Source organism: Gossypium hirsutum, chromosome D13 (assembly GCF_007990345.1).
Source record: "Gossypium hirsutum isolate 1008001.06 chromosome D13, Gossypium_hirsutum_v2.1, whole genome shotgun sequence".
Classification (NCBI taxonomy): Eukaryota; Viridiplantae; Streptophyta; class Magnoliopsida; order Malvales; family Malvaceae; genus Gossypium; species Gossypium hirsutum.
This window is the reverse complement of record NC_053449.1, coordinates 20,397,641-20,467,453: the sequence shown is the minus strand read 5'-3', so window position 1 is coordinate 20,467,453 and position 69,813 is coordinate 20,397,641. Positions and strand designations below refer to the sequence as shown.

General features: G+C 31.2%; 3 protein-coding genes, 2 long non-coding RNA genes, 2 other non-coding genes and 1 pseudogene across 22 annotated transcripts; 2 read left to right on the top strand and 6 right to left on the bottom strand.

The window, feature by feature from the left end:
• Nucleotides 1–761: 761 nt before the first annotated feature.
• LOC121225932 (small nucleolar RNA R71) lies at nucleotides 762–867 on the bottom strand. Its single transcript, XR_005923835.1, has one exon. It is a non-coding gene; the product is annotated as a small nucleolar RNA R71 (small nucleolar RNA).
• Nucleotides 868–11,152: 10,285 nt separating this feature from the next.
• On the bottom strand, nucleotides 11,153–11,259 carry LOC121225841 (small nucleolar RNA R71). The gene has a single exon (XR_005923745.1). It is a non-coding gene; the product is annotated as a small nucleolar RNA R71 (small nucleolar RNA).
• Nucleotides 11,260–17,711: 6,452 nt separating this feature from the next.
• Nucleotides 17,712–19,660, top strand: LOC121225447 (uncharacterized). Its single transcript, XR_005923329.1, has 3 exons — nucleotides 17,712–17,824; nucleotides 18,295–18,375; nucleotides 19,390–19,660. It is a non-coding gene; the product is annotated as an uncharacterized lncRNA (long non-coding RNA).
• A 5,614-nt stretch (nucleotides 19,661–25,274) lies between these two features.
• LOC107919538 (probable E3 ubiquitin-protein ligase RHA1A) lies at nucleotides 25,275–26,031 on the bottom strand. The gene has a single exon (XM_016848982.2). The coding sequence runs from the start codon at nucleotides 25,848–25,850 to the stop codon at nucleotides 25,422–25,424; it is 429 nt and encodes a 142-aa protein (XP_016704471.1). The 5' UTR covers nucleotides 25,851–26,031; the 3' UTR covers nucleotides 25,275–25,421.
• A 2,807-nt stretch (nucleotides 26,032–28,838) lies between these two features.
• On the top strand, nucleotides 28,839–34,444 carry LOC107920508 (thioredoxin-like protein YLS8; annotated as a pseudogene).
• Nucleotides 32,612–38,567, bottom strand: LOC121224922 (uncharacterized). The gene is made up of 2 exons (XR_005922657.1): nucleotides 37,346–38,567; nucleotides 32,612–37,061 (listed from the first exon to the last, which is right to left on the bottom strand). It is a non-coding gene; the product is annotated as an uncharacterized lncRNA (long non-coding RNA).
• Nucleotides 38,568–46,549: 7,982 nt separating this feature from the next.
• LOC107918450 (autophagy-related protein 8C-like) lies at nucleotides 46,550–48,609 on the bottom strand. The gene is made up of 6 exons (XM_041109764.1): nucleotides 48,473–48,609; nucleotides 48,294–48,342; nucleotides 47,938–47,993; nucleotides 47,788–47,840; nucleotides 46,942–47,060; nucleotides 46,550–46,854 (listed from the first exon to the last, which is right to left on the bottom strand). Exons 2-6 carry the CDS (start codon nucleotides 48,328–48,330, stop codon nucleotides 46,733–46,735), a joined length of 387 nt encoding a protein of 128 aa, XP_040965698.1. The 5' UTR covers nucleotides 48,331–48,342; nucleotides 48,473–48,609; the 3' UTR covers nucleotides 46,550–46,732.
• A 2,120-nt stretch (nucleotides 48,610–50,729) lies between these two features.
• On the bottom strand, nucleotides 50,730–56,268 carry LOC107944833 (DNA-directed RNA polymerases I and III subunit rpac1). Of its 16 annotated transcripts, none has more exons than XM_041109760.1 (13): nucleotides 56,128–56,268; nucleotides 55,695–55,850; nucleotides 55,221–55,406; nucleotides 54,950–55,079; nucleotides 54,771–54,851; nucleotides 53,757–53,974; nucleotides 52,864–53,078; nucleotides 52,435–52,516; nucleotides 52,056–52,178; nucleotides 51,637–51,768; nucleotides 51,425–51,538; nucleotides 51,250–51,318; nucleotides 50,730–51,147 (listed from the first exon to the last, which is right to left on the bottom strand). In XM_041109760.1, the coding sequence occupies exons 1-6, from the start codon at nucleotides 56,134–56,136 to the stop codon at nucleotides 53,958–53,960; spliced, it is 579 nt and encodes a 192-aa protein (XP_040965694.1). In that variant the 5' UTR covers nucleotides 56,137–56,268; the 3' UTR covers nucleotides 50,730–51,147; nucleotides 51,250–51,318; nucleotides 51,425–51,538; nucleotides 51,637–51,768; nucleotides 52,056–52,178; nucleotides 52,435–52,516; nucleotides 52,864–53,078; nucleotides 53,757–53,957. The 16 variants fall into 16 exon arrangements, with proteins under 16 accessions (XP_040965694.1, XP_040965683.1, XP_040965689.1 ...); XM_041109749.1 differs by having other exon boundaries at nucleotides 53,034–53,078; XM_041109755.1 differs by having other exon boundaries at nucleotides 53,034–53,974.
• Between the last annotated feature and the right edge of the window lie 13,545 nt (nucleotides 56,269–69,813).

Genomic DNA, 69,813 nt, shown 5'->3' with positions numbered 1-69,813 from the left:
CTTACATACAGTCCCTGTGGAGATGATACTCTTTACTCACTACTTTAATACTTATTGATGATTGTGTACACTTGCATAGTATTCAAGAATCTTATGACAAGTTTTTGGCACCATTGTCGGGGACTGTTTAGTCATTCTTTGTGAAGTTAATTACCTTGAATTTTTTTTAATTTATGTTATTCTTACTTTAGTTTTTTGTGAATCTTCAGGTACCAACTATTTATGAACGTAGACTGAATTATTAATTTACTTCCAGTTGATCTTGAAATTGGATTACCTAAAAAGAGAAGAGAACAAATTGCTTAAAGACAAATTGTAGAAATGAATCCTACACAACAAGATCAGAGAGATGAAGTTGCTAAAGCTTAAAATCCGATCATTGTTGTTGAAAGAGCTTTGTCATTCATCAATATGTTATGTCATTTTTCCATTAACTTAATTAGGGTATTGTGAGACCCAAAATTGAGGCAGCACAATTCGAATTGAAGCTAATAATGTTGCAAATGTTACAAACAATGGGCCAATTTAGTGAGATGCCTACTAAATATCTACACTTTCATCTCCATTTATCCATGCAGGTGAGCGGCACTTTCAAATTGGCCGAAGTGACTGGATATGCTTTATGATTAATTTTTTTTCCATACTTATTGAGAGATAGAGCAGGTGCATGGTTGAATTCCTTACCACCTGACTCCATAACCACATGGCAAGAATTGGTTTAGCGATTCTTGCTGAATATTTTCCTCTCATTAAAAATGCCCAACTTTAGAATGAGATCACCACATTCCAGCAACTTGATGACAAATCTCTATATGAGGCATAGGAGAGATTCAATGAGTTATTATGAAAATGTCCTTATCATGGTATTTCACATTGTACTCAGTTGGAGACCTTATACAATGGTCTCAATGCTTTAGCTAATGGAGCCCTACTTTTGAAATCATACAATGAGGCATACGAAATTCTTAAAAGGATTTCTAGCAAAAATTATTAGTGCCCAACCAATTGAATAGCCACAGGAAGAAGATTGGTAGGAGTACAAGAAGTTGATGCAGTTACTTCGTTGGCAACGCAGGTATCTTTTATATCTTCTATGCTTAAAAATATGACTGTAAATGGTTTCCATTCTAACATGAAAGGTCATCAGCCAAATCAATTTGAAAATATCTCTTGTGTTTATTGTGGAGATGGCCATATTTTTTAGAATTGATCATCAAATCTAGACATAAATTATTATATGGGGAATCAAAAAAGGAGTGGTCCGTAGTTCAATTTTTACAATCCTACATGGCAGAATCATCCAAATTTTTCATGGGGCAATCAAGGGACTAGTTTGAGTAACCCTCATATGCTAACAAGACCAAATTATCAACTAGGGTACTCTCAACAAGTTCAAAAACCTCCGCCATCGAGTCTTCAAGTAATCTTGAGAATTTTCTGAAGGCATACATGGTGAAGAATGATTGTCTGATTCAAGGCCAAGCAACAACATTAAAGATTCTGGAAAATCAAATAGGACAACTAGCCAACGAGCTTAGAAGCCGATCCCAAGGTGTTTTGCCAAGCAATACTAAAAACCCAAGAAATTTGGGGAAGGAACATTGCAAAACTGTTACCTTGAGAAGTAGGAAGACATTAGAGCCTAAGAATATTGAAACTAAAGGCAGGCCTGCTAATGCTCAGAACAACGAGGAAATTCAATTGGATGTTGGAATTCCCACAGTACAAAATTTTATTCCCGCAACTGAGAATTCAGCACCTGAGACCCAAACAACGGACATGATAGAATTAAAACCCCATCACCTTCTTATCCTCAATGACTCTAACAGCAAAAGCAAGAGGCTCAATCCAAGAAGTTCTTGGATGTACTTAAACAACTTCATATCAATATCCAATCAGTGGAAGCTTTAAAGCAAATGCCGAATTATGTCAAATTTATGAAGGACATCTTTTCTAAAAAGAGAAGGTTATGAGAATTTGAGACAATAGCTTAACAAAAGGGAGTAGTGCACTCCTACAAAACAAGTTGCCCTTCAAAATGAAATATCCAATGAGCTTTACTATACCTTGCAACATTGGATATTTCTACTGCGGAATGGCTCTATGTGATTTGGGAGTAAGTATAAATTTGATGCTTATGTTTTTGTTTAGGAGATTGTGTATTGGTGAAGTCAAACCAACAACAGTTACACTTCAGCTGAAAAATAGATCATTAGCACATCCTGAAGGAAAGATCGAAGATCTATTGGTACGTGTTGATAAATTTATATTTCCAATTGACTTTATTATTTTGGATCTTGAAGTAGATAATGAAGTACCAATCATCCTGGGGGGCCTTTCTTTGTAAATAGTTGGACATTGATTGATGTGCAGAAATGCGAACTCACCATGTGAGTTCAATAGGATCAGGTAACCTTTAGTGTATTTAAAGCCATAAGATTCCCTGATGCAATTGAAGAACATTCTGTGATGTCCGGGATAGAACCATTAGTCTCTATAGAATGGGAACTTATTTTTTTAGATGACCTATTGGAGCGTACCTTAGTGTCCAATCCACCAAGTGACAATGAAGATAATGAATATATGGCTTTACTGGAAGCTAATTTGAAGGGAGTCATTTTGGAATCCCAATTTGAATAATTGGAATTGGCATCCCGTGAGCATATACAATCAAAGGCATCAATTAAAGAGCCATCCAAATTGGAGTTAAAGGTACTTCCATCTTATCTGAAATATGTTTATTTGGGTAACTTTTCAACTTTTCCTGTCATAATTTTCGTTGAGTTAACTGAGAGTTAAGAGGAAAATTTTATTGATGTTCTGAAAAGTTTTAAAAGACAATTGGGTGGACTATAGCTGCTTTTTGAGGAATTAACCCGTCTCTCTGCATGCATAAAATCTTACTAGAATATGGTGAGAAAGCATCGATTGATGAACAAAAAATACTAAATCCGATCATGAAGGATGTAGTCAGGAAGGAAATCATCAAATGGTTAGATACGAGAATTATTTATCCTATCTCGTGGGTGAGTCTAGTTCAATACGTACCAAAGAAAGGAGGAATCATAATTTTGGAGAATTAAAATAATGAGCTTATTCCAACAATGACAGTTTCAGGTTGGTGAATTTCTCTAGATTATAGGAAATTGAACAAAATAACTTGAAAGGACCATTTCCCACTACCGTTCATGAACCAGATGTTAGATAGACTTATGGGTCGTGACTATTATTATTTCTTGGATTGTTATTTGGGGCATACCGATGTTTATCAAAGATTCATCAAAGATTTCCAAGCCACTGTGTACTTTGTTAGAAAAAGATATAACATTCAATTTTGATAAGGTCTGCTTGGATACATTTGATGAGTTGAAACGAAGTTTAATTTTGGCACCCATTATTGTTACACCATATTGGAATTCTCCTTTCAAGCTGATGTGTGACGCTAGTGACTTCACAGTTGGAGTTGCAATTGGTCAGTGAAGAAATAAAGTCTTCCATTTGAGTTATTATGCGAGTTGAACTTTGACAAGGGCCCAGTTAAACTATACAATAACTAGAAAAGAACTATTTGCTATTATTTTTTCTTTTGATAAATTTCATTCTTATTTTGTAGGCGCTAGAGTGACAGTCTATAGGGATCATTTGACAATTAAATATTTGTTGGAAAAGAAAGATGCTAAGCCAAGATTGATTCAATGGGTACTTTTACTCTAAAAATTTAATCTTGAGATCTAGGATAGGAAAGAGGGTTGAGAATCAGGTGGCCGACCATCTATCAAGATTGGAACAACAAGAGGAAACTTACTCATTTATTCCTATTAATGAATATTTTCCAGATAACAATATCTTGAAGGTAAGTAAAATTCATGAAATTCCTTGGTTTGATGATTTTGCTAACTTTTTGGCCAGTGGAATAATGCCGGCCTAAATGTCATACAAATAAAGGAAGAAATTCCTCCATGATACAAGTTATTATTTATGGGAAGAGTCATTTTTGTTTAAACAGTGTGCAAATCAAATGCTCAGAAGGTGTGTAGCCGAGAGTGAGGTAGCTGATATCCTTTATCACTGTCATTCATCCCAAAGTTGGGGACATGTTGGGGGTTCACCATTGCAGCCAAAGTGTTGCAAGCCATTGGCCGACTTTATTTAAGAAGGAACGAGAAGCCTTTGAATAATATCCTTGAAGTAGAATTATTTGATGTGTGGGGCATTGACTTTTTGGGTCCATTTCCTCCTTTGTAGGGTAGCAAGTACATGTTGGTGACTGTTGATTATGTGTCCAAGTGAGTAGAGGCTAAATCATATCCAACAAACAATGTCAAGATAGTCACGTGTTTTCTACAAAAGTATGTTTTCACTAGATTTGGGACTTTGAGGGCTATAATTAGTGACAAGGTATCTCACTTTGTCAATATGGATAGATTTGACCAACGCGTTTTGCAAAATGACCTATACAGAGACGAAAAAGAAAATAAGGGCTTTTTTACCCAAATAATATAAATAATAATTCATTACGAAAAAGGTATGGAAAACAAATTAATTACGAAAATAGGCATTTGCTACAGTGTTCTGACGGTGACATCTGACGAATTGGCAGCACTAGACTAAAATGTGATGACCTAAAATATTCAGGGACTTGATATGTAAATTTCTTATTTTAGTTGATAGCTGAAAAAAAGGCTTTAAAGGTGTTGCCTGACAATGTGGCAACACCTTTAAATGTTAAATTGCTTCATAAACCCCCCTTGTTTATTATTTTCTTTTATTCCCCTTTAACATCAAAAATAGAAATGCCTCTTACTAATTAGTCCAAAATAAATTTTCTACCAAAAATTATTTTTGTAAAAAAATCAATTCCAATTGGAAATAAATTTTATTTCTTTTTCAAAAAATATTTTTTTTGTTCAAATTATGTTTGAAATAGCTGTTAATGGTATACATAGTAGTTTTCTTTCGCTCACATTATATTAGAAAACTATAAATTTAACTAATAATTACAATTTATACATAATAAGATTTTTCTAAAGATTTTATAATTATAGTTTTATTTCGTGCTCATAAAGCAAATTGATAATAAAATTATAATTATTTTTTAAAAGATAAATAAAATTCATTTCCAATTGGAATCGGCTTTTTTATAAAAATACTTTTTGGTAGAAAAAACTTTTTGGACTAATTGGAAAGAAGACTCTCTATTTTTTGTGTTAAAGAAGAATAAAAGAAAATAATAAACAATGGGGTTTATAAAGCAATTTACCCATTTAAGTTTGATGCCGCCACACTATCAGGTGACACCCTTAAAGCCTTTTTTTTAGCTACTAACCAAAATATGAAATTTACATATCAGGTCCCTAAATATTTTAGGTCATCACATTTCAGTCTGGTCCTGCCAATATGTCAAGCAGTTCTGTTAAAACACTGTAGCAAATGTCTATTTTCGTAATTCATCTGTTTTTCGTACATTTTTCATAATTAATTATTTTTTATATTATTTGGGTAAAAAAGCTGTAAATAAGATAAGTATTACGAATACTTAATAAGTTCATATAAAATTCAATTAGCTTACCCTAATAAATCAACAATTAAGTAATGGAAACATAATGTAGCTAAGTATGGAAATCTTTTGGCATCATTTTACTTTCGCATACATTTCCATGAAATAATGAAATTGTTAGTTTGCTCATACATCAAGATTTTATAAAGCAATTCACATATACATGTATAACCTTTCAATATAGCATAACATATGATATCCACTTCGTACTCAATTTATATACTTATATACTTGAGTTCTTATTCATATCACATTCAATCCATGCTCGTTTGGCAACATAACAATTTAGTCCATTCCAATCCCTTGACATTCTCATAATCATGTAACATATCCATATACATTCTCATGATCCAACATTTTCAACAATCTTGTAACATTTCACAAATTAGTCCTTCACGACCAATTCATTATTTTGTAATGATAATTACAAGTTATAAACATACAACATAGCATAAACAAATACTAATCCAAATAAATATAACAGAAACTTACCCAACAATTAATATACTCAAGAATTGAAACTCAAACACAATACTCAACTCACGTATAACATTTAATACATCTTTGAACCTTTATACCAATTCACTTACACAACATGTTTACTACCAGGATAACTATAGTAAATATACTTCGGACACACGAGATAAGGTTGCTCACACGAGTTCTGAGAATAAGCCTGCTCACACGAGTTGTGAGTCGGGATGGTAACTTTACATGATTTTGTTAACACGAGCTATGAAAATAAGCCTGCTCACACGAGTTGTGGGTCGGGATGGTAACTTTACATGATGTTGCTTACACGAGCTGTGAAGAATCCACAACAAATGGAAGGCCTTAGCACTCAGTAAAACAACCACGACCAGCATCCGAAACTGTATAAATCCTAATGACATGTCATTTGTATCCCATTTATTCACTAAATTCACACGAGCATTATTCCTCGTATTCAATCCATTTTTAATCTTTGTAGTCGTATACTCATTCTTCATATTTTCGATAACAATTCACATACATTTACGATGAGTTATCATCATATACACATCATTCAATCATATCACAACTTTGATTAGTCAATATTACTCATCTATTCACTATTATCATTTAAATTTCTTCTTTTACAATTTAGTCTGATAGTTGTCGTATTAATCAAATGTACACTTGCATATATATAATTAATAGGTATAAGCACACACCTTAAACATAATAATAGAATACAGTAAGTTCCATATGAACTTACTTGGAAAAAAATAGTAACAAAGTGTCAGGGACTAATCCGTAATTTATCTTTTTTCTTGATTATCTACTGATTGATTCAAATTCTGATCTTAAATGTAGTCACATGCAAGAGACAAATGGTTCGAAATGTTCAACAATGGCTTCCTCTCCCTTTTCTTACTTTCGAATGATAAGAAAGAATAGGTTGAAAATGACCATTTTTTTATACTTTAACTTGTTATTATTATTTTAACCTTAACTTAATAAATATTTATATCTAAAATATAATTAAACCATCGAATATAACTTAAAAGTGGTAAATTTCCACGTAAAACTCCAAAAAATTATTAATTAAACCTTTTAACTATTAAAAATCAAATGCGATTAACTTTTATGATTTTTACGATTTAGTCCTTTTAACTTAATTAATCACTAATTTTGTAAAATTACCTATTCAAAATTTAATTTACTTATAAAATAAATCTATAAATATTTAATAAAAGTATTTACGACTTTGATTTAAAGAATTGAGGTCTCGAGACCTCAATTTCCAAAACCATTGACTTTTAAACCAATACAATTGTACCTTAACTAACTTTCACATAACTAAAATTATTATACCAGAATTCAATATAATATTGTAATAACCTCATAAATATTAATAAATAATATTTACTGACTCGATCATCAAAAAATAGAGTTTTGAAACTACCATTTTTGATACCATTAAAAATTGAGTTGTTAAAATTATGTTTATCCTAATTTTAAGGACTAAATTGAATAAACTAAAAATTTTGAATAAATTGATATTTTGTTGGGAATTGAATGGTAATTGATTGTGTGATATGTTTTGTGAATGTACGTAGCTAACGTTGACGTAGAATTTTCGAGAGGGAAAGGAAAAACGAAAGTGATCGACGACTAACCAAAAACTCTAGTTTGTACATTTATGGTTTGGGGATTATTTTAAATTATTTAATGTGCATAAAAACTACATGAGGAATGTTCAGGTAAGTCTAATATAAAAATATGAACTATGGAGTTGAATTTGATATGAAATTCGAAGTAGAAGACTAGAATGAATAAAATGGAAAATGATGTGGGATATTTAGGAATGAGATTTGTGATATAGAAATTGAGTAGAAATATGCTATGTGACATGAATTGCATATGATTTGTTAATGAAATGAGATTTTGATTGTGAATATGATTGATAAATGGTATATGTACTAAATTATAAATGAATTAAATATCGATACCTATTAGCTCGGAAGGATCAACTCGAGATCATTGATAAGGAAACTGAATTGGCCTTTGAGATAATGTCGTGGAAGCAATAAAAATTGTGCAATAGAGAACACAAGGATTTATAGTAGTTCGACCCCAATTTCCTACTCCACTACCTTAGCTTTCCATAATTAAGGATTTTCTCAAATTCACTAATTTGGTAACCTTTAAGGATAAGGTTTAACCTTACAACTCCCTTAATATTTATGCCCCAAAATCTTAAGATTTCACTCCCTTAAGGTGTCTACCCAAACCTTAAGAATTAACCCTCTCTCAAAGAGAACAAATAAGCAAACTAAGAAGTAATCCTAACAAGATTAGAATGTTTTCCAATTAAGCTCAAATACAACGAAGACCACTTGAGCTAAATAAATACAATGAAAGCTCACAAATTTTTACAAGAAAAGGTATGAAAAGGTATGAAAGAATTAAGCTCTTGGGTTGTTTTTATTGATCTTTAAGCTTTGCACATGTCTCTTGTTGTCGTAGGACCTTTGGAAGATGGTAATTATACCATCTAATTGATTTCCAACCATTGTGGTTGTTGGGAAAATGAATATAGTCGTTGGGATGAAAATACCAGTTCATTTAATGCACGTGCAACATTGAGTATCGAATACCTACTAAAAGGGTATCGATATTTTTTGTAATTAATGCAGATTCCAGTGACTGTTGGAGTAGAGATATCGATACTTGGTAACAGATATCGATACATTTTGAAAGGGTATCGATGCTTTTTCTGTAATTTGAAAACATAATGTCAATTTGGTATCAATTTTAGAATATGTATCGATATCTTCAAAACTATCGACACTTAGACAAAAAGTATCGATACTTTTTTGAAAACTAACTTGTTTGAATACAGTTAAAATATAATTCAAAGTGTTTGATTTAATTGAAACCATTTCAACTTGATTTTCTCAAATTGTTCAACTTAACTTCTTTTCAAAAACACTTTAATTTGTTATATCAAAACATATTATCAAATTAGGCTTTTAACAATCCTATTAGTTGTTCGGGCTATGTCAGATATAATTGGCATGTCATAGGATCGGTTTATGTACAGGTTATGCGCTTACGCACCAAGATGCCTTTTGTGTGCCAGTATGTGCTTTGTGGTCTAGTATGCACCTTACATGCCAATTACTCTACTTCGGTGCCAGTTTGGTATGTTGGTTGGACAATTGGTAGGTGCTAAAAGTAAAAAATTTTAGTCTCATTCTAAATGCATTTTTGGGTGATTATTCGATGTTAATGGTGAATTTTATGCTCCTAATCCGTTAAATTCATGTTCTTGTACTTATGAGAGCATTAGGGAGCAAAAGGAGCGAAAACTAGAAAATTAGAGCAACGTACAAGGGCCACACGAGCTATACCATTACACGCGGCCGTATACGCCACAGAGGCTGCCATACAGCCATGTGACAGATTGTGTTGATTTCATGAATTGCACTCTGAACAATCAAAAAATACAATTTTTACGGTTTTTCGGGCATTCTAAAACTTACATATGACAAAAATATGAAGATAGGAATGAGCCGTCCTAGAATACTCAAGAAAACAACTTGAAAAATACCATTGAAATGGATTTTGAAGTAGATTTCCATCAAGATTGAAGATTCCATTTTGATTTCTATGGAGATTATTATGAGTTTCTTTGTTTCTTATGGTTATACTGTGTTTTGGATGTTTTATTTACGAGTATGAACTAATTTTCTAAATACCTAGGGAGATGAACCCTATGATTAATTTTTTCATTTGATTTCTATTTTACATAATAAATATTTAGTTGTTCTCAATTATGTGTGCTTAATTCTTGGTTTAACATTTCTAGACTATTGATCCATGATTGATGTGCTTAAAACAGAGGAGGAATAGACCCTGTTTAAGAGTAGATCTTGCATAACTGAATAGAGTTACATGCAATCCTAGAAATAGAACGACATAAATCTATCGAATTAGAGTCAAATCGAATAGGGGAATCCATAAATCAAGTTAATGCAATAATATGGGTTTTAATTAGAAATAAATTTTAAATAATCAACCTATAGCCAGTTGTTCTTACTCTCGAAATATATATTAGCATAATTTAGGGATTTCTACGGATCAAGATACTAAGTGAAGAAATTGCGTAGTTTAGATTGATAATGACAGATGAAATCTAATTGAATTCTTTCTTGGGCATTGTTTTGCTTCTTGTTTGTTAATCTGTTATTTTCCTGTTTTGTTTTGTGCCGTGTTCATAGTTAATTAATTTAGTTAATTTTAGTTTTATTGATTACTCAAATTTATCGGTTAAATAATAGAAAGGCAATAATTACTAGTACTTTTAGTTTTCGTGGGAACAATATCTTATCTTACCGTAGCTATACTATTAATTGATAGGTACACTTGTCTTAGTTAGATTTTAAGTTGGTTTATGATTGCATCAAGTTTTTTGCATCGTTGTCGGAGACTAAAATATTAGGAAAACTTAATTTCTATTAATTTAGCCATTTTTATTTTTATTTTTAATTTGATTTTTACATTTTAATTTTTCTTTTGTTTGATTCTGACAAAACCTATTGGAATTGTTAATTTTTTACAATGAGATTGAGAAAATTGCTCTAAAAAATCAGAGATAAGTTAGAAAAGTAAGGCAAGATCAACAGATTTTAATAAACAATCAAGAGCAAAATGACATTACTATAGAGATGGATGATAATCAAAATAATCAGTAGCTTCCTCATACTATGTATGATTATGCTCAGCCGATTTTGATTAAGGCTGAATCGAGTACCGTTACTTCGACTATTGTTTCAAACAATTTTGAGCTGAAGCCGAACATAATTCATATGGTACAGCAATATGTTCAGTTTGATGGGTTGCAAGATGAAGATCTGAATGTTAATTTGGCTAACTTTCGAAAGATCTGTGACACATTCTAGATCAATGGCATTATTGATGATGTCATACACTTATAGTTGTTCCCATTCTCTTTGAGGAGCAAGGCAAAACAATGGTTGAATTCACTTCGACGGGGTTCTATCACGACTTGGGATCAGATGACTGAGAAGTTTTTTGTTGAATTATTTTCCACCGTTTAAAACAACTAAGTTAAGGAACGTCATCTCTTTTTTTTCTCAAATTGATTTGGATACATCATATGATGCATGAAAGAGATTTAAGGATCTTTTGAGAATGTTCCCTCATCATGAGTTACCTTTTTGGTTACAAGTTCAAACATTTTACAACGGTTTGAATCCCTCGACTAGGAAACTAATTGATGCAACAACTAGCAGAACATTGAATAATAAAACACCTGAGGCAGCTCAAGAGTTTATTGAGGAGATGGCATTGAATAACTATTAGTGGCAAGTCATGAGAACAAAATTGATTATAGCAGCCAGTGTTTTTAACATGGATGCAGTTGCTATGTTGGCAAGTCAAGTGGAAACAGTGAGTAAAAATATTGATGGGTTGAGTTGCAATAACAAGATGAATTTGGCAATGCAATGTGATGCAATTGGAGCGAGGATAATCAATCTAGAATGTTTACCCTTTGTTTCTAACATGGAGCATAAGGAAGTCAACTTTATGGGTAATAATTTTATACCTCAAAATAACCCCTATAGCAATAACTATAATCCAGGATGGAAGAACCATCCACATTTTTTCTTGGGGTGGTCAAGGTAATCAAAAGTCACAACCCCTTTATGTTTTCAGCAACCTTATCAGCAAGAAAAAAATTGAACCTTGAGAATATGTTAGCTAAATTTATTTAAGTGTCTGAAACTCGATTTCAAAACACTAAGATAGCTTTGAAAACTCAGCAAGCATCGATTCAAGGCCCTAAAAATTAGATTCGAAAGCTTGTTAAACTAGTTTTGGAGAGACAGCAAGGTAGCTAGTAACACTGAAACTAACTCAAATAAGCAAGTCCACGCAATCACTATTCGAAGCGTCAAAGGGTTAGCCGAGCCTGAAAAGAAACTGAATCTAGAACCTATTGAGAAAAATGATGGGGTTGAGAAAAGAAAAAAAGAGCATAATACAATGATGAGAGAATACAAACCACGAATTTCATATCCATAGTATTGAAGCAATACCGCATAAAAGAATAATATGGTAAATTTCTTGAGTTTTTAAAAAAATTGCATACTAACTTACATTTTGTTGAAACTCTTTTGTAGATGACCAACGATGAAATTTTTTTAAAGGAGTTGTTAACAAATAAAAGGAAGTTCGATGACTTGTTAATTGTAGAGCACAATGAAGATTGCTCGGTCATTATCCAAAACAAACTACCCAACAAACTTAAAGATCCATGGACTTTTACTATTCTTTATCTTATTGGTAGTTTAAATATTGAAAAAGCTTTGGCTGATTTGGGGGCTAATATAAATGTTATGGCTTATAAAATGTTCAAACAATTTGGTCTCGGGAACCAAAACCCACTAGGATGAATATTCAATTAGCTGACAGATCAATTAGGTATCCTAGGGGTATTATTGAAGATGTACTTGTTAAAGTTGATAAATTTATATTCCCTATTGATTTTGTTATATTGGACATTGATGAGGATATTAAGGTACTCATGATCTTACGTCGACCCTTTTTAACCATTGTTAAAACTGTTATTGATGTGGGTAATGGTGAGCTTGTGTTAAGTGTAGGTGATAAAAAGGTTACTCTCCAAGCAAGTGATTTTGTTAGTGTTACTAGTGAGCGAGATGATACTCGATATTTTGTTAATGTTAGTAATCATGTAGCTCGACATTCTTTATAGGAATTCACTAATTAATACGTGTTCGAAAAATATCGATGATAAAAATCAAGGGACGAGTAAAGAATGAATGGTGTAGCTCGATGAATTAGATGAATGAAAAAAAGGTTAATGAGAAACCAATAGCGCACAAGGAAATAACAAAGCAACACCATGATGCACGTAAAGAGGACAACCCAATTCAAAGTTGGGGACAAAGTGCTGCTAGACAAATCAGGTCCACTAATGTTCCCTTCAGAGCTTAAGTCAAGAGAGTCGAAACCATTTGTGGTACAAAACGTATTTTCATACGGAACCATTGAGGTAACACATCCCGATTACAGCACATTCAAGGTAAATAGTCTTCGTCTCAAACTTCATTGTGGCAGTAATACTGACAATGAGATAAAGGAGTTTCGGCTTTAAGATTCGCCTTAACCATTAGCTTGAAAAGGAAAGTCGAGCTTAGATTCTAAATAAGCGCTTCTCAGGAGGTAACCCGAATGTTTTTATTTTACTTATTTATTCATTTTAATTTCAAGCTATTTTTTTAAAAAAATGAAAAAAAATCACGAAGAAAAAAAAAGAAATTTTGAAAAAAAGTTGAAAAGAAAAAGAAAAGAAAAAAATTTTGAAAAAAAAATTAAAGAATATTCAAAAAAAAAAAGGTCCACATGAGCGTGTCATAGGCTTTGTAAATACTAGAGCTTATTTTTTCAATTTTCTTTTAACCTGGATGAGCACAAAGAATTACATGGTCGTGTGACCCATACGGCCTAGAACACAGTCGTGTGTGACATAGGGCCTGGACACACAGGCGTGTCCTATGTCGTGTGGTTATTGGGCATATTTTTCTCTATTTTTGAATCACACATGGTCTGGCCACATGGCCATGTGACTCGCATACTTTTTTTTCCTTTTTAAAGCTAGTATTTTTCTTGTTTGTTTGTTTTTTTCTTTTTTCTTTTTTCTTTTTTCTTTTTCTTTTTTCTTTTTGTTCCTTTGTTACTCCCTACCCCAAGTCCTATTTTCATTTTTTTTATTTTCTAGATTTATATCTTTTATTTTATTATGAATTTTTTGTTATACTTTTTCAATTTTTCTTCTAGTTTGTAATCTCTTTATCTTATTTTTTTTATTTTCTTATTAGTTTGCTCAAAAAATGTACATTTAGAATTGTCTACAAAGTCAATTTTTATTATTTTGAGAATTCATTCATATTTAGTGCAGTTTCAGTTCTCTCATTCTCTTATGATATTGTACTTATTCTATTTATATTTGTTTGTACATTGAGGACAATGTACATCTTAAGCGTGGGGAGGTTATTTATATGCTTATGTGATATAATCCTTGAATTATTTTTTATGTTCAAGTAATTCTCTCACACCTACCATTAGAGTTATTTTTTTTTAATTTGGGGTTTTTATTGATTCTTTTTTTGGATTTATTTGTTGATTTTTTTTGAATTGTTTAATTTATACTTTAAGACACGAGAGAGTCAAGCATGATAAGCTGTTTTGCAGAAATTATTATTTTAGGTTCTCCCTGGATTGAAATATTATCTTGAAATTTTAAATTTACAAGTTTGACATCAAAACCACAATTTTTTGTGAGCTTTTGAGCCTATAGAGCATATATTTTTCATGCTCTTTTTTTTTTGGTTGTGAGTATGTTAACTTGATTTATTACTCTAGAACTTCCTTTGGTTATACATGTCAAGACCACATTATTGATTTGATATACTGAGATGATAGAGGCACTTAGGATTTAACCCACTTAACCTTTAACAAGCTTACTTGATGTATTATCCCCTAGTAAACCCCGTTGATCCTAACACATTTTTTAACTCATTAATGTTAACCCGTAACCCATATCTATATTGTAAATTATCCCTTTCATTGACTCTTTTTTTGTCGAGATTTGATTTGGTTTGTTGTCTGACTATGTTTCATTATTTGCATTGCTGAATTTTACTTTGTTATCTAAAAAAAGAAGAAGAAAATCAAGAATTCAAAAAAATTGAGCTTGAATCGTTAGCTTCATATTATGTTGAAAAGCTCATTTTTATTATTTATTTCTTGTTGATGTAAATTCTTTTAATTCAGAAACTAATTTTTTCTAGTTTGGTAACTTATCAACTCAACTCTCGATTATAACCAAATTTTTTGACTTTTTAAATACCCTTAACCTAAGCTCCATTACAACCTTATAAAGACCTTTTTGATTTGTGTGTCATCTCATTTTATAGTGGTGGAGATTTGATTTTCAAGCAAGCCTATGGTAGTAACATTTCTCGTTCGTCTATTAAGTGCATATTACTTCCTTAAACACTTAGAGTACTTTGAGTGAATCTTTAGTGAGGATGTTATTTCTTATTGAGTTTGAATTTCAGGTAATTATAAAGATAAAGGAGATGTCTAATGTTTTTTAAGGCTTCAAATTCAATGCTTTGACTACTTGTGCTTTTTAGTGTCATTTTAGTGTGAATTTGCAATGCTTGATTATCTATAAATTATCGTAAGATATTATCGATGAGAATAATAAATTAAGGGAAGTTAACATGAATGTGGGTTGAGAATTTTGCTTGAGGACAAGCAAACGCTCAAGTGTGGGGATATTTGATAGGTCCTAAAAGTAACATGTTTTAGTCTCATTCTTAATGCATTTTTGGGTTATTATTCTATATTAATGGCAAATTTTATGCTCTTAATATGTTAAATTCATGTTTTTATAATTAAGAGAACATTTCGTAGCAAAAGGAGCGAAAACCAAAAAATTTGAGCAAGGTACAAGGGCCACACGAGCTGGACCATTACACACGGCCATGTGTGCCACATAAGCTGCCACAGAACCATGTGGTAAGTCATAGCGATTTCACAAATTGCACTCTGAACAGCGAAAAAACACAATTTTTAGGGTTTTTTTGGGCATTCTGAGACCTATATATGACAAAAAAATATGAAGATAGGAGTGAGCCGTCATGGAATACTCAAGAAAACAACTCGAAAAACACCATTGAATCAGATTCTGAAGTAGATTTTCATCAAGATTGAAGATTCCCTTTTGATTTCTTGTAGTTATATTGTGTTTTGGATGTTTTCATTTGTGAGTATGAACTAATTTTCTAAATACCTAGGGAGATGAACCCTATGATGAATTATGTCATTTGATTTCTGTTTTACATAATAAATACTTAGATCTTGTTCTTAATTATGTGTACTTAATTCTTGGTTTAATATTTTTAGACTATTGATCCATGTTTGATATGCTTAAATCAAAGAAGGTATAAACCCTATTTTAGAGTAGATCCTAAATAATTGAGTGGAGTTGCATGCAATCCTCGAAATAGGATGACATAAATCTATCGGATTAGAGTCAAATCTAATAGAGGAATCCATAAATCGAGTTAATACAATAATAAGGGTTTTAATTAGAAATAAATTTCAATTAATCAACCTAGAGTCAGTTGCTCTTACTCTCAAAAGAGATATTAGCATAATTTAGGGATTTCTACGGATCAAGATACTAAGTGAAGAAATTGCGTAGTTTAGATTTATAATGACAGATGAAATCTAGGTGAATTCTTTCATGGTTATTGTTTTGCTTCTTGGTTATTAATCGGTTACTTTCATGTTTTTTTCTTTGTCATGTTCGCAGTTAATTAATTTAGTTAATTTTAGTTTTAATCAATCACTCGAACTTATCGGTTAAATAATAGAAAGGCAGTAATTACTAGTACTTTTAGTCTTTGTGGGAACGATATTTTTGCTCACCATAGCTATACTATTAATTGATAGGTGCACTTGTCTTAGTTAGATTTTTAGTTGGTTTACGATTGCATCAAGTTTGGTGCCAATTACCCTACTCCGGTGCTAGTTTAGTGTGTTGGTTGGACGATCCGAGTATCTGTCCGAGTCCGAGTCCGAGTCAAGTTAATAGTGATTGCAAAATGTACAATTGGTAAAGGATATGAATGTGATATCAATTGATGCTAATAGACTGATTTATGTATAAGTATGAGTGGAATATTGAAATTATACCACTGATTGAGCAAATCAAGTAAAAACAAGTTCTGGGGGCTGAAAAGAATACAAATGAGTTGATAGACTCCAAAAATTAGTTGAATGATATGAAAACAAAGTAAAAGAGATAAGTGTCATGGAACATGAATGGTTTGATGATAATGGCATATTATAAAGATGCATAAATGAATGCTTGAATTTTGAATGATATGGAATTGATATGTATTGAATGGTTGTTAATTGTTGACCAAGTTGAAGTTGGTTAAATATGTGCAGTGTTGAATAGATTTTTTGGTATTAATATAAGTATGTTGCATATACAAATTGATGATTGAAAATGCTTGAAACTTTGGAATATGAATTGGTTGGATGTTAGGTGCATATATGCATATTTTATCTTGAATCATATTGTTAATGCTTTTGTTATATATAACTTGAATCATAAATGTACTATTGAGCCCTATTGCTCAGCATACGGTTTATTTTCTTTGTGCGCAAGTTTAGGTGATTGTTGAGAATAAAAGATGTAATAACCCGTTTTTGAGTCTGATCGGAACAGTGGTTTCGGGACCACTTAACCGAGTAAAAATATTTATTATATTATTTTAATGAGTTTTACAGCATGATGGAATTATAGTATAAAAATTTCATTAAGAAATTTTACCATTTAAATACTTAATTTGATAAAAAGAACTTAATCGCGTAAATTGTAAAAGTAGCATGCTATAAGTTAAGAGTAATTATTTGCTGATAAGTTGAATGAGAGGTCCTTATTATGTTATTGGACCAATGATAGTGGTGCTGGTCATAAATGACCTTAAAACATGTGAATTATGCTTTTATTTCATTAAGGTTAATTTGGTGAAATGGTTATTAACATTGATTTAAAGTAAAAACAAAACAGAAAGTGGCAGTCATTTTTCCTTCTGCACGATTTTAAAGTTTAGAAAGCCAAAGTCATGGCTTTTACATTCGGCCAAGCTTAGATTCTCAATTAGGGTATGGTTTTTATTCCGTTTTTACTAATTTTTACGTTTTTGATATCGTTGTTTTGTATTCTAGCTAGCCCGTACCTCAATTTCTGAAAATTTTGATGATTTTGAAATATACCATTGTTGAATACTAGTATATTTTGAAGTATTATGCTAGATTATTGATGGGTATTGATATATATACAAGTTTTATAAAGTAAATTTTGACAAAAATGAGCTTTAGGGATTTAATAAAAAAATAGAAATATTATGTTAGAAATGTGAAATAAATGAAAATATGGGCTGATTAGAAGATATATATTATTCGGCTAAGAATACTTATAAAGAAATTTCGTATATTTTGTGTATTTGTGAATTAGGAACTAAAGTGTCAAAATGTGAAAATATGAAGGCTATTTTGTAAAAATGCCAAATATATTTATATGGATTGAATTGATTGATTTGGTGAATAAATGAATTAAATTTGAATTTATATAGATCAAGATAAACAAATACCGGAACTTGATCGGGGAAAACAAAAGTTAGACGGGTAGAAGAAAGTATTCGAGCAAATACGAGGTAAGTTCGTATAGCTAGAATTGAATTATTAAATAACTGTAATTGTCAAAAAAAATTGTATGTAAGTTGAATGAATAATCTATTTGAATTTTACATTACCGGTATACTATTTTATTTGTGGTTATATAAATGCAAATGAAATGTTACAAATACTATATACATTATATTGTTTTGGTATGATAATAGGCACTGAATATGAAATTTGAGTATTTAAATGTATGTATTTAATTAAATTAGATATATATATACATATGAATTGAGAAATTGAGTTATTGATTTTTTTTCATTGCTTAATTGATGAAATTGGATAATACCGAGCCTGTTTGAACTTTAGAAAATCATCGGATACGAGTGACTTGTCACTAGGGTTACCGTTTGGTCGAGCTCCTGCATTTGTTGCGGACTCACCACAGCTCGTATGAGCTTATCGTTTCAGCTCTATAAAGCTTACCGTTTCAGCTCTATAGAGCTTACCGTTTATCAGCTTGGAATGAGCTTACCGATCATGGCTCGAAAGAGCGAAAATGACAATGAATTAACGAATTTCTGATAAATACACTTATAGTGTATCACCAGTGTATCCCTCGATGTTCTAATAGGTTCAACGGGCATAATTAATGTTATTGATTATATGAATAAGCTATGTAATTATATGGATGAATTATCGTTGATATGTATAAGTTATGGGTAAATTTCTGTTATTACCGATGAATTGCAAGTTATACGAATAGGAAAGAATTGATATAAATGTTATATGATTTACATGATTTAAAAGTTACATGAAATACATGATTTACATGGATTGTTGTTTTATGAATATATGAATTATAGGGACGACATGATATATTTGGCTATATGACTAACTCGGGGATGGTGATGTGAATAGACCTTGTGGACAAATGAGTTGATTTTAATTGTTTTAATGCTTAGATGTTAAATTGGAAAATTTTAATTCTTTATTATACGGCTTACTAAGCTTAGTGCTTACTTCATTCATTTTCTTATGTTCTATAGATTCGGAAGCTAGCTCGATTTCGGACGAGGTCGGAGATTTGCTATCACACTATCAAAACGATTTTTGGTACTTTTGGACCTCATGCAATTAATGTAAATATGGCATGTATAGTTAGTTTTTTGTATGAATTTTTGGGTTTGATCAAGCTATGTGATATGGCTTGAGTTGGAAATGTTTAGTTTAGAATGAAAACTTTATGTGTTATGTTCATTTTGGGTGCACTTTGATAAAGGGTATTTTGGTATAATTGAGTATATAATGCATTGGTTGCAATTTGAAATTTGCAGGGAAGATTCAATAGTTATAAAGGGGTTATATTCAAATTTTTTAAAAAAATAAAAAATGAATGAAGTCAATTAGTAAGAATTTATATGAATTTATGATTATATATGTTTGTTATTTATTTAAGAATTTTTTTTGTAAATTATCCAAGATATACGATAATGCCTTGTAACCCGATTTCAGCGACGGTTTAAAGTTATAGGGTGTTACACGAGAAGTAGTTCCAGAATCCAAGAAATGATTCTCTGACTCGGCAAAGTTTGTAAAGTTCTCTTTTGATTAATATATGGCATGTACCTAGGGTTTAAGTTGGTTTTGCATCATAAATGGTCGGATCTAGAATTTCTTGTTTAATGGTATCTTGAAGTATCATTTTGGCATATTTTGGCTTGAATGTAATTGGTATATTGTTGAATTGGTCGTAATTGGAATGTTTAAGTGTTATTTCAAATCTTCCTTACATGTTCCAAATTGGTCCTTTTGGAAACAGTGAGTCATGTCGTGACAACGTACTCCTAACATCGTGATGAGAAACAACTAGAGAGTTGCATCACAACGAGCCTCGTCAGTCAGTTGCATCACAAAGTCGACCCGATACTTTGAAATCTTTACAGTTTGGTCCTAATTTAACCTCGGGTTAGCATTAGGGCTTTCATAAGCTCGTATAAGACCTAGAAATGAATGTGTATTGCATCATGTGTTTTTAATACTCATAAATGAATTATTGATGGTATAAATTGAATGTAGTTAGATCGTAGTTGCTTCGGCAACAAATGCAGCATCATGTAACTTGGACCCGACAATTGGTCGTGTCCGATGACGTAGGTCTAATTTACCGAACCTCACTAAATTTTTTGTGTTCTTTATTGTTTTATTTATCTTTCAATATTTTTTAGGGTTCAATTGTAGTGATATATTGTGCTATTAAATTATATTGTAGGGAGATTCTATCTATGTGGTTGAGTTTTAAGCGGGACTGTTTGTAACCCTTCAATCTTTCTTGAGAATTTAACCTAGTGTGGTTTTGTAGTAGAATAATTTACTCTATTTTACCATATCAGAATAAAATAAAAAATATATATTATGGATTTGAATTAGGATAGCAAATTTAATATTTAAAAACCTATTGAAAAAAGAGATAATATTTTTACATTTATATGATTTAAAATTAAAAATCTTGTTGACATCATTTTCAGTTTTATAAAGTATTTTTAGTGTAAACAAGTTTTATTGTTTTCTATTTTCCCATATTTTTATTTTCATTTTCCTAATATCATTATAAAATTGCAACATGTTTAAATTTGAATGACCTACCTTACAAACGTTGGCGTAAAAGCGAAATAGTAGAAGTAGTCAGTGTCTGATATCGCTTTTCTTCTTCAAGTCGAATCATCCTAACATTGTGAACCAAAATCTTTTGAGAAATTCTTGTGTAAGATGAGAAAGACACTTTAGTTATATATTTAATAATATATTTTTCTTTTATTTCACATATATATAATTTATATTATACTTTTCAAAACTTTGTTGACAAAGTAAATGCTGATACAAGGTGAGAAAATACCAAGAGGAACACTTATCAACCCTAAATTGATTGGTGGTCCAGCTAGTAGTGCACTACATAAACCACCATCATACATTTCTTTTCTTTTCTTTTCTCATCAATGATATCTAAAATTTGTTTCTGCAAAAATAAAATCACTTTTAATGCAACTAAATCATATCACTCCAAACAATTTTCTTTTTCTAAAATCACTTTTCATACTTAACTAATTTTTCACCCCTCCAACAATATGGTACTTTGTCTTCTTCTTTTTTCCTCTGAAACTTGATTGCAAATATATTAAAATCATTAATTAAAAATAAAAAATATTTTTTAAAAATAATACAAATGTGTTAATATCTTATTTGTCGAAACCATTTTTTTGAAAAAACAAAGATTGTCGACTTAAAATGTGAAACGAAAATTGGAGTCGCCGCTGACCCTTTATTAAGGTGTGGTCGGCTCACCTTGAAAATGATTTTGGTCTGCGAAATTTGAGAAAACAGGTTCGGGAGTCGGTTACGCACAAGGAAGGGTTAGCACCCTTGTAACGCCCAAAATTGGTACCGAATTGATTAATTAAGGTCTTAATTTCGAATATCGAAAATTCGTCAAGAATTTTAAAAAATATGATCCTCCCTTTTATTAATGTTAATTTTATAAAAGATGTTTGGATAAATCGATGCGGATGCTAAAGACCTCCTTGTCTCAAAGTAATAAAATGTCACACCCAATACGTTAGGGCACAACATTTTTAGTCCTCGAGAATAAGCTTGTCTTTTGATTTCCAAAACTTGTGCGGTGAAGTTTAAAAAGGATATTCAATTGCTTAAAGTCAGATGAGAAATCGAAACCCAATACATTAGGGCACAATTTCTCAAAATTCCTAGCATTGAATATAGGCCTTATTATTATTTTAAAAATTCTCATCTCGAGGAATCAACATATCATGTCCAATACATTAGGACACGACGTATCGAATTCCCGAGAATGAGCTTTTATTTATGTGTTTTGATTAAAGAAAATTTTCGATTATTTAGATTCAACGAGGAAAATTGGAACCCAATACGTTAGGGCTCAATTCTCTCGAGGATTCCAAATTTCGAGTATTGCGTTATTTTTGAAAACTTTTGTATGAAATAACTTTAACATTTGTAATCTTTTGAATGAATAAAAAACGATTGAATAATAATGTACAACATAAAGGATGATTTGTAAATAACATGCACTAATGAATTACAAATAATCAATAGGTAAATACAAGCAAGCATAGTAACAATAATCTCAATCATACATTATGCCAATGCTAATAATATCGACTTTCAAAGAATAAACGAATTATCAATACAAAAAATGAGTTATATGTGTAAAATTTTAAAATAAACGATAGACATATATGAGTTTAAAATAAGTCAAAAATGAAGATAAAAAAATAAATACTATGAGAATAATATTAAAATGAAGTTTAAAGTGAATATTGTATATGAAGAAAACCAAAATACATGAAACAATATATACATATTAATTCAAATAATATTACACATGGATTGGAAAATTTCTTATGTATAATAGTATGTATAAAAGGTTGATATAAATCGAGTATATAATGAAATAAAATTTTAAATGAAACAAGTTATATATGAAATAAGTAAAAAAAATGTAAACATGAAATCGATGATACATTAGGTGTATATGTATAATAATAATAATAATAAATTAATACAAATTATATATAAAATAGTATTATATAAAAATGTTATTGACTTTTAAAGCACAAAAGTATATATACATAAATATTTAAAAAAATATCATAAAAATAAAATTATTAAAAATATATAGATAATATTAGATTAACATAAAATATATACTAATATATTAGATAAGAAAAAGAATCAAAATCAGTATTTAATAAAGTAATTTATGTATATAAAAAATAAATATATGAACTAATGTAATAGTAATACCAATAATAACAAAAGTAATAATAATGAACTAAATAATTTTATAGCAATAATAACGAAACAGAGGACTGAATTGGCATTAAAGCAGTAATTCAGGGGAGAAACCTAAAATAAATAGAAGGAAAAGTCTAAATTACAAAGCGCGAATAACATAGGGACTAAAATAGGAAATATTCCTTGCCCACTAAAACGCAGCGCTGCAAATGGACTAAAATGAAGTTAGCAAGAAATTATGCAGCCCAATTTAAAGAAGCAACATAAACTAGATTGAAACCAAACACAAACGAGGACTTAAAGCGCAAATATCCCTCCCCATACCAAAACGCCCAGGTCTAGCCGCAGTTGGATCGGGTCATCGGGTTTGAACAAATACGACGCTGTTTTGGGACCACTGATTCAGGCCCCAAACGACGTCGTTTAAATGCCCTATAAGAACTAATTTCAAAACCCTAAAATCATTTCAACTGCATGACAAAGATTTAGGTCTTTCTGCCTCTCAGCCGCTGCAGACCTAAAATCGTCCTCTGCTGTTTCAGAAACCAGGCCTCCGCCCATCCAACCCCGATTCACACGAAGGGGAAGAAGGCTTCATTGGCGCCGACGACAAGGTAAGATCCCCCATTTTCTTTATATTTTTTGCATATAAAGTAAAAACAACTCGAAAAAAACCAAAAAAATAAAAGATAAAAGATAAAACGAATTCAGAGAATCACCTAAACGATATATTCTTTTCTGTTTTTGAATCGTTTTTTTTTTTTGTTTTTGAATTTTTGTATTTTTGTATTGATTTTGTGTCTGCCTCTAAAAACTACAATGGCTTTCTACTGATTTTTATAGCCGAATGAAAAATACAATTTTTGTGTTCTCTCTGCTGCATTGTTTTCGTCTTCTTGCAGGTACAGAGGCTAGCTGGCGTACAGAGGCGCAGTGACGAGGAGGGAACGTGTGGTGGTGTGGCGCAGAGGGGTGGCTCATCACGCGTGGAGGGCTTGACTGCGGCGCCTGGATCTTCTAGGGTTTCCTGCTTCTAATTTTTTTGTTTTGGGCTATATTGGGCTAACGGTTTGGGTAGTTTAGGTTAAATGATTTGGGCCTTATTGGGCTAATTGGTTATTGTAAATGGACTTTGGTTTATATGCGCGTGCCAGGCAATATTGGGCCATTACATTATTTATATTTAAATGTTTAAAATGTAGTTTATATATTCTAATTAAATTTTATAAATAATTAATATTTATTGCTTAAAAATATTTAAAATTTATATTTCATATATTAAAATATTAATCACAAGTTATAATAAATTATTTTTTATATTCTTACTAAAATATAATAATATTAACTAATTTGAATATTATTTAAATGCATATTTGTTATTTTATAATATCATGTCTAAAATGGATATTTTATTTCTCAAAATCACTTTTTGACAGCAATATTAAACACTCAAATCTTTTGAAAAGCATCCTTCCACCGCACCTTTTAAAAGCAATTTTCAAAAGTAATGCTACACTAGCTCTAAACTCTTGAGTTAAATCTTTAATTTTTTCAGTACTTTCATCTTATATTATAATAATGGTCTGATAACATTAAAAGAAAACATTAGTTTACCCTTTATTTATTGATTTTTTTTTTGCAAAAAGAATTTAAAAGTTTTTGAATTTATTATTTCTTTTGTAACTTCTACTTCTATTTTGAATTTTAAAAATAAAATAATATTAGAGAAGTTGTAAATAAATATCCCCGTTTAAATGAAGTTAATATTATTTTCATAAAGTTTGAATTAAATATTTGTGAGACGACAAAAATAAATCACATGGAAGAAAAAGAGAAAACAATGAACTTTCAATCTATTGATTCTTTAGGGTGAAGAGGTTGAAACTGGAAACTATGGAGAATTGGCTAACGTCAGTCGGAGAATAAATGTCGTCAACCAAGCAATCATCTCTAACATGTACCCACTTTCAAACTTTCATCATTTTGCAGGAGAGAAACTGTATGCAACCAAATAAGTTTTGGGATATTTATCTATAAGTCCTTTGATTATTTTTATAAGTTTCCTAAAATTTAATTAAGAAGTGGGTTTGGGCCCATTCTTAGCTTTTATAAAAGAAAAAAAAGAGTATATTTATACGTGTATATATATTACAGAACCGTACAAGTTTGCTACATTTCTCAAAGATTAGACTTGGGCATACTAACTACTATTATTAGTAAAAGTAGAGCTACTGGAGGGTTTCAGCTAAGCTTAGCGGAGCCACCAGTTATGACGGATGTGGCCGGAGTTGAAACTGAAACAGTTAAACACCAGAACTTCAACACCGGCAACTAGTTTAGCAGGAGTTAAGGAAGTGCGACAAATGGGACAAGTGGATGAAAAGCCATAACTAACTCCAACCCATCTATCCAAGCATTCCTTATGAAACAGATGATTGCAGCTTAACTCTCTCATCTCATCTTCTTCTTCGATTTCGCATAGGCAAACTGCACAAGCAACTTCCTCTTGGTCGTCGCCCCCGCTGTATCGGACGACACCAAGCTGTTGATGAACAGCCATGGCGGCAGCAACTGGTGGATATGACTGCTTGTTGTAGATGTTGGGGAACATGGAATGGTTAAGCAACAAATTCCAGGCTAACTTGAAATAGTTTATGATGAAAGCAATGTAATAGAACATGGTGTGGGTGGGGAGGGATTCTAAGGTTGGAGTTAATTGGAAAGGACAATAATGGACGCAAACCCTTGAAATAATTCAAGAGAGGGGAAGGTATTTATCGACAAAAACTCTAATGGTCGGTATGGGTTTCCAACTCAAAACACAAACTAAATTATTGGTAAAACGACAAAGGATTTTTTGTAATTTGAGTTTTCAATCATCACATGATTTGCAATTTTAATTAACGCAAAGAACAGGATTGAACAGTTTTCCACTCTTAGCATGTGAAAAACATTTGCTATTTCTCCACCAATCCTTCTTTTGTCTTTCATATTTATGGACTTTAGTTACACAGTCCAACTCTCACACGACTGCAAAGGAACTCTCAAAATTTATAAAATCCTGATTCCAATAAAATTAAGAAATTCTAAAAATTATATTATGAAGACCTGCAACATGATCCCAATTTGGCTAAAACGTACAGTATTTGCAACGTCTACAGTTGTAAGAGCTCCAAATCTTTATCTGCCCAACTTCTTCCTCAAGAATAAAGTAGTCCTTTTTCACCACAGGCCTAAACATGTAAAATCTCATCAAATACAACGTCAATAGCGCAATCTCCTTCGCTTCATTGCTAACACATTGATACTTTGCCAAATTACTCCCTGCCTTCCCATCACTTTTCCAAGTTTCTCTCAACGAATGAATAGACCACCCAATCTTTAAGAAACGGCCAGGTTTGAGGGGAGGCGGTTTGTATATGTGGGCAGAACGGACTGGAGCAACCCTTAATCACTACTACCCTACTCCATCAATTTCATCAACATTTTCTCAATGTATATTTATATGTATATCCTGGATCGGTACGAATCCATGACTAGCAAATCTTAGACCTCCCCAAAATTTTCAAATTTATTTTAGTCAAAATAATAAATATATAAAAGAAGTGATAAATATTTAATATTCCATCAATTTACTACATCCTACCAGACAATTGTCACACCCTAAGCCCACTTATGGAATCAAAAATTATTTCAATTATTTAGAATAAAATAAAAATAATAAATTAAATCGTAGTCAATATATTATTTCAATAAAATATTTAAATTTTATATAAAAATATGTTAATCATATTTTATTTAATAAAAATAATCTTTAATCAATGGAAATATATTTGTAAATTTTACTTAAAGATACAATTGAAATATCACTAATTAATATTATTAATAAACTACATTTTTTAATATAAAAAATAAAATATTATTTAAATTTAAATTTAAATTGTTGTTAAAGGTGCCTCGAATGTTGTTATAAGTGTACAATTGTCACCTTTCTATAACATATAAATTTTGACTGACAATTGAAGTTGTTACAGAGAAAGTTGACTCCTACAAAAGATACTATGATTTGGTATACTCAAATAATTGAAGTATATGAATTCCATGGGCAGTGTCTTCTTGCTACAAATGAAAATAGTATGATATTTCCGTGACAACAATAGTGAGAACTTTTAAAATGAGAACCATAAAAATCAAAATGATCTTAGTTGTTGATCAAAATAAAACCAACACCACTCAAATTTTCCTTTCTTTCTTTTATTCTATTTTTCACTTTGTAGTTGTAGTCTTAGGGTGAAAAAAATTGGATAATCTTTACCTTCAAATTTAATTTTTTTTTAGACAAAAAATGGAATGGGAAGCAAGAGATTAAGGTTATTATAAGATTAATCAATTTGGGTATTAAGTTTTTTTTTTCGTGATTGAAAAAAATTGATTGACCATTTCATTCTAAAAATTTTGAGATCTTTTTCCTAACTGATTTCAAGTACCCATGGAATTTGAAGCATATCACAAGAAAGGTGAAACAAATACCTATTACTCAAATTGATTAATCTTAGCAGCCCTAATATCTAGCTTTTCATTCTAATTTTTTTGCTCGAAAAAGAAAAAGAAATTAAATCTGAAACTATACTTTAATCACCTGTGAAAAGAAGAAGAAGGGGTTTTATTTTAATAACAAGGTAAGAGAAATACAAAATCTAAAGTTTAAAACCATTTATTTTGATCTAAATTCTCACTATAGTTATCATCTACATTATTTAAAATTTTAAAATATTCTTATTAATTTTTATAATTAAAATTTAACTAAAATAACTTTTTATTTAATAAATAGTAATTCGAGATTACCTGAGCATTGCAATTTGGGGTTTTATTTCTGATAATTAAATCAATGGGTGATATTTGGTAAAAGAAAAACCAAGAAAAAGTCAGATAATAGTTAAGAATTAAGAATGGGTAAAGGAATAAAAACATTTTTTTTAATACTTCATTAATTTAAGAAGGGTTTTGTGCAGCCCCATCAAAGTCAACAAAAACTATGGCTGGTTTTTAAAATTTTAGAGATTTTTAAAATGTTTTAGTAATTATATTTTTTTTTTGTTTGTTTTTACATTAAGTTATTGAATTTTTATGAATTAAAAATAATATAAAATGCATATTATAATATTTGTAAAAAGATATGATTATTTATCATAAAAAATTAAAAATATATTAAAATAATTTTTGAAATTTTAGTATTTATCTTATAGAATGAAATAAAATTATAAAGAAATTTGAAAAACCACGTGAAATTTGAAAAGAGAAATTGAGCTATTAAAATCTCTTCACTCGAATTTTGAAATTCTCCAATTTTTTTACCTAAACAAGTAAATATCTCTATCTAAAAAGATTAATGCATATAAGATTATGGGATGAGATGATTGCAGAATGAATTTAAATTATATTAAAATACCACTTTTTAATTTTCCAATACAAATGTATCACTTTATATCTTTTAATAACTAATAGCATGCATTTTCTAACACTAATTAAATAAAATTAATAAAATAATAATAACCTAAAGTTTATGATTCTTTTTCAATTAGATTTATAATTCATGACATAGGAGTTAGATTAGAGTTTGCGCTCTGTTTGGTTCAATATAATAGCATAGTCATTACAATTCTATTATGTGGACTCCCCATAAAAAGTTGTTTAGTTCAATGGAATGCCCTATTATGGGTTTATTCCATTATGAGCTTATGCAGAGAAATGGTGTCATTTCTACTCCGTCTCATCCTCACTGATTATTGATTCGATGCTTGCCCCGTTTCCATTTTACCCTTTCTTACCTCAAAAATGCTCTCACTCAGCCAGACAATCACTCCCTTGCTTCCTTCGACTCTAACCATACCACTCCTCCCCTTCATCGAGCATCCTTTAGGCAAACATTTTCTCCCTTTGTTCCTTTCATTTTCCTCTGTCATTTTTTCTGCCCTCTTTCTTTACTCTTTTTCTGCTTTCATTTTCTTTCTCTTAGTAGAGTTGTCATAGCCAAGGTTTTCATTTTCTTTTGCTCTGTCAATTTTCTAGGTGTGTTTAGGTTTGATTTTGAAGCAAGGTTTTGTAGGATTTTCAATCCATTGATCTTTGATTTCTATTTAGGGGGTTAATTGGGTCATATTTTAGCTTGGAGAAGGGCATTCGTATTTAGGTTTTGGTAAGGGGAAAAAGCCATGAGGGTGTAATAAAGTTTGGTTTCAACCTAGTAAAAGGGAAAGCTAATCATCCTATGGAGAATTGTCATGTGGCTAAATTCATGCAGATTCAACAGCACAAGTTAGGGCTTTTTTCTGTCTATGATGGTCATTTGGGAGATATTATATCGTCTTACCTAAAGAAGCATTTGTTTGCCAATATCCTAAATAAGATAGGATGTGCCATATCGTTTTCAAATGGTTTGCTTTTATTATTTTTAAAACATCATATGCTTACATTTTTTTACTTATTATTGGAAGAGTTTTGGGTTGACCCCTTTAGACTTATGAGAAAACAGATCAAACAATTCTTTCATAAAGCTCAGAATTGGGTCGTGGTGGATCCACTGTTGTAACTGCAATATTGATAGATAGAATAAAACTATGTGTGGAAAACTTAAGAGATTCACGTGTTGTTCTTTCTAGAGAGGGTCAAGCAATACAAATGACGAAAAATCATGAACCCAAAACTGAACGAGGCAGCATTGAGAACATAGGTGGATTCGTCTCAAATATTCCACGTCTTCTATTACTCCTAATTTTTAGAAGTTAATTCTTTGAGCTTGTTCACATCTACTCATATATGTTAATAACTCAACGAATTTTTTGGTCATATAAGTGTTTTTTAGTGGTCTTGCACCTTCTAATACTTAATGCTTCTATTTAGTTCTTAGCCTCTTTGTAATCATAAAGAGAGATCATCTCTGTCAGCTTTTTAACCTTGTAGTAAACCATAAAGTGTTTTTTCTTTCCTTTTTCACATATCAATCACTAGTGAAGTTCTGCACTCTGTTTTATGTTTTTGTTCCTTGTTGTATAACAACTTAATGGTCTCTTAAGGCATGTCTTTGTGTTGGTTATGAAGTACAAATGCATTAGGCATGTTAAAGCTACTACAAATTTGAAATGTCATGTTCCATTGCATTCAGAATCTTGGTCTTGCCGACCAAAAAGACTGTTAGTCACCATTATGTTGTATATGTTTTATCATTTTGATTTTTGTTTGTTGGCCTTACATGGTGAAGATACGAAGAAAGAAATCAATTCCTGAAAACTTCAGGTTTCTATTATTGAGTGGTATTAAGGTCTTGGTTCTAATTTGGTTGATTTATATGCATCATATTCCTCGAGTAAAGTACGGCCCTGCATTTCTAATTTGCTAATATAATGAGATTGTTAAATTTGTTGTTTGTGCATGCTATTAGGAGATGTTCCTAAAGTTAATGGATAACTGGCAATTTCACGTGCCTTCAGTGACAAGAGCCTTAAATCGCATCTACGATCAGATCCCGACATTCAATGGGCTAACATAGATAATAATACAGATATTTTAATTCCTGCAAGTGATGGCCTTTGGAAGGTAAAACACTTTACTTTAATGTCTCTCTATTGAGCTGGAAATAGTTTTATATGATTTATTTTTCCTTTTGCATATGCTTAATCCAGGTGATGAGTAATCAAGAGGCCGTTGATATTGCAAAAAAGTTTAAAGACCCACAAAAAGCTTCGAAACAACTAATTGCAGAAGCGGTTAAAAGAGACAGTAAAGATGACATATCTTGTGTTGTCGTTAGATTTAGACAATAGAAATGTTTAGATGAGATTTGCAGTATATACCCGAAATAAGAGTTTGTTTACACAGGGTTAATTTGTGAATCAAACCAACATGAAAATACATACCAAGCACTATAGGGATTAAGGGTTGCACTTCACAAAAATAACAAAATATAGGATTATCACCCCATGTAAATTTGTTTTTATCGATTAGGTTCAGATGTTTGATATTGTTTGATTTCTTTATGAAGGTGATTAGGAACTAAATGCATATTGTTATGTGGTGTATAGATGAAGTTGGCTTTGATCGTGACTAGAGGAAATGCTTAAGTTGAGAATCTTCTCTAAGTAAGCAAAAGGAGATATTGATTGAGCTTTTCATAATGACTTTCTATTTTATTAGTATATTAGCTTTCTCTTTATTTGGTCTATTAGACCTTTGGTCAAGTCCTTGAATACTGAACTTGGTACCTTACATTAATCAAAGTTACATTTGGTAACTGGTTGTGCTTATTGACATAATAAGGAAATGGTTTTTGTGTTGCTAATATTTGAGCATGTTGCCTTTGGGGTGCATGTAAGATCATGGACTTAAATAGTTTTTCCATAACATTTTGCCTTTCTATTTTCTACTTTTGAGTGTCGCATATCTGGAAACATCATTTTCTGTCATTACTTATACATGAATGCTTGAATATCGACTTGTTTTTGCTTCCTCTAGAATGAAAATGGTTTTATCATTATATTTTCACTTAATTTTGCAGTCAATTAATTAGTTATATTATTTTCATTTTCAGATGAATAAGGTGTTTGCTTCTGTCGCTGAAACAATAAAGAACTTTGCTATGATTTATCTTGTAGACAGAACGGAAATACTTGATTTTAACACGATGTTTGAGCTTTACGATCCATCGAGAGTGATGTTCTTTTTTCATAAACAAGCACATTATGATTGATATTGACACTGGTAATAACAACAAGATTAAATAGGCTCTCAAGGACAAACAGGAGTTCATAGACATCATTGAGATTGTATACTGTGGGGCAAGGAAAGTTCGTGGTCTGCTAATTCCTCCGAAAGGTTACTCGACAAAGTATCGCTACTGAGTTTTCTTACAACCTATAGTTGATCAGAAAGATTTAATGGTCATATTTCGCTAATTCAACACAGACTATTTTCATTATGAATTGTGTATGTAGATGTATGATACGAACCGGTTCAGTGATGTGAGTCAAGTCGTTGATGTGCCCGATCGTAAAATAGAGAAGTATCGCTCGATTCTGAAATGTAGTTTGAAAGTTGGCTAAATATGGAGTAAGGTTTGAAAAATTGGTTCAAGAGAGTTAAGTTTGAAATAATATAGGTTTCGGCAAACAAGAAAATAATAAGAATGGAACAGTGTGGAGGAAATAGATCAAAATAGACTTAAGGTTAAGAAGGAATCAATACTAAAATAGAGTACTAACCCGATTCTTATAAAACACTTAAAGGTGATGAAAAAGGACCTTAACCCGCTAACTATAAGAGTTAGGAACCAGAGGTATCAAATGGTTGAACGCCACACTCGAGATTGAGTGATAAGTTCGAAGAAACAAGGAAGATGCCACTAGCAAGCTAGATAAGTCTACTTGAGTCTAAAACGAAATAAGAGAGTTGAAAAACTCACAAAATGTATAAACATTAATCAATAGTTCAAAAGTCCTTTACAAAATGAAGGAAGTCCCTATTTATAGGCTAAGTTCAAGGATAGCTAAATGGACATTAAGCACATGAATGGACAACTTAGTTCAGCTTTAATGAGCTGAAATTTCCTTGAAATTTTCAGGTAACTTCCATGAAGCTCCTTTAGGCATGGGTGACGCCAATAGCCACTTCTAGATGCCTTGGAATTCAGCTAAATTGATGAATTTGCCTTGTGAGCTGAAAAAGGATAATGTATGTTCGGCCAAGGGTGTTTATGAGCCTTAAAGAAGCTTCCTTGATCAGCTAAATAGTTCTAAATTTAATGAGTAGCTTAATGGTCATGAAGTGTGAATACATGCATTTGAACAGCCATGAGTGTGAACACATGGAACTGAATGGCCAAAAAGGTGGAGAAATTACATAGCTATTGGTGGCGTCTTCCAAGGTGCTTTGGAGAGTGAAACGGCAGCCCCTTTGATGTTCGCGAAAAAGGCATATGGGAAAAAGTAATCAGCAGCTTATGCTCATTAAATGGTCGTCTCTTGCATGTCAAACAGCTCCTTTAATACTTGTTTTGCTGCACATTAAATCCGGCCAGCCAGCATGCCTCCCTTAATGCCGACCATGCATGCTTGTAAAGGAGAAGTCAGCAGCTCCTTAAATACTTCCCTTTGTTATTAAACCAGCTGATTCAGCCGAATTTATTACCTGTAGACACCAAATAAATTCGGTCAAGACATAATTAATATCAGCACATTAAATTCGTCACTTTAAAGCACTTAAGACACATTTAATCAACAAAACCTACAATAATTAATTCGGCTGGACACAAATTAAAACATCAATAAATTCGGCATATTAAATAGATGTGATAGCCTAGATATATTTATGCTATGTATGAAATAAGATATATTAAAAACATATTTAAAACACCTAATTAAAATGTCCAGATTTAACAAATTTATTAACTTAAACTAATTAACTAATTTAACTAGCAGCAATTTATTTGTTTTATTCCAGCAAAATAAATGTAAACTTAAGAAAGCTAAAAACAAGCTGAACTAAATAAAATTTATTCCAGCAAACTAAAAGCATAAAATTAAATAAATTGAAGTTCAAGCTCAATGAGCTAGAATCAGCTCGATTGAGCTCCATTGAGCTGGAACAAACTAGTTCAGCTTGCAAGAGTTTACGAATGACGCCTGATGAGCTGAACCAAGGACGTTTTCGAGGCAGGGTCGTATCATTCCCCCTTCTTCGAAGTGACTTGTCCTCAAGTCGATCCATTGGTTCACTCGAACATAGCTCCTCTTACTCAACTTTCCTCGATCGAATGGGGAAAATGGCAATTGAGTCAACTGAAAAAAATAGCCATTAGTTAGAAAATAGCAATGCAAGCAAGCTCGTAGTCCAATCATAAGCATAACAAAACAAGTATAACGCATGCGAATGGACAGGTACAAAACAACATGTTGACAATCATGCAAACAAATTAATTTACTCGCCAATGCTTCGTCAAGTATTTGAAACAAAAATTGACATATTTTAAGGCATTCAAACGTCTCATTGTTTCCACAAGTCATAAGTAGAATGTGAATAATGAATCAAATGGTAGACATAATCGTCAAAAGCAGGTATTTGAAAGGATTCACAAGGTTCACGGAGTTGCACAATCATACCATGCATTAGACGATTGATTATAGATTCATTCACACATGCATCATAAAAATGATCAGAAACAATAATCTTATTATCAACAACCAAAACAGATAGATCATCGTCAAGCAAAATGGAACAACTAAGCACAACACGATCTAAGTGTTTTACAAACGTGAATAATGAATCAAATGGTAGACATAATCGTCACAAGCAGGTATTTGAAAGGATTCACACGGTTCACGGAGTTGCACAATCATACCGTGCATTAGACGATTGACTATAGATTCATTCACACATGCATCATAAAAATGATCAGAAACAATAATCTTATTATCAACAACCAAAACAGATAGATCATCGTCAAGCAAAATGGAACAACTAAGCACAACACGATCTAAGTGTTTTACAAACGTGAATAATGAATCAAATGGTAGACATAATCGTCACAAGCAGGTATTTGAAAGGATTCACACGGTTCACGGAGTTGCACAATCATACCGTGCATTAGACGATTGACTATAGATTCATTCACACATGCATCATAAAAATGATCAGAAACAATAATCTTATTGTCAACAACCAAAACAGATGGATCATCGTCAAGCAAAATGGAACAACTAAGCACAACACGATCTAAGTGTTTTACAAAAGATAAATCTTCAACACGATTTTTAACACCATCTGAGGAGAACAGAAAAGTTCCAAGACTTTCAAATGCCTTACCTTTATGAGCAGAAAAGTAAAGATCATTTTTACCTCGCTCGATCAACGCGAACCTTCACTCCTCGGGGGTATAATGTAGTCGAAGCTTCGTGGCTAAATTAACCTTTGTCAAATGGAATGCAAATTTCATGTACAACCACAAAAATGGAATATAAATTGAAAACAAAATTTTCAAATGTCGTTACCTTATTCAAAAACCAAATATCAAAACTATAGAAATTATTTGCAGGAAATTTAAGATGCTTGATTTTTCCACAAATCGAACCAAAACAAATTTCGGGTTTAAACACGCGAGTTTGATTACTTATACTCCAATACAATGAAAACTTTTCGCTGAGCAACAATTCACAATTGTTAAACGAATAAGAATTAGGCATCGATATATTCAAACAATTAAACCTCGCAAAAATTTTTCGAACAATCAGAGGTATCCACAAAATTTCATCGCATTGATTGAAAGAATTCATGTAGCAATCAAAACCAATCAGATTAAGCAGTTTACACGAATACTTTTTATCACATATGAAAAACATATTTTGCTGACTTAGAGTCGGGCCAATTTTATCAGCAACCAAATTAACTTGCATCTCAAGGTTATTTGAATCGATAGGGAACAAATGATGGGAAGAAAATTCCAAGACACTAATCAAATTAAACTCAACAAACAGATTCAACTTATAGCAACTATACAGAGCATCATAATGAATTTCATTAAGATTAACAACATGAACACTTTTATCAATCGAAATCAACAAATTCCAATCGGGTTGGATCGTGATAAATTCCTTACCTTGCTTACCTTTGGAAATATGACATTCGTTTTTATCTTCCAACTTACCTTTTTCAATCAATTGAAAACGTCTCTCGGTAGAAAGGTAATGAAGTTGGAACCAATCCGTGGGTGGAATCTTGCAAACCTGAAACAAAAGAAATCACAAGGTAATTCCGAATGGGGGTTAGCAAAAGAATTCCTCTCTTTTTCGTGATTACTCTATTCACTCGTTTCTTCAACAGACTCTTTTTCTTTTTCACTCGATTTCTTTTGAGGCTCTTTTTGCTTTTCACTTTCTTGTGTTTTTTAAATCTCATTTTCATTTTTATCTTTTTCAATGTTCTTTTCTCGCTCACGTTCTTTTACAACCGAATTTTTTAGTTTGATTTGGTCCTCATGGACTTGTTCCGATGTTAGCGGCGCTAAGGTGATTTTCCTTCCTTGATGCTTGAAGGAATACCTATTGGTACGTTCATCGTGAGTGACCTTGCGATCCAATTGCCATGGTTTTCCTAGCAACAAATGGCAGGCTTGAATAGGCACCACATCACAAACGACTTCGTCTTGGTATCTGCCGATGGAAAATGCAACACGCACTTGTTGAGTAACTTCAAATTTGCCTTTGTTGTTTAACCATCTCAACTTATAAGGTTGGGGATGCTTGGTAATGGGTAAGCCAAGTTTTTCCACCATTCTAGTACTAGCCACGTTTGAGCTACTCTCTCCATCGATAACGGTGCAACACACTTTATCATGAACATGACATCGAGTGTGAAATAGATTTTCACGTTGCGGTTCATTCTCCAATCTTTGAAGGATTGAACTCATGTTGATGTCATCGGTAGCATGTGTCAAATCTTCTTTATCTTTTTCGGATGGTTCTTGGAGTTCTACTTCTTGTATTTGTCGAAATTCAAACCGCATTATCCTTTGCATTTCTCGCTTCCACATTTGGAATTTAAATTCAGAAAATTCTTCGAACATGCTTCAACAAAATGTTAGAAAACCAAAAGATAGAATAAATAGTAAATGAACCTCACCGATTCAAAATCCTCATCAATCTCTCGCAAAGAAAATAATAGATGGCACACCACTCGTGTTTCACTTTTATTTTGGCTTTTATCTCGATGTATTTTCACTCATGCCTTTTACCTCTCGATTCGCCTCTCGAACTTCATAATCGACTCGTTCAGACTTCAAGAGAGCCTAAAGGGTCGGCTTCAAAGGGGTTCACAAAGGTAGTCGATATAGGGAGTGCAAGGTAGGCTGAAAAGAAAAAAAAAGAAAGGATGGTGCTAAGTGTGGCGATTGGTTTGTGTTCAGTAGAAAAGCACTTTAAGATTGAGAAAACTATGAGCGTCTTCAAAACAGATTCTTTCTCTCTTTTTTTTTGCAACTTTTCAACACTTTTTTTTGGAAATTTCTGTCTTTTTTTTTAATTTTTTTTAATTCAATGCAATGGAAAGCTAAATACAAAAGAAAAAAATTACACCTTGAACTTCTTTTTTTTTGAATTTTTTTCAATTTTTTTTCTTTTTACAATGACTTACTCTGGCAACTTCACGAACCTTCGTACTCCTCGATTTTGACTAGCTTTGATACCAAATGATACGAACTGGCTCAGTGATGTGAGTCGAGTCATTGATGTGCCCGATCGTAAAATAGAGACGTATCGCTTGATTCTGAAATGTAGTTTGAAAGTTGGCTAAATATGGAGTAAGGTTTGAAAAATTGGTTCAAGAGAGTTAAGTTTGAAATGATATAGGTTTCGACAAACAAGAAAATATTAAAAATGGAACGATGTGGAGGAAATAGATCAAAATGGACTTAAGGTCAAGAAGGAATCAGTACTAAAATAAAGTACTAACCCGATTCTTATAAGACACTTAAAGGTGATGAAAAAGGACCTTTACCCACTAACTATAAGAGTTAGGAACCAGAGGTATCAAATGGTTGAACGCCACACTCGGGATTGAGTGATAAGTTCGAAGAAACAAGGAAGACGCCACTAGCAAGCTAGATAAGTCTACTTGAGTCTAAAACGAAATAAGAGAGTTGAAAAACTCACAAAATGTATAAACATTAATCAATGGTTTAAAAATCCTTTACAAAATGAAGGAAGTCCCTATTTATAGGCTAAGTTCAAGGATAGCTGAATGGATATTAAGAACATTAATGGACAACTTAGTTCAGCTTTAATGAGCTGAAATTTCCTTGAAATTTCCAGGTAACTTCCATGAAGCTCCTTTGGGCATGGGTGACGCCAATAGCCATTTCTAGATGCCTTGGAATTCAGCTAAATTGATGAAGTTGCCTTGTGAGCTGAAAAAGGATAATGTATGTTCGGCCAAGGGTGTTTATGAGCCTTGAAGAAGCTTCCTTGATCAGCTAAATAGTTCTAAATTTAATGAGTAGCTTAATGGTCATGAAGTGTGAACACATGCATTTGAACAGCCATGAGTTTGAACACATGGAACTGAATGGCCAAAAAGGTGGGAAAATTACATAGCTGTTGGTGGCGTCTTCCAAGGTGCTTTGGAGAGTGAAACGGCAGCCCCTTTGATGTTCACGAAAAAGGCAGATGGGAAAAAGTAATCAGCAGCTTATGCTCATTAAATGGTCGTCTCTTGCATGCCAAACAGCTCCTTCAATACTTGTTTTGCTGCACATTAAATCCGGCCAGCCAGCATGCCTCCCTTAATGCCGACCATGCATGCTTGTAAAGGAGAAGTCAGCAGCTCCTTAAATGCTTCCCTTTGCTATTAAACCAGCTGATTCAGTCGAATTTATTACCTGTAGACACCAAATAAATTCGGTCAAGACATAATTAATATCAGCACATTAAATTCGTCACTTTAAAGCACTTAAAACACATTTTATCAACAACACCTACAATAATTAATTCGACTGGACACAAATTAAAACATCAATAAATTCGGCATATTAAATAGATGTAATAGCCTAGACATATTTATGCTATGTATGAAATAAGACACATTAAAAACATATTTAAAACACCTAATTAAAATGTCTAGATTTAACAAATTTATTAACTTAAACTAATTAACTAATTTAACTAGCAGCAATTTATTTGTTTTATTCTAGCAAAATAAATGTAAACTTAAGAAAGCTAAAAACGAGCTGAACTAAATAAAATTTATTCCAGCAAACTAAAAGCATAAAATTAAATAAATTGAAGTTCAAGCTCAATGAGCTAGAATCAGCTCGATTGAGCTTCATTGAGCTGGAACAAGCTAGTTTAGCTTGCAAGAGTTTACGAATGGCGCCTGATGAACTAAACCAACGACGTTTTTGGGGCAGGGTCGTATCAATGTATGTGTCGTTTGCAATGCTTGCATGAACATGGAAGATAATCCAATTTGATATTAAACTTTGAAATATATATTTTATGTGCTCTTCTAATGCTTGTTTACAGTATAGCACCTTGGCTTGAAGTGACTTTCCTTACAGCTGTTTGACAAGGGAACAGGTGATTTAATTTAACTATATAAAAATATAAATGCTATGTATATAAAGATGATATTTTAACCCATTAAATATGCATTGCAGTTTAAAAATAATAATGTAGGTTATATATTATTTTTATAATTTTATATATTATGATTTTATTAATTCATATTTTAATAATAATTATATTAAGAATATTATTAAATTATATATTATTTTATTAAATTGTATTTAATGATAATTATGTTAAAATATGATTAAATTATTTATTTTTATTTTTATTAAATTATATTTAATAATAATCTTATTACAATTTAATAACAATAACAATAATCATCTTCTTAAAAAAATTCTGCTAAGGGTACTTTGGTCATTTAAGCCTTTTTCCTTATGCTATTACAACATCTATTCTATTCAACTAAACACAAGAATATTATTACAGTTCTATTCCAATCCATTCAACCAAACAACTGAATTACTGATTACAGCTCTATTATATTACAACCCTATTTCATTCTCCCAACCAAACATGGTGTTAGTGTTGGGGCAAAGCCTTTGAGTTTTTTCTTTTTAGAGTTAAATAATGATAATAATCTTTTTATGTGTTAATTTAGTATTTCTTAAAATATTTTATTATCCATACACTCTAATGTGACATTATTACTAAAAGAATTACTTTTTTAGGTTAAGGCTTCCTTTGGTTTGACAATTAACGCTTTGTGGTGCAGTTGGTGTAAAAAACTGCTATCAACCTCACTGATGCTGTGTTTGGATGAGCATCAACAGTGCGATGAAATTCATTTTAATCACACTAATAGCCTCAAAATTGACTAGAGGTTTTACTGCCAGTTTAGCACAATAAAGCAGCAGATATTTTTAATAGACAAAAGTACCTATACTTTTATTTATTATTTTACTTTTTTATCTTTGAAAGTTAAATTAATTACCAACCTTATTTTTTTAGATTTGGGAACGAAACAGTCACTTGTTTTCATATTTGGGAACTGAAATAGTCATTATTACTGGTTTCTCCCTACTTTTTTACTTTGTTCTTGGTTGTGTCTGCTACTTTTTTCTTTGCCTAAAGGTTAGTTTTTCATATATTTGTGTTGATTACATGATATTTGAGTATTATGGATAGTTTTAATATCTCTTTTCTTGAAAATAGAACTAGGAACTTACGTTAAGATTTCAGATAACATAATAGGACTTATGTTTCAGATTTCAAGTAGCTAAAAGAACAATTATCTGATTATGGGTCATTTCATTTTCATGATATAAATGTCGTTTTGGTCTTCTTCTTTTCTTTTCCCAAATTTCCCTTGTTTTTCTCTATTAAAAAATAATGTATTTTTCCTAAATGTTAATTTTTCATATATTTAAAATTTTGGGTTTTCTTCGCATTGTGTGTTTCGTTAATGAGTTTGCTTCTTATTTTTTATTGGATTTTTTAGCCTCAACATGTTCTTTTCATTGTTATTTTTGATTGATGGGGGTGATTTCATGAGCTATTGTTTTACTTATTATATGAACTGATGTTATTTTTCAACCTTGTTTTGGAAAACTTTCCAATATGTTTACCTCTTTGTTATATCGAATTATGGATCAGTTGGGTAGCTGCAAATATGAGATGTTGTTTTCACTTCTATGATGAATACAAATATATATATAACTTTTACTTGGGGATGTTGAGTATGGTATCATGTTCGTGTTATGTTTTCGTCTCGTTTCTAAATTTTTCGGGTTTAGATCTGATTATTGATCAGTTGTGAGAAATATTGAAGTAGCTTTACAAATGCGTAGATGTATATATACCATGATATCTTAAGATATCAGTTTGCTTGTATTTGTTATAATGGTGATCTTTAAATGATGTTTATTATGATATATATATTTATGATTTTATGTTGGTTGACATTTAAAACCAAAATAATAATAGGTGGTAAAGACACAAAATTTTGTGGAGGAAGATAGTACCTTAGCAACAAAAGTTGTTTAGAATGATGAGCTGACGTTGATATTTTGAGAACTTTGCGTGAATGAAGTCAATGTTGGTAATAGACCGACAACTCATCTAAACTCAAAATGATGGGAAAATATCATTGCTCTTTTTCAAGAAAAAACACAAAAAAATTATGGAAAACCTCAATTGAAAAATAAGTGAGATATGTTAAAAAAGGAATGGAGGTTATAGAGGGAGTTGTTTAAGGAATCTACAGGTATAGGACGGTGTCCATCTAAAAAGACTGTCGATGCTACCGAAGAATGGTGGGCTGAAAAAATACAAGTTAGTAACTTTATCATTATTTTAATGCATAAAGTTTGTTGAAATTAATAATTTACAAATATAAAAATCTTAGTATAACATTTAACATATTATGTAGGAAAATCTTGATTTTAAAGGATTTAAGAAGAAAGGAATTGAACCACAATTGAATGAGTTAATGTGGCAAATGTTTAGTGGCATTGTAGCCACTGGAGAAAATGCATCGGCATCTTCGTCTGGTGTTCTTCCAAGTGGGGCTCCTATGGAAGATTATACACCTAATGAGGGATTGGGTGATTCAGATGAACATAGTAATGAGAATGAAGGTATTCATCCTAATGAAGCGCCATCAAACCCTTCTCATGAAACTTCTAATCGAAGAAAGCAAACACTTAGGGTTGTACACGGTAAAGGAAAAAAATCAAGTTCAAGTAGAAAATCATCAAAAAAATACATTAACTACTCAAATTAAGTAGCTGTGTGAGAGTATGGCTAGTCCAAGGAAGTCACTAAATGAAATTATTTTTCCTCACTCTCAATATACTATTTCAAATACAATAGATGCTTTTTGTGCTTTGGGAGATGAAATTCCAAAAAAAAAAAAGATTAACTGTACTATTTTACCATCAAAATGTTCCATATACAAGTGAAATGAGAAGTGTTTTTTAACTTAGATCCAAAAGTTAGGGTTTGGTGGCTTCGACATGGTATGCTAAACAAAATCCAATTGCATCATTTTCATCATTGGTAGCAACATCCTCATTTCCCTTCCAACCATTCCATCAACCACCTCCACCATAAGCTCCTTAGGATTATTACTGTGATATGACTATGCTACTCTTTTATGTGTAAAACTAATGTATGATATTTTTTATGTTTGGTATTTTTATGCTATGCTTTTACTCAAGTTTCTTTGTGTTGTATAGAATGTCACAAAATATTAATTTATTTTCATTTGATTACTTTTTCAGGTTATGGACGAATTTAACAATATGTATAATAGTTTTGATATGAATTGTGATACTCTTGAATTAAATGAAGAAGCTCAACGAAGAATAGCCACAATTGTTACATAAGTTGAGCACAACAATTATCATGAAGAGGAAGAATATGTGCTAGGCAGTGTATTGGTACACCATGAAACTTATTTCACTATGCAACCGTGTATGGATTCAAATTATACGGGTTAAATGTGGGTGAACGAAGTATTAAATGGGCATGATGATGGTTGCATGAATAGTTTTAGGATGCCAAAAAATATATTTTGAAGCTTGTTGCATGATTTGCAAACAAATTATAGCTTAAAGCATGGGAAAGTATCGGCGATGGAGAAGTTAGAATTATCATTTTACATTATTGGAAATAGAGAATCAAATTCAAATGCAACAGATTTCAACAATCTAGGGAAACTGTTAGTCAATTTTTTACTGATATGTTGCATATATTTGCTCGAATGGGAATAAAGGATTAAACCCACTAAGGTCAATTCGAGGAAGTAGCGAATCATATTCAACATGATACAAGATATTGGCCTCACTTTAAGGTAAAATTCACACAATCTTTATATTCTTAAAATATAAATTATTTCTAACTTTTATCTCATTACTTGTATTTATTTTTAAGGATTGTGTTGGGGCCATAGATGGAGCACACATAAAAGCATGCATTTTGTCTTCTTGTCAAATACCTTATATCGGACGGAAAGGTGAACCAACTCAAAATATTATGGCAGATTGTGACTTCAACATGTGCTTTATTTTTGCATTTCCTGGTTGGGAAGGAACAGTACATGACAATAGAATTTTTTTACAAGCACTTAAAAAACAAGAGTTAAAATTTTCACACCCTCCACCAGGTTGAAGTTTAATTTTTTTAATTAATCTTTACCTAAAAACAATATTAAAATTTGTAATTTATTTTTAAACTTGGTATTATGTTTTACTTTTTTGTAGGAAAATATTATCTTGTGGATTCAGGATATCCACAAATGGTAGGTTTTCTAGGTCCATATAGGGGGAACAATATCATTTACCTAATTTTCGTCGAGGTAATCATCGAGTATCTGGAAAAAAAGAAATCTTTAATCATGCCCATTCTTCATTATGCTTTGTGATTGAACGAACATTTGAAGTGTGGAAAAAAATAGCTAATATTAAGAGATATTCCAAGTTATTCATTCAACAAGCAAGTTTTAATAGTTAATGCAATAATGGTTTTGCATAATTACATTCGAAGACATGCTTGGTCAAATGATGAGGATTTTCAACAATCGGAGAATATACTCGACATGCCAGTCTCTTCAGGCCATTTTGATCGAGGTGAACCGAGTTTTTCTAGTTATGAAGGTGATCTTGAAATCACGATGTTAAGGGAAATCATTGTGACTAATTTAATGAATTCATATTTGTAAAGACATTTTGTATCATAACCTAATTTCTAATAATAATGAAATTTGTTATGTCTTATGTTTTTTTTGTATTAAAAATCATCCGATTAGATACTTCAAAATTTGATCCAAGTAAAATGTTATTATTTGTGAAATTAATATTTCTTATTTTTATAAAAGAATATTTAACTATAAAAAATTAAAAATAATTATCATTTTATCTAATAAACAATTTAAATTGATTATATAATTCATTAAAATATTTATAATAAAATATTAGAAGATACATTTTAATATTTTATTAAACAAATTTATAAATTCATATATTTTAATAATTTAAAAATTTTCTATTATATATCAATTCTAATATGATGTCCTTAATAGTCATTTTCTATTTTTACCTCACTGTTACAACTGCGTTTGAATCAAACACATACTACACCGTTGTTTCTAATCTCACCTCTACAGTAACTAATCTCACCGCTACCGCTGTTTTTAACCTCACCGGAGGTAAACATACCGCCCATCCAAACTAAACCCAAAACTTTTGGAAAAGAAATATTCCAACTTGATCCTACACCTCTAGGTAAGCTTTGAAGCCCAAGCAATTCAACTTAAAATTGAAGTTGGCCTTTTATCTCAAACATCAACCCACACATTTTTAATTTTATAAAATTTATCACAGAAAATTTGAATATATAAGAATGTGATATTATAATATAAATATTTATGAAATATATTAAGATGTTCATGTTTTAAAATTTTAATAAAACACGAAATATATAAAATTATTAGTATTAAAAAATATATGGACAATATCGTGTTGGGTGTAGTGATAAAGTTTAAGAAAGATTACAAATTCAAACTTTAAATATAACATTATTGAGAAGATTAATCACGTGTCTTTAAAACGATATGACAAAAAAAATTAAGAATATATTGCACCAGGCCTCTTAAGAGTTCACAAATCTGATGTAAAATTACGAAATATTAATCCAAAGACCCAAGAAAAATTTAATTAAATATTATATATTTTCTCTCCTATTTTTATACTCTGAAGCAGCTATAGAAAATGAGCTTAATCAAAATAGATCTCTTCCATTTAACTTACTCAACAATGCTCTTCATCTTCTTCTCCATTTTCTCTTGCATTTGTTTTTCAATTTCTCCTTATTGTAGTTTTTTGTTCTTTCACCATTCAATTCCTCTATTTGTTTTTAGAGAAGAAAAAAATGAAAAGACAATAGAAGATGAAGAGGAGAGAGAATATTTAAAAATATTTTTTATTTTTATTAATTAAATTTTATTTTGATAAGTAAAATTATTTTACAAAAATATAAAAACTATCATGCGGCATTCTTTAATTATAGATTGAATTAAAAATCATAATTTAGTGATACTTTTTAAGTAGAAAAAAAAGTTTAGATATCTACTTTAATTATTTTTATTTTTATTTATTTTTCATTCCACCCAAATCACAACCTTCTAATAAGGGTTTCAATAACTTGTCAAAAAAAAAAAAAGATTCGTGGATTATCTTGGCACCATTTTCATTTTCGTTTCTTCTGTTTCGGCCCCACTTCTTCAAAACAAATTAATTCATTCACTAATTCTGTGCATCAATCACAAAACCTGAAGTGCTTGGTTGATGGAGTTTATTGTGATTTTTAAATCTTAAAGGAACATGAAAAACAAATTGAAAAAAAATTGTATGACTAAATAAGCCAAAATCACAATTTCAATTGAAGAAAGAAAAATCCAGCAGAGATTGAAGAGGAGAGAGATGATAGAGAAATTTTCTCTTTTGCTTTTAGGTATTTTGACAGCGAAAAATAGGTGATGTGACTAATGTTGACATGTAAAAAATGTGATGTACATACATGTGATAAAAATGATTTTATAATGACGAGAATTTCATGTACAAAAATCAAATTTTATACATTTATTTAAATTTTATGTTTAATTTTGAGATTTTTTTTAATTGATTCACAAATAATTTTACTTGCTTGCATGTGTATTATAAATATATTTTAAGATTCTAAATTATTAATTATATATTTACATTAACAGTTCTAACTTAAAATTTTTCTTCTCATTAATTAAAACACATTATATTTTCATAATATTACAAATATATTATATTTCAAAAAATATATATACACTAAAAACTAGGCGAGCTTGCAAACCCAACACATTTTTAATTTTGTAATATGTTATTTTTATTTTTATGAAATTTATCACGGAAAAATTAAATATTAAAAATATAATACTAGAATATAAATATTTATAAAATATAATAAGCTGTCCATGTTTCAAATTTTTCATAGAACACAAATTATATAAATTTATTGATATTAGAAAACATATGGGCAGCCTACCATTACAGATATAAAATGGATTTGATAGAATTTGAGGATATACTTTGGATCGAGCTTGAGAAAGCTTGTAGAGTGTTCACATCATATATAGGCAGGACCCAAATCCAACCCACCATGGACACCGTCGAACCCCAATAAATCTTTGGATGCACCATAAGTAATTCCCAGACTAAAATTTCATCAAGATAAACTATATCTAATTGGCATTCAGATTCAGCTACTTACATATTCCAAAGTGCCAAGGCACACATCCATATCAAAGCAAACTTTGCTTAATCCATATATATTAGTTACCAACTTCAGAAGAAATGGTCAAAGGAGGCCATTTAACACAGAATATTGAACTAATAATATAAGCAAGACAACATCCACCTACAACTAACACAGAGCAAAGAGGATTTACATCTTAAACTAATTTTATTTTTTTCGCAAGCCATACTCACATGGATATATCTTGATCATGTGCCTCAATGATCCCAAATGTGTTTTCACCGCTGTAAGTCATGTAAAGAAAACCATCTTCGTCCTTGTTTTCCTCGTATATGGCAGACAACATAGCAGCTGCACAGACATGATGACACACCGTTTAACAAAACAAGAAACACGGAAATTAAGACAAGAGTGGGAGACCTACAAGGTTCAACTCACCAGTTGGGGGTAGAATGTTCTTCACGAAAATGAATATAGCCTTCTCAGGACTGAGCTTAATCCTCTTCCGTACAACATAGACAAATTGGCCAACTGTTAGATCAGCAGGAACCAGATATCTGCATTAATCCCAAGGGAAACCTTTAGTTTCAAAGGAAGCAAAGGTGAAATACAGCCGAGAAATGGAGAATCAGTGTTCAAAAATTGGAATCAGGTTCCAAAAGGTAAACATAGAAGGATCATATCAAAAACACCATCTTGTCGAAGAATATGCTTTACTCTACAAAATATAACAGTCACATCATATCGAATAAAATCATGTTAACTCAGAGCCAAATGGAAACAAAAAATAGATTAGGCAAAATTCAGTAGATCACATTGAAAGCATATCTAATTCAAGCATCAAATGAGATCATTTCTATGATATCTTTCCTTCCTCAAAAACCCCATATAGAAATGGTTACGAACTCAGAAATTCTTTCCTCTAATTCAAGTATCAAATGATATCATTTCTATGATATCTTTCCTCTAATTCAAGCATCAAATGAGATCATTTCTATGATATCTTTCCTTCCTCAAAAACCCCATATAGAAATGGTTACCAACTCAGAAATTCTTGGTTCGAATTAGTTAGAACCTAAGGAATCCACAACTCAAAAGTAGAGAAGTCAAGAACCAAATTCAGAACCACAGTACAAGAAAAAGATAACAAAAAGATTACCAGAAGAGATCACTTACATTTCAAAGCATTGATAAACTAATATCCAATAGCAACATTGCATATTTGAACAAATGTATGATCAAATTAATGTTCTTAAAGAAAACATGCAAAGAAAAATAACTGACTTTTTCTTATCAATCTCAGGTACATCAGTCTTCTCCGCCCTTTCAACAATCACCTACAACAAACAATCAAACAACAATGTGACTTTCTAATCATAGGAGAAAACAAACATGGGGCTGCATTGAAAAACAAAGCAACCAAACATTACATACCGGGATTCTGTCCGGATACTTTTCCCTAATCCGAGCAGCTTCAGCCTGCCTCCTTTCTGACACCAAAAATAGAAAAAGAGAAAAACTACACACTTTAACATCACAAATAAAACATGATAATCCTCACTTATTCGAAACCCTAATTATCTGATCGGTCTGTTCCCTAAATCGGGCGTTCAAAATAGTTTCTATTCTTGGAAAAACAACAACACTATAAAAATTAAGAATTTCAACAACAAAAAGAAATAAAAACTACAAGGGTTGACGTAGAATAATTGGGGAAAATAATGAAATTGGGGTTTCACGAGATCAAAATCAATTGATATATGAAAAATAGTTAAAAGAGAAGAACGAACCGAGGGGATGTTCCAACTTAAAGGAGCTCTTGGCCATAGTGATTAAAATCTGCAACCAAAACGAAAAACGAAACAATTCAATCAATCAAACATATAAAAATTACTTGATTAAAGTTTATAAGAAATATATATATATATATGAAAGAACAGATCAAGAGAGAAGGGGAGATGATCCATACCGATTGAGAGATAGGAGAGTGAGAGAGTGAATCTGGGTTTCTAAATAAAGAAAAAGCAGAAAATAATTGCTTTTTATTATTGTAGGAGGAATTTGGTTCGACAACACGTTGTAGAGTGCGATACGCCCAATGGCAAAGGCCCAAAGCCTAATTTTGATTAAGGTCTACATAAATCTATAATCTATAATTTATATACAACCACGAGTTTCGACTATCAAAATATCATTCATTTTCTCTTTTATTATTAAAAAATTATTACTTAAATAAAAGTATAATCATAAGATAAAAATAAATTTGTAGTCAAAATAATAAATATATAAAAGAAGTTATAAATATTTAATACTTAAATTTTTAAATTCTATAACCACATTCATTTATATATTTAACTTTACCCCACAAGACACTTATCACACCCTAAGTGAAATAATAATAATAAATAATAAATTAAATTGTAGTTAATATATTATTTCAATAAAATATTTAAATTTTATATAAAAATATGTTAATCATATTTTATTTAATGAAAATAATCTTTAATCAATGGAAATATATTTGTAAATTTTACCAAAGGTACAATTGAAAATTCATTAATTAATATTATTTATAAACTTTATTTTTTAATATAAAAAATAAAATATTATTTAAATTTAAATTGTTGTTAGAGGTGCCTCGAATGTTGTTATATAAAATTTTGACTGACAATTGAAATTGCTATAGAGAAATTTGACTACTGCAACAGATACTATGATTTGGTATGCTCAAATAATTGAAATATATGAATTCCATGGGCAGTGTCTTCTTGCTACAAATGAAAATAGTATGATATTTCCGTGACAAGAATAGTGAGAACTTTTAAAATAAGAACCATGAGAATCAAAATGATCTTAGTCGTTAGATCAAAATAAAACTAACACCACCCAATTTTTCCCTTCTTTTTTTATTCTTTTCACCCTGCATTTGTCGTCAAATTTAATTTTTTCTTGTAGACAAAATGGAATGGAAAGCAAGAGATTAAAGTTATTATAAGATTAATCAATTTGGGTAATTTTTTTTTAATGTTTGATCATTTCATTCTAAAAATTTTGAGATCTTTTTCTTGATTGATTTCAAGTATATCACAAGAAAAGTGAAACAAATACCTATTACTCAAATTGATTAATCTTAGTAACCCTAATATATTGCTTTTCATTCCAATTTTTTTTCGAAAAAGAAAAAGAAATTAAATCTGAAACCATATTACTTTAATCACTGGTGAAAAAAAGAAGGGATTCTATTTTAATAACAAGTAAGATAAATACAAAATCTAAAATTTAAAACCATTTATTTTGATCTAAATTCTCACTATGGTTATCATCTACATTTAATATTTAAAATCTTAAAATATTCTTATTAATATTTATAAGTAAAATTTAACTAAAGTAACTTTTTATTTAATAAATAGTAATTCGAGATTACCTGAGCCTTGCAATTTGGGGTTCTGATTCTGATAATTAAATCAAAGGGTGATATTTGGTAAAAGAAAAACCAAGAAAAAGTCAGATAATAGTTAAGAATTAAGAATGGGTAAAGGAATAAAAACATTTTTTAATACTTCCACTACACCAAAACAGGCTTTTAGCGGCTTTTTTAGCGCCGCTAAAAGTACTTGCGGCGCTTTGACAAGAGCCGCAAAAAACGCCGCTAATGACAGTGCCGCTAACTTTAGCGGCCTTTTTAGAAATAAACGCCGCTAAAGATCAGGACCTTTAGCGGCGCTTTTCTCACAAACGCCGCTATAGATCAAGACCTTTAACGGCGCCTTCCCACAAACGCCGCTATAGATCAGGATCTTTAGCGGCGCTTTTCCCACATACGCCGCTATAGATCAGGACCTTTAGCAGCGCTTTTCCCACAAACGCCGCTATAGATCAACGCTTTTCCCACGAACGGCGCTATAGATCAGGACCTTTAGCGACACTTTTCCCACAAACGCCACTATAGATCAAGACTTTTAGCAACGCTTTTCTCACAAATGCCGCTATAGATCAAGACCTTTAGCGACGCTTCTCTCACGAACACCGCTATAGATCATATTTTTATTAAATAAATTTTTGTAATAACAAATGGAAAGGTCAAATTTTATTTTGAATGTATTACTTTTCATTAACAATAAAAGTAAAATAAACTATAGTAATAAATTTCAACATTCACCTATAATAAATAAATTAACATAAACAATTAAATTTCCTAACAATAAATAAATAAATAAATTTCATTATACGGGAAAAGAACATATATTCCTTTCATTATTATATAACAAAAATCAGTACTACAAATACAGTTATTATACATACGCTTCCGTTTTCTTGCGGTGTTGAATTGATTGAACTCTACAAGTATGTATTACTGACCGGTGACAAAATTTTGGCTACCTTATTTCAATGTCCTCCTTATTTCCAGTCTAATAATAAAAACAACAGCACCTTAATTTTCCGTAGTGGTGAAACAACAAAAGAAAACTTTACTTATCACTCCATGTTTGACCAAAGAAAAATACCTCCATGGCTTCTTGCAAATCCTCAGTAGCATCTGCCTTCTTTGAGTAACTACATGGCAATCTTGCGGCCAAAATAGCTCTCTAATTTTTGTTCCTTCATGGCCTTTGGCGCATTGTCTGCTAGAAGCTTTGTTAAACCCTAATCATGAAATTCAAATGCCAAAACATCGATCAATATTTCAGATAAAGAAAACCCCAATTTAATTATTCAAAAAAAGTTAGAAACACTTAAAAAAATCACCTTAATACCCATATGCCCTTTCTGTTCAGCACCCTCAGCCATTAAAATAGCATCAACTGCCAACCTTACCTACAGTATTCGTATTGGATAACCAAGCTAGGTTACTGTCCAAGATGAAGAATATGTACTTCTGATTTTAAAATTATTTAAAAATAAAAAATGAGACAATCCATACCTTCTCAGGCAACTCCACAGATGGAAAAGGAAGATTTCAAGCAGCTAGGCAAAATGACTATTTTGTGAGTTTCTTCATATTCTAGTTCATTGTTGTCAAATCCACCATCAACACCTGTAAATCAAATTGCATGGATATTACTATTTAGCCACAACAGATAGTACTAAGGCAATACAATTATTCAGAAAACATTTGAAACTTCAAACTTTTACTTTTATCATTTTGTAGCTCTCACTTGGGTTCCAGATGCAGAGTCCAATAGGAACAAGACATGCAATAGCTCTAATTCTTTAAACGTGCTAGTAGGTGGATAAACTAGTTCCAACTTCTTTTATTAGCGACAACTGTAAATAATAGAAAATGTGAGCAGTTACAATTTATAGTCCTTCCCATAAAACATTATCAACCAGATCTCAAGCAGACATGTAAGAGTTGTGTAATTATGGATATACGACTTTTCGCAATACAATATGTAAAGCTTTTCCATTGCATAATTCAATTCGAATTCGAATTCGCATTCTACTTAGACTAATACCATGGCTCTAAACTCAATAATGGGATTTAAATTACAGACTGTGATAAAATATAGTACTTTGCATTTGTAAATGAAAGGATTTAACTTCTCGTTTACCTGTGATCGAGTTCGAATAACTTGAAAAAAAATTTCTGCACACCTCATAAGGCATCATGACCAGCCAACGAAGAAAAAATGAGGTTATACAAAGACTTCACACCAATTATAAAGGATGCATACCTGAAATGGATATGTAACAAGAATGGCAGCAAGTTTAGAAGATCCACCCAGCACAGCATAATCAAATGAATTTTTTACATCAACTGGTTATGAGCTTGATTAAACCATGTATAATAATTGACAGGCACATAATACATGTAGACAAATGCGGGCATGCTACCAGTCACGAGCCTGTACATCAACTAGTATATGCCCTACCAACATTTAGCATAAAGTAAAATCAAAGTTCAAATAAACAGAAACTTCATCTACTTACCAACAAATTACCAGCACATTAAGCATATAATGACTTCCTAATTATGCTGTTCTATTTTCAGACAAACTCCATGTAGAGTATTCTGCAGAACAGGGACGAAGCCATGAACTTTGTATGAGGGAGCTAAAGCTAAAAAATTTTAGGAGCAGCCAAAAATATAATTTTTCCATTTATCCAAGGGGTAAAAGGCTTAAATTTACAATATTAATATTTAGGAGAGACTAAAAATGAAAATTTCCCATTTAACCAAGGGGCCATGGATCCTGATTAAGACTGGAAAAAAATGGACTTCCTTCCAGATAAAATAAGGAAAAAAAAGTTATAAAATATTATACATCAAAATAATCATTAATGACTTGAGTATATTTGTGAAATAATTACTCATCATTTTTTTTCTTTTTCTGGCTTTGGACCTACTCTCTTTATTACCTTATCACAAAAACGAATCCGTCTCTCACACTTTTATAGGATCTCTCACAGTCCACTCGTTGCCATATGGTTTTCATGCAATCTTCTTTAAATTTTGACCCTTTGTTTGCAGTAAAAATCCCCCACCATAATGGTAAATTATAAATGTTCAGTGAGTATCTTTACAATACCTAGGATTCTTCAAGGACTTAACTACAAGAGGGATCAAATCACCCCTGCACATTAGAACAAGGAACAGAATGCATTAGTCAAATTAAATCTAAGACACCCGATTCTCTAGTCTTAATTTCTAGTCAGATAACCAAGTAAGAATTGGAGGCTTACAGCATACTCGGGTATAAAAAGTCAAATTGAAAGCTAAAATGTTATTGGAGGGTCAAATAAATTACTATGCCTATAGAATTATAATCTTCCAAATATATCAGGTTATCATACTTCAAATATAACTTTTACAAAAAAACCCTTCTAAAATAGGTAAATATATATATGCGGGAGGGGAAACAAAGGAGAAAAGCAAAATAACAGAAATGACAGCATCAGCAAGCCTGTATATCAAAGCATGCGCAACCCTTACCCAACATCTAAAATTATGTGCAATTATGTTATGTAGGATCAGAGACAAAAATGCTTTTTACAAAGTTCGGGGCCAACAGATAACCCTTCTGTTGTTAACATAAATCTTAACCAAAAACACATATATTGTATATATATACTCCTATGATCACAAAAAGAGGAAAATGGCTTCAGCTATATAGCATGTAGTAGTAGTCTTTCAAACCACAGCGCTGTACATATGTGCAACTATACCAATATCAAATAAGTTGATCATTCTCATGTACCTTTGCCAGAATGTTTAGCCCCAGAGGTTAAATTGGAAGATATGCAAGACTTACCACCTTCACTAAGCAACAAGTTTTTCATCTCTTTGTAACTCTGAAGTTCCTCTAATGCATCCGCCGTTGTCATTGATGCGACAAGCCTAGAAGATGTAATAATTGAAGAAGCATCATATTCAACAGTCACAGCCTCTGTGTTCTGATTTTGCTCTTGGATGTTGTTATTCCACATTATGTCTTCTACCGCATGTTCATACACTAGATATTTTTGTCACCTTATAAAAAAAACCTAACGCCGTTAGTGTTCTAGGATAATTTGTATAGCATCTAACAAATATAAGTATTAAATTGGACAAAAAAATGCTTAGGTACCAAATTAAGAATATGTACTGAAATGAACCCAAAAAACTTAAGTACTAAATTAAAAAAATCAAACACCAAATTAAAAAAAATTAATAACAAATTAGAAAAATAAAATAATTAAGAGTACAAAAATGAAAGAAACATATTATATATGTAATAGAAGCATAAAATAATTATTTTCTAGTACAAATAATAATTTTTTATCAGAAATAAACATAAAATCTATCTATTAGTTTTATATTTAAGATTGTAATAGAAGCACTATCAATAAGATAATTATTTTTATATTATATTATATTATATCATATCATATCATATCATATCATATCATATCATATCATATCATATCATATCATATCATATTATATCATATTATATCATATTATATCATATTATATTATATTATATTATATTATATTATATTATATTGATTGGTTTTATAGATTTAAAAAATTTATAATTAACACAAAACACTAATTCTTAATTGATATTTTTTTAAAATATATAATTATTTTATGCTTCTATTACATATATAATATGTTTCTTTCATTTTTGTACTCTTAATCATCTTCATCATGATTAAATGCATCTGATTTAACTGCATTATTATACATCATTAGAAACAAGGCAAAGCTATAAAGGGAAGACCTATTAATTTCATTTAAGTAAAAAGGTTTCATGTTTCACTGATAAAGCCCAAAACCGTACCTGTAATACGTGGACTACCTCTTTTACACTGAACATGGAGTTTGGAAACAATGGTGTTCTTTTCATTTGGCTGATCATTTTCTACAATTGAAAGAGACAAAAGTAAAGAATTACCAAGTGCCCCAAGGGTAAACTCCATAAATTCAGAAAAACCATCAACCAAAAAGAATGAATTAAACCTGAAAGATAATCAAAAAGCCTTGGGTCAACACGGATTGGAACGAGGCCCAACCTATGAGCAAGAACTTCATCTTGGATTATTGATGTTTTGTTTGCAATGAGAACTTTTTCAATTGCCATTGTAGGAATCTGCAAGTACAATCAGTTCTATCAGTACCAGCACAGACATTATGCTGCAAGCTAACATAGCTAGCATATGATAGCATGCAATAACGTCATTAACATAGCATATGTTAGCACTGAAAAGAGGTAGACCAAAAAGTTACAGACCTCAGCTATAAGGATCCTCCTGAATGAATTGGCAATAGCTGCATCAATAACGATCATATCAAACTCCATGTCATCTTCATTGAGGCGAACCACTTCAACTCTAAAGTTGTTAGAGAATCGATCAAGTCGTGAACTATTATCAATTCCCATCGATGCATAAGCGCCAGAATATTGAATACTCTCAGTCTACAAGCAACAAAAGCCCCCAAAACATAAGACGTTTAATTATAATACAAAAAAGAGACCCACAAATTTCAGAACCTTAAGAACAGAACAAGACAGATGATACAAAGAAACTAACCCAAACCCCAAATAAGGAAAAAGGCTCCATTTTTTTTAATTACCCAATTAAACAACCCCAAGAAACCACTGTTTCTTAACACTCCATATACGAATAAAAAGGGTGTTCATGAAAAAATTTCAACTGAAGATGTGTGCTTTAGGGGATAAAAAAAGGGGGTAAGAGAGAAATACATGGATAGGGGCGTCCTTATTGCATGAAACACGACTTCGTTGGAGTTCAAGATGCGGTGGAAGTTGACCTATTGGCACATCTGGCAAATCCCAGATTGAAAATTTCTTCTTTTCTTCTCCTGCCCCCTCTGCCATTGCTTTGTTGCTTAGATTTTGCTGTTAGGAATTTAGGGTTTAAATGGGAACATAAAAGAAAGGGGTTTTAGCTATGTAGACGACTGAGGAGAAACGCTTATGTTTAGGGATTTTGTTCTTTTCTCCTTGGGGTTGAGTGAGCAAAGAACTAATGAAACAGAACCAATTAACAACTAAATGAGCAGCGCAAAATTCCCCAGGAATACTTCCAGTAAATCCCGATCCCACCCACACAAATTCATCATGAAATTAAATCCTTAACCCATAACTTACTTGTTAAGAGTACTGCTAAACTTACCAAACACATTATCTTTTTTTTTTCCCTGCAAATACCGAACAGAATAGAAGTCTTTTTTGACAAAGGGAAAGCACAAAAGGAATTTCAAAAACCTTATCTGCTTTAGTAGCGGAGCTCCTTTAATTTGGAGATTTTAGGCGGAGAAATTTAGAAATAAAAGGCGCCTTTTTCTTAAATGATTTTTGCGGCGTTTTTATTAAAAACGCGGCTATTGCTTATCTTCACAAAAAATTATGTTATTTTGAATAAAATGATACCGTTTTGTTTTGTTAAAATTTTTTATTTTGTATATTAAATAATAACTATTTTAATATTTTAAGTAAGCAAATTTGAAATTTTTTTGAGGGAAAGTAAAATTCAAATTAAACTACTTTTTTATAAATTATATAAAAAATGAGATAAATTGAAATATAAATATGTAAACATTTGGATAAAAATTTAATTTTAAATTTACATTTAAAAAACAAAATAATAATAATAAAAGAAAAAAACAAAATCAAGGTGACCAATAATATTGTATGTTGTTAAACAAATACACCCATCAAACTTTCTTTTTATAGTATAAGCTCGAGCTTAGATAATTAAATTATCAAATATGCACATGAAGCATTCTTTTTTCTTGTTTACATTCCCTTAATTAATTTTCTTGTTTACATTCCCTTAATTAATTTCAACATGTAAGCTTTAATTTGTTGACTTAAAAGCATCTTAAATCTTAATTAATACTTTGGATTGACCCAAATTGAGTCGAGATCAATTTTATGTCTAAACTCGACTCTTGAAAAGGATTACTAAAAATTTTCATATTTGAATTTAAATGGAAAATTGTTATTAAATAAAAGATAATTACAATTTCATAGTTCAAATTTAAAACTCAATATATTTATTTATCAATTTTTTTAAATCTAATATTTAAATATATCAAATGGTTTAAACCATTTAATCTAAATTTAGATTAAATATTTTTAAATATAAAAACATTAATTAATTGTATAAATTTTCATCATTTAATAAATCTAAAGTAAACCTTAAATCCTAAACCATTTAATATATATAAAATTGATCTATTATCTCTTAAATAATTTAAACTATCTCTTAAACCCCTATCTCCTAAATCATAAATCATAAAACATAAACCCTAAACCCCTAACCCCTCTTTTATAATTATATAAAAACTTAACTAATATATAAATTAAAAAATACTAATTAATCTAAACCTTAAACCCTAACCCGACCTTGAATCTCTAAACCTTAAATCACTAACTCTTAACCTCTAACCCCTAACCCCAAATCCCAAACCCTTAACCCCAAATCTCTAACCCTAAACCCTAAACCCAAAACCCCAAACCCATAACTACTAACCCCTAAACCTTATTTAATATATAAATTTAAAAACACTAATTAATCTAAACCCTAAACCCTAACCCAAATCCCTAATCCCTAACCACTAACCCCTAAATCACAACCCTTAAACCAGAATCCCTAATTCCATAATCTATAAACCTTAAAATTGTAAATCCTAAACCGACCTTAAATCCTAAATTAATTAACCATATACCCTAAACCATATATATTAAACCCTAAACTATAATGATAATTAATTAAATATTTTAAAATTAATACTATCGTATCTTTTACAATTAAATATGAAATTATTTAATATATAAATTAAAAATCAATTAGTCATGTACCCTAAAAATATTTAAATTATTTTAAATAATAGTATTTTAAAATTTCCATTTTTAACAAATATTTTTCTATGTTTTTTATTTGAAATTATTTCTACGTGTCATTATTTCAAATTTAACCATTTTTAAAAAAATATTCTGTTAAAAATAAATTGAATTTTAATTAATATAAATAAACAAAATAAATAGTAAATAGACAGATAAAATGTTTTTGCGGCGCTTTTTCAAAAACGCCGCTAAAGCTCCGAAAGGTTGAAAACGGTGCCGTTGGGCTTAGGTTTTTAGCGGCGTTTTTCAAAAAAATGCCGCTAATGCTCATTTTTGGCGGCGTTTTCCTGAAAGCGCCGCTAATGCTCAGTCTTTAGCGGCGTTTTATTTAAAGCGCCGCTAATACTTGATTTTTAGCGGCGTTTTTTGTCCAAACGCCACTAAAAGCGCCACTAAAAGCCTGTTTTGGTGTAGTGTTCATTAATTTAAGAAGGGTTTTGTGCAGCCCCATCAAAGTCAACAAAAACTGTGGCAGGTTTTTAAATTTTAGAGATTTTTAAAATATTTTAGGAATTTTTTTTTGGTTTTTTACACAAATAATATAAAAATTTAAAATAATACTAAAATAATACAACCATTTTATTATGTACCAAAATGGTACAAACAGTAAAAAAAAACTGACAGAAGTGACAGGACCCTGGTCGACGGTCTGCCACAGGCGACACCCCAGCCCGTATTTTTTGTCTTTAGGACCATTATAATGGTCTCCAAAGTGGCAAAATAAAGCTGCAGGAAAGAAGAAGAAAATAAAAAGAGAAGAGAAGAAGAAGAAGAAGAGGAAGGAGGCCTAGAAGGAAGAAAAAGAGAAGGAGAAGAAGAAGAGGGAGGGAAGGAAAAAGAAAGGAAAAAAAAAAGAAAGGTAATTATTTTTTTAATAGAGTAAGTAATGGTATAAAAGAAATTTGTTTATTTTTGTTGTTATTATTATAATGTGATTGGTTTTGATTTAATTGAGATTTAATTTTAAATTTATTTTTTTGCAAGGTATTATTTGATTAAAAAGAGATATTAAGGTATGTTTATATTTACCTATATTTTTTCATTCATTCATAATTTAATTTTAATTTTTATGTTATGTACATTCTATGTTTTATTATTTATGTTATGTTCATAATATGTCTTATTATTTTATTATTAATGTTATTATTTATTTATTATTTATGTTTTATTATTTATGTTATGTACATTCTATGTTTTATTATTTTATTTAATTTATTTGTTAAGTGTGTTTTATGTTGATTAGATATATTTTTTATGAAATTTATTTAGCATGTTGTAATGAGATTTTTTTACAAAAATAGTATTAAAAATAAAATTTCTTAAAAATATGTTTATGAAAAAATAAAATACAAAAAGAAATAAAAAATGAAAATAGTATATTTACTGAAAGTAATAAAATCCGAAAAAAAGAAAAATACGAACAAAGGGCCAAAATAAGGGTTTTTTACTAAATTTATATAAAAAAACACACTAAAATAATACATTTCAAACATTATGTACTAAAATAATATAAAATAATAAAATACGAAAATAGTATATTTTTTGAAAGTAATAAAATCTGAAAATAAAAAAAATATGAACAAATGGCCAAAATAAGGGTTTTTTACTAAATTTATATAAAAATACACTAAAATAATGCATTTCAAACATTATGTACTAAAATAATATAAAATAATAAAATACGAAAATAACATTTTTTTAAAGTAATAAAATATGAAAATAAGAAAAATACGAACAAATGGCCAAAATAAGGGGTTTTTACTAAATTTATATAAAAAAACACACTAAATTAATACATTTCAAACTTTATGTACTAAAATAATATAAAATAATAAAATATGAAAATAATATATTTTTTGAAAGTAATAAAATAAGAAAAATCTGAAAATAAGAAAAATACATTGAAATTAAAAACAGAAATTTGTTTTGAAGTTGCATGCATCGCAATGGCTCGATTGATTAACGACGATCCTCACATATCTGATGCATCTAATAATATAATAATATATTATTATTTGTTAATCACGGGTTCTATTAAAAATGGATATACGTAATATATAGAAATAAATCATTTATCCTAATATTTATTTTCTGTAATTTAACACTATCAGAGCTCGTACCGCATATTAAGGGGCCGGGTGAATGGTATAGGATATCCCCCGGATGAACGAATGATGCCCTACTTGGAACAAGCTAGATTCGGGTCAACAGCATTGATTTGGACGTTCGACTTGCCATACAATTTAATATCTGCACTAGTGGAGCGGTGGCGCCCGGAGACCCACACTTTTCATTTTCCGTGTGGGGAGTGCACAATGACTTTAGAGGATGTTGCACTGTAGCTTAGGCTCCCAATCGACGGGAGTCCCGTAACAGGAGTCCCGTAACGAGAGTAAGTGCATTTGCTAAGTTGACTGCACTATGTTATAGCCTACTAGGAGACTCGCCCGACGATGATGAGTCAAATTTTTCGGGCTTGAAATTTACATGGCTGAAAGGCAAATTTGGACACTTATCAGCTAATGCCACTGAAAGAGAGTTGATGTGCGCTGCTCGAGCGTACATCATGCATATTATAGGGGGAGTACTGATGCCCGATTCAAACAACAAGGTTTATATCATGCACTTACCTCTATTAGCTGATTTGAGTAATGTTCGCTCGTATAGCTGGGGCTCCACACATGGACAATGAAGTGTTTCGAACCTCCTACATTTGCACTGTCTATTTCGGAGATTAGCTCCATAGGACCTAAGTGGTATACTAGGTCGACGATCGATGGTCTCCGTAACTCGAAATGTTTCCAGGCGTCGTGAATATATTTCTACATTCATCGACCTCGCCATCAGACAGTTTACAACAATTGCATCCCTGACATCTTCGACAAACACGTGTCCCGCCTCCATCTGGTCAACTTGTTGCTGACACATTCTTGGCATCAAGGTAGCAAACCTATAGAATGTAGCCGAGAAGACAGATGCAATCGGAAGATGTCGTGTTTTCAACAACATAGGGTTGACCCCCTCCACTAAGTTTGTGGTCATTTGACCATGACGAGAGCCCTCGTCAAAACTTTAAGCCCATTACCACGGCTCCATTGTACCCAATCACTGTCAGAAAGATGTGTTCATTTGACCCTCCATGTCACTCTCAAGTCGAATCATTCTTTGGCGGAAATTGTAATGACCCATTTTTAGTAAATCAAAATAGTGGTTTCGTAACCACAAATCCGAGCTAGAAATAAAATTTATTTTAATATTGTGGTATGGTCTATATTATGATAGAAAGGTTGCATGAAATTTTTGATAATAAAATTTTATTGATTATATGGTAAAATTAATTTAAATGGATTAAATAAAAAAATGCATTTCCGGGACTCCGTTCCGGTAAATCGAAATAAAATTTTATTATCAAAATTTTCATGCAACCTTTGTATCATAATATAGACCATACCACAATATTAAAATAAATTTTCATTCTAGCTCAGATTTGGGGTTACGAAACCACTATTTCGATTTACTGAAAATGGGTCATTACAACTCTTCCCCCCTTAAGGATTTTCGTCCTCGAAAATCTTACCAGTAAAGAGGTTTGGGTATTGTTTCCTCATTGCTTCCTCCGATTCCCAAGTAGCCTCTTCAATTCCATGTCGTTGCCAAAGAACTTTCACTAGATCTATCTTTTTGTTTCTTAGTTCTTTTGTCTCCCGTGCCAAAATTTTAATCGGTTCTTCACTGTAAGTCATATCGGGCTGAATCTCAATCTCTGTCGGAAAAATAACATGTAAGGATTTGACCGATACTGTCGTAACATGGATACATGGAAAACATTATGAATTCTATCAAGTTATGGCGGCAAAGCTAACCGGTATGCAACAGGTCCAATCCGTTCAGTAATCTCATATGGGCCGATGAACTGTGGCCTCAATTTACCTTTACAACCAAACCGAAGGACTTTTTTCCAAGGTGATACTTTCAAGAATACCTTATCGCCAACCTGAAATTTTATCTCCTTCCTTTTAAGATCGACATATGACCTTTGTCGATCAGAAGCTGCTTTCAAACTATCTCGAATCACCTTTACTTTTTCTTCGGTTTCTCGAACCAAATCAACTCCAACTATCTTTTTCTCACTAAGTTCAGTCCAATATAATGGTGTTTTACATTTTCGACCATACAAAGCCTTATACGGTGCCATTTTAATACTGGACTGATAACTATTATTGTAGGCAAACTCAATCAAAGGAAAATACCTTTCTCAATTACCTTCAAACTCTAGTACACAACATCGAAGCATGTCCTCTAATACCTAAATTACACGTTCAGATTGGCCATCTGTCTGAGGATGAAATACAGTACTGAAATGCAACTGAGTACCCAGAGCTTCTTATAACTTTTTCCAGAAATGAGATGTAAATCGGGGATCTCTATCAGAAATAATGGAGGTTGGCATTCCATGTAACCTGACAATCTCAGATATGTACAATTCAGTCAATTTATCTAAAAAATAACCTATACGTAACAGAATGAAGTGCGCTGACTTTGTTAATCGATCAACTATCATCCAAATGGTATCTTTCTTCTTCAGTGATAATGGTAATCCCGGCACAAAATCCATAGTAATTTTTTCCCATTTCCACTCTGGTATAGTAATTGGATGGAGTAATCTCGAGGCTACCTGATGTTCTGTTTTGACCTGTTGACATATCAGACATCTTGATAAAAACTCAGAAATATCACGTTTCATACCTGGCCACCAGTACATCTTTTTCAAATCATTATACATTTTATTACTTCCCGGATGTACAGACATAATACCACTGTGTGCCTTGTGTAAAATCTTCTGTACAAGCTCTGAATCCTTCGGTACACATACTCTACCTTTGAATAATAAACAACCATCAGTCCCAATCTGAAATTTTGAATCATTACTTGACTCACATTGTACCCGTTTAGCCTGTAATTCATCATCATTTTTCTGAGCTTCACAGATTTGCTGTAGAAACATCGATTTAGCTTTAAGTTCAGCTATAAGTGTACCATCATCAGACAATGACAACTGAGTATTCATAGTTCGTAAAGCAAATAGAAGTTTTCGGCTTAAAGCATTAGCAACTACATTAGCCTTACCTAGATGATAGTCAATAACCAGATCATAATCCTTTAACAATTCGAGCCACCTGCGCTATCTCAAGTTCAAATCGTTCTGTGTCATCAAATACTTTAAAATTTTATGATCAGTATAGATATGATATTTTTCACCATACAAGTAGTGTCACCATATTTTCAATGCAAACACAATAGTTGCTAATTCAAGATCATGTACCGGGTAATTCTTTTCATGTGGTTTTAGTTGTCTTGAAGCATAGGCTATTACTTTATCTTCTTACATCAAAACACAACCTAAACCATTTAATGAGGCATCACTATAAATAACAAATTCCTTACCCGGTTCAGGCTATACTAGAACAGGTGCTTTCGTCAATAGATCTTTCAATTTGTCAAAACTCTACTGACATTCATTAGTCTACTCGAACTTTACATCTTTCTGCAATAGACGTGTCATCGGAGAAGCTATCATAGAAAATCACTATACAAATCTCCGATAATATCCAGCTAATCCCAGAAAACTTCTAACTTCAGATACATTCTTCGGCGGATTCCAATTGACAATACCTGAAATTTTACTCGGGTCTACCCTAATGCCTTCAGCAGAAACAATATGTCCAAGAAACCCAACTTTCAGAAGCCAAAACTCACATTTACTAAATTTAGCATACAGCTGCTTTGCACGCAAAGTTTGCAATACAATTCTCAAATGGTCTGCATGCTTATTTTCATCTCGAGAATAAACCAAAATATCACCAATAAATACTACCACAAACCTATCTAAGTACGGTCTGAATATTCTGTTCATCAGGTCCATGAATACTGCAGGTGCATTTGTCAGTCCAAACGGCATCACAAAGAACTCATAGTGCCCATACCTGGTTCTAAAAGCTGTCTTCGGTACATCAGACTCCTTTACTCGTAACTGATAGTAACCCGATCAAAGATCAATCTTTGAAAATACGGTGGCACCCTTCAGCTGATCAAACAAGTCATCAATCCGAGGCAATGGATATTTATTCTTTACTGTAACTTTATTGAGCTGTCGGTAATCAATACATAATCTTAAGGTTCCGTCTTTCATTTTCACAAACAGAACCGGCGCACCCCAAGGCGAGTGACTAGGTCGAGCAAAACCCCTGTCAGTAAGTTCTTGCAACTGTGATTTCAACTCTTTCAACCCAGTAGGAGCCATTCTGTAAGGTGCTATAGAGATCGGAGTTGTTCCCGGAACTAAATCTATAGAAAATTCTGCCTCTCTTTCCAGTGGTAACCCAGGTAATTCTTCTGGAAACACATCAGGAAATTCACACACAACCGACACTGACTGAATTTTTGACTCGGATACTTTTGTGTCCAATACATAAGCAAGATATGCATTACACCCTTTTTTAACATACCTCAACGCTGTCATGACTGAAATCACATCAGGCAACCCATCTAATTTATCAGATTCAACCCGAAGCAATTCACCATTCTGACATTTTATTACAATGTACTTCTGTTTACAATTCACTACTGCATCATGTTGAGTTAGCCAATCCATCCCCAAAATCACATCAAATTCATCAAAAGGAAATAGCATCAAGTCAGCTAGAAAACAATGACCCTTTACCATCAGTAGACAATTTTTACAAATTTTATCCACTATAACATGCTGGCCCAGGGGATTTGAAACTTTAACCGCAAATCCAGTACATTCAACAGGTAAATTTTTAACAGACGCTAACTTTGTACATATGTATGAATGTGTAGAATCAAGATCAATCAAAGCAGTAATATCAGTATCAAGTAAAGAAAATGTACCAGTAATGACATCTGGTGCAGCAGCATCTTCTCTGGCACAAAAGGCATACGTCCTGGTAGGTGCCTGTGCTTCAGATCTAACTGTTTCTCTCACCGATCTTGTACCACTACGAGTGCCATCAGAAATTCTAGGTCTTCTACCTCTTTGTGGAACTGAGCTACCTCTCGCAGACTATTCTGTAACACTTTCTGACATTTTTGGACAATCTCTGATCAAATGATCTCTCGATCCACATCGAAAACAAGCTCAGGAATTTAGTTGACATTCTTCCCAATGATATCTTCCAAAATACTCACATAATGGCAATGTTGGTTTTCTTCTGAAACCCCCAGTACTACCTATAGAAGTCGACTGCTGAGCTTTTCTTGTCTGACTTCTGGATCTTTGCTCAATAATAGGAGAAGTGTATTTATAACCTCTAGAATCCCTCACTTTTTTTGAAGACGATGGTGGTGCGGAACTAGTTACTAATCTCTTCCCAAAACTCTTCTCTTTTGAACGAGCTAACCCTTTTTCCAGTTGTTGTGCTCTATCAACCAAAATAGGAAATTCTTGTAGATGTAATGGTATAAGAGGAACATAAATTTCTTCATTCAATCCCCACTCAAATCTTCGGCACATATCTGCTTCATCTGCTATTAACTCCTTAGCATATTTACTTAATTTGATAAATTCACGTTCGTATTCAGCAACAGACATGTTATTTTGCTTCAATTCCAGAAATTCTCTTTTCTTCTTCTCAAGATAAAGTTGACTCACATATTTCTTTCTAAATTCAAACATAAAGAAATTCCAATTAATTTTTTCTACAGGATGAATATTCATGACAGTGGTCCACCATTGATAAGCCTCACCCTTTAATAAAGATACTGCACATTTCAACTTTTCATCCCCTATACACTACAATTCTTCAAATATTCTTTAACTATTTTCTAACCATTCTTCAGCCTCAGCTGGATCATCATATTTTTTTCCTTTAAACTGTTCAGCTCTATATTTTTCTTATTCTCTCTAAGGGAGATCGATGACTAGTTATAGATGGTTGTAGATGTGGAACAGCAGGAGAAGAAGATGGTGGTGGAACAGATGGAACATTATTAGTTCTCACAACTTGCTGCAATAACTGATTCATTGTTTGTAACAAAGCTGCAATTAGAATTTCTTCTCTAGGCAGTGTCAGTTCAGTTTCGGTTTGAGTTCTTTCTTCCAATCCAGGCTCCCTATCATCCCCTAAGTTTACCGATTCACTTCGAGCTTGGGCTCTCTGTAACAGCCCAATTTCGACCCTAATCGGACATAGTGGTTTCGGGACCACAAGTCCGAGACAAAAAAATATTTTAATATTATTTTGTGTGTTTATTTTGTGTGCATTTGATTGTGTGAAATTTTCGTGTTTTAATTTTGTTGTTTGAGTGTCTGATTAAATAAAAGGATTAAATCGCATAAAATGAAAATTTAGGGGTTAATAATAAAAGCACCTAATTGTTGTTGTCTTTTTAAATGGAAGGATTTATGATGCAATAAGACCATAAAGTAGATAGTGGGTGATATATGACATAATTGACCTTAATATATATGTTATAAAAATTTATTATAATAAGGTTAATTTAGTCAAATGTTAAATTAAACATTAAAATTAAAATAATTGATGAAAAGATGAATGTTTTCATCTTAACTTAGCCGAATTCATGCAAAAGAAAAAAAGAAAGGGAGTCAAGTAATATTCGGCCATTGTAAAGCTTGATTAAGGTTAGTTCTTTGTTCGGTTTTTGATAATTTTTACGTTTTTGAGATCGTTGCTTCAAATACTATCCGACCCATGTTTAAATTTTTTATTTTGATGAATATTTTGAGTTATTCCATTGATGAACATTTGTGTTATGTGATGTTTGATGATGAATAATGAAAGATATATTTAAGATTAATATGTTTTGTATTGGAATTTTTAGTGAAATTGAGTAAATAGGGCTAAATTGTGAAATTAAATTTTTGGGGGACTAAAGTGTGAAATAAATGCAATGTGTGGACTTGTATGAGAACCATGAATATTCGGCCCTTGTGTGGTATGGGCAAATTTTGTATAAATTGTGTTTTATGCAATAGGGACTAAATTGCAAAAAGTGTAAATATTAGGGGCAAAATAGTAATTTGACAAATTATGTGTTTTTGGATTAAATTGAATGTGTTAATCAATAAATTATCTTATTTTGAATATATTTATATCGAGAACCAAAGAAATCAGAGTTAGATCGGGGAAAAGCCAAATTAGTCGAATAATCGTCCGACTTTGATTTTCCATCGTCCGAGGTAAGTCTATTAGCTATTTAATGTCATAAAAATAATACATAAGTATGTATATGTATTTATTTTTGATGAATTTTAATTTAAAGTATATCGGTTGAATAAATTAAAAGTATGATTGGTTTATATGTATTTTCTTTTATATTCGAACCTAGAGGTTTATACTTATATAGGTAATTGAATTTAGTTAAAGTGAAAAGGTAAATAAGTATATACATAAATGTTAATGAATTTAGTTGAAGTATAAGAGTTTTATATATATACAGGGTTCGAATTCATACATGTATATACATGTATAAATTATTGATTTAATCAAAGATATGTATATGTATATATGTGTACTTAGGGATTCATAAATATACATAGATATAAGAGTTTTATTATGAAACATGTAAATATACATGTATATATACACTTTTGAATCGAATTAAGATGTGTCATTATAAAAGTATATGCGGTTTGAGTGTATATGTATGCATGTATAAGATTTAGTTTTGAAATTTGTTATTAGATGATATTTGCATATGTTAGTTTTGATCATGTATATATATGTGTGTATAATTTTAATATGTTGGAATGTAAAGTGTATATTATTCAAGAATATTTTTAGTTAAATAGTATTATATTTGTAGTAGGATTTGAAGTATAAGGTTATGCATAAATATGTTCAGTTGATTTATTGAATTGTCAAATTGGATTTGGTGGTTGAGTTTTATATATATATATTCATGTGTTTCTATGATATAAATTTTGAGCTTTGAGCTGAATATTTAAGCATGGAATTTATATACCTATATAGTTCGAAAATGAGTAATATTTGGGTGAATTGAGTGTTTGAGCTTGGGGCCTAAAATGATTATTGTCAATGAGATAATTCAGACTTTACATCTAGGAGGCTTGATGCCGGTGAAATGTTTCAGACTTTACGTCTAGCAGGCTTGACGCTGGTGAAATATTTCGGACTTTACGTCTAGCAGGCTAATTGCCAGTGTATTGAATCAGGTTTTAAGCCTAGCAGGCTAAGTGCCGGTGAATCTGTTGAAATTGTGTGAATTGTTCAGATTTATGTGTTTGAAGATGTTGTGCATAAACTCGACATAGGTGGTTGATATATATATTTATATGGGTGCATTTGGTATAAGAAACTGATGAGTAATCTTATGTGCAATTGCTAATACATATATGTGTAAATATTTGTTTATAAGTAAAAGTTGAATGCGAATGTATTCGGTTATAGGCATAAATATGAGTTAGGTTAAAAGTTTATGATCGATATATATATATGCATGTAGAATGAGATATGAAATGTGATTGATAAAGTTATATATATTCGATTGTATGTGCATGATAAGTACATATATGACTTTGGATAAATGTATGTGGTAAATACATGTACACATTTGGTTATAATATTTGCTAAGCTTATGTATATATGCACTCGGCTAATATGTTTAAAGTGTATATACATTTGGTTCTAATATTTGTCATGCATATATGTATATATGCATTCGGCGAATCATGGTTGTAGACTATATGCATAAAATGTATATACATTTGTCTGTTTATGTGTATTAGAGAAATATACATCTTTTTAGATTTAAATAAAATGACTCAATATAGCAATGTTTGATTAGTAATCATATTTGATATTTGTGATTTCAATAAATTTACTTAAAGAATTATATGATTCTTTTATATGTATTTTAGATATGCTATAGACTTACTAAGCTATAAAAGCTTACTTTGATTGTTTTTGTCTATTTGTTTTTTTTATAGATTTTGGAGACGCGTTACGAGCTCGGGGATCATCAGCATAGTTTATCACACTATCGACTTCTTTTGGTATTTTGTTAAATATTTGAACTCGATCTTATGGCATGTATAGGTTTGAGTACGATGTTGGTTAGATTTTGATTGTAAATTATAAATAGCTATGCGAAAAGATTTAATTTTCATGTTTGTGATCAGTTTGGTTTTAAAAATGGTTGTGTTTGTTCGGTAATGCCTAGTAACCCTAATTCGGCGACGGATACGGGTTAGGGGTGTTACACTCTCTGTTGATTTCTTTTCCTATCAAAGTTTAGTGCCCTACTCTCAACTTCATTTTCTGACTCTTCACGAGATCTATTTGACATCTTTAAATTTCTACAATATTCATAAATTATACAATTAAATAAATAAACTTCATCTCATCACATCAATACATAAAATTGCATGTACAGATAGACTCATTCTCGACCCAAGAGTTCAAAAAACCTAGGCTCTGATACCAATAAATGTAACAACCCTATACCTGGTCTAATCGTACAGACCCGGTATAAGACTATTACATTTGATGACAAAAAGGTTATAGCTAGATATTGTTTAATTAAAACATTTATACATAGTATTTTAACTTACCAACCATATTTGCAAACATACGTATAGTTTCATTAATTCATTTCATATATATACCGAAATATTTCAAGTACCTCAAAATAGATAGAAGTTCAAGAGTTTACATTTTAGTTCCTAATACATGGGAACATAACTGACTGCCTATGTACATGTCATTTTAATTCAAAATATGGTACCTACTTTTGAAGCTCTTGAGGATGTGATGAGATGAGAGATCTTCTAATCTGACTTTACCTCTTCGAGTCAAACTGTACCTACGCGTTAAAATTAAACGCGTTAAGCCGGTGAAAGCTTAGTAAGCACTACAAGAATAAATCTGCTATTACATATTTACATACA

Coding starts and splice junctions, on each gene's coding strand:
- LOC107919538 (XM_016848982.2), bottom strand. CDS start 25,850: ATGTTCTATTACATTGCTTTCATCATAAACTATTTCAAGTTAGCCTGG.
- LOC107944833 (XM_041109750.1), bottom strand. Junction 55,080..55,220: donor GGAGGATCCTTATAGCTGAG/GTCTGTAACTTT, acceptor TTGTACTTGCAG/ATTCCTACAATGGCAATTGA. Junction 54,852..54,949: donor GCTTTTTGATTATCTTTCAG/GTTTAATTCATT, acceptor TTTCAATTGTAG/AAAATGATCAGCCAAATGAA.
- LOC107918450 (XM_041109764.1), bottom strand. CDS start 48,330: ATGGCCAAGAGCTCCTTTAAGTTGGAACATCCCCTCG. Junction 47,061..47,787: donor CCTGAGATTGATAAGAAAAA/GTCAGTTATTTT, acceptor GGATTAATGCAG/ATATCTGGTTCCTGCTGATC. Junction 46,855..46,941: donor GAACATTCTACCCCCAACTG/GTGAGTTGAACC, acceptor ATGTCTGTGCAG/CTGCTATGTTGTCTGCCATA.